The 71,811-nt window shown below is 47.2% G+C and overlaps 1 protein-coding gene and 2 pseudogenes across 1 annotated transcript; 1 reads left to right on the forward strand and 2 right to left on the reverse strand.

The window, feature by feature from the left end:
• Positions 1–15,847: 15,847 nt before the first annotated feature.
• On the reverse strand, positions 15,848–27,146 carry LOC142456743 (arpin-like). The gene is made up of 6 exons (XM_075557977.1): positions 26,948–27,146; positions 25,334–25,409; positions 22,491–22,623; positions 18,609–18,815; positions 17,847–18,010; positions 15,848–16,574 (listed from the first exon to the last, which is right to left on the reverse strand). The coding sequence occupies exons 1-6, from the start codon at positions 27,037–27,039 to the stop codon at positions 16,566–16,568; spliced, it is 681 nt and encodes a 226-aa protein (XP_075414092.1). The 5' UTR covers positions 27,040–27,146; the 3' UTR covers positions 15,848–16,565.
• Positions 27,038–51,801, forward strand: LOC142457243 (AP-2 complex subunit beta pseudogene; annotated as a pseudogene).
• Positions 51,802–62,331: 10,530 nt separating this feature from the next.
• LOC142457246 (tubulin delta chain pseudogene) lies at positions 62,332–63,570 on the reverse strand (annotated as a pseudogene).
• Between the last annotated feature and the right edge of the window lie 8,241 nt (positions 63,571–71,811).

Genomic DNA, 71,811 nt, shown 5'->3' on the forward strand with positions numbered 1-71,811 from the left:
AGTGTGGGACCACATAAATAGGGTGTAAGGAACTCTGACATGGGGCTTGGTCTGTTTTTTCATATCACTAGGATTTAAAATGAGCCAGAGGTGGAAGAGGGATTCTCATCACTACCAAGAAAGAAGAGTCAGGACTGGAAAGTGACCCAAGATCTCTGCACTGAACCTCCTTGATCCAGGAAGCACCAGAGATGGTGAAAGATCGAGAGAAGCAGGAGCGGAGAAACTATAGCAACAGAGGCAGCAGAACTGGCAGGAGAAGGAGCAGTCAGCTTCCCAGCCCAAAGAAAGAGAAAGCTGAGTGCCCTGGGCAGGGATTTTTCTGGTAGAATGGTGACATGCTTCCAGGCATTTATCTGTGAAAGTACGTTTGCCCACCCACAGAGCTCTAGCTGATTGCCTTCAAGCAGAGGCTTATTGGCTAGTAGGATGCCCTTGGGCACATTGGCAGAACTAAGATACTCTTATAGCACTTGTGCAAACAGGACAGAAGCAAAGGAGCTGAGAGGCCCTGAGCCAGAGAGAGGTGTGTCTATGAGCGTGGCTAAGATGAAGTTGTCCTGATTGAAGAACTGTCTCTTGAGCATTTCTGATCCTCAATCTTAACCTGTTGTGATAGTGTCAACTTGGCTGGATCAAGATTCTTAGTAGTTTGGCATTAAGATTTAGTAACCGCCCAAGATGAGATCTCCTCAGGGGCATGGCTGACTTCCAGTATGAGAGAACACTGTGGGAAAACGTGTTAGTTTTTTTCTAGGTCTGGATCCTGCATTTGGCTTGTGATCTAACCTCCAGCTCTTGGAACTTGAGCCAGTAGCCTGCTGCATTACCTGCCAATCCTATGAGTCATCAGTAGTTTGCCATTTTACTTACTCACCTTAGATTCAATTACCTTTACAGCCAGAAACCTGCCATCTGACCTGTCAGTCTTGGGTTCACCAACCCCATCAGCTGCATGAATCAGGAGAAGCCTCCAGTCTAACATCTGACCAATAGACTTGGAACTTGCTTACCTTTACAGCCCTGTAAATCACTGCGTGGACATAAACCTCTCTGTAAATATACATATATAAGTATCACTAGTTTTGCTTTTCTAGAGAATCCAGCCTAAGACACCTGTTAACCTCCCTCATAAGCCCCATAATCTTGACTATTGTCTGTAAGTTCCATGGGAGGGGACCAAACTAGCCTCCACCTCCTCCTGTCTTTCAAGGGTGGCTGGTCCTTTCTTGTACACGAAGAGTACTCATGAGGACTCCTGGTGGTGTAGTGGTTATGTGTTCAGCTGCAACCGCAAGGTCAGCCATTTGAAACCACCACTCCTTCCTTGGAAAAAGGGGCCATCTACTCCCATAAAGAGCCACAGTCTCAGAAACTCAGTGGGGTGGTCCCACCCTGTGCTACAGGGTCACTATGAGTCAGAATGAATTCTATGGCAGTGAGAAGACACTCCCTGTTTCCCAGAGCTGTCATAGTGTGTGTGAGAGCGTATATACACACCTACCACAGAGTTGATCCAATGATTAGGATTTAGTCATGAAAAGTCAACTTGAGTTTTATATATCCAAATTCCCTACTTAACTCAAGGACTTCCTCAATGCAAGAACACTTTGTTCTAATTATCTGGCATTCTGTGATGCTCACCTTCCAGACGTGATCACTGAAGACAAAGCGGGTGCATAAGCAAATGTGGTAAAGAAAGCTAATGGTGCCCAGTTATCAAAAGATATAGCATCTGGGGTCGTAAAGGCTTGGAGGTAAACAAGTGGCCATCTAGCTGAGAAGCAACAAAGTCCACATGGAAGAAGCACACCAGCCTGTGTGATCATGAAGCGTTGATGGGATCAGGTATCAGGCATCAAAGACCCAGAACAAAAAAAATCATACCAATGTGAATGAGGGGAGGAGGAGTGCAGGATGGAGACGCAAAGCCCATCTGTAGACAATTGGCCATCCCCTTACAGAAGGGTAATAAGGAAGAGACAAGCCAGTCTGGGTGCAGTATAGCACTGATGAAATATACAACTTTCCTATAGTTCTTTAATGCTTCCTCCCTCCGAGTACCATGACCTCAATTTTACCTTAGAAATCTGACTAGACCAGAACATGTACACTGCTACAAATAAGAGTTTGCAACACAGGGAATCCAGGACAGATAAACCCCTCAAGACCAATAAAGAAACTAGAGATACCAGGAAGGTAAGCGGAAGGTGAGGAGAAAAAGGGGGAATCGATCACAATGACTGACATATAAACACCACCATGCCCACCACCAGGGGACAGAAACAGAAAAGTAAGTGAAGGGAGACAGTGGGCAATGTGAGATATGAAAATAATAATAATAATTTATCAAAGGTTCAAGAGGGAGGGAGTTGGGGGCAGGAGGGGCAAATGAGCTGATCTCAAGGGCTCAAGTAGAAAGAAAATGGTTTGAAAATGATGGCAACATATGTACAAATGTGCTTGACACAATGGGTGGATGTATGGATTGTGATAAGAGCTGTAAGAGCCCCCAATAAAATTACTTAATAAAAATTTCGAATCAATGTTTTATATTCAAAGATTTCTTTTCTAGCATTGTTTCTGAGATACAAATCCTATTTAGGTAGCAGGATTAATAGAATAGAAAGTGTCAAGGAATCTTTCTAAGTACACAGCTTCCTTTTTGTTTGACTCGAAGCATCTATCTTGCAGGATTTAGAAGAGGAGGGGTGAGAGGAAAACTATCATGGTCTACAGTGATCCACCATTCCTAAGACTTATGTCTACTCAATATCGGAATGAGTCCTACAATCAAGACGCGCACCATAGCTGGTGGTCAGGCAGTAGTCACAGTGCAGTTGTCATTGTGTTTCCATGTGCAAAGCCTGCCTGAAAACCATCTAGCAACACCTCCTGGAAGAGTGATTAAGAGTCTCCAGGTGGCATAAGTGGTTCCGAGCTGGGCTACTAACAGGAAGATTGGCAGTTCAAACCCACTGAGAGGCCATGACTCAGAAGACAAGCTTGGCGTCTGCTCCCCACAGTTCTCAGCACCCCTGGGGTGTCCGTGAGCCAGAGCTCACTCCATGGCAACGAACCACCCCCAGCACACACCTTTTAAGGAAAACAACAGATTGACTTTATTTTATTTTTAAGGCCTGAGGAGGTGCAACTCAAAGACCTGCAGCGTGGAGGTGAGCAGTGGGGAAGAAAACCCCAGAGGCAAGAGGGACTTCCTAGAGACTCGCCATCACCAGCACTCTGCATGGCACACACGACACTGGGAGGAGAAGCGGAGCTGCTAAGAACGCTGGGTGAAGAGGGATTCCATGTACAACCATGTGAAAAGCAATATGGCGCTGCCTGAGACAACTAACTGGGAATAGTGATCGCACATGATCCTGCAATACCTCTGCTAGGTACTAAGAAACCTAACACGAAGAGACATACACACTCCTATGCTCATCGCAGGCAGCACTCTCACAACCACAAGGAGCCGGTACCCACGGGTAGACTAATGGATAGAGAAACCATGGGGCCAAGACCCAGTGTAATACTGTGCACCGCTAAAACATTAATTAACTAAATAAAACGGTGAATCACGAGGCCCCTCCTGACATGGATGGGCCTGGGGAACATTATGCTGAGTGAAGTTAGTCAATCACAAAGGAACAAATATTGTATGAGACCGCTGCTGCGAGGATAGGCTAGGACCAAGACAAAGGGCACCGACTTTGGAGGCTCCCAACAGAGGGAGGGCAGGACAGGAAGATGAATCAATGGGCCAGACATTTGACAAGCACCACTTGGATGACCGGGAGGATAGAGGTCCACAAAAGAGAGAAGAAAAATGGGGGGCGTGGGGGGCAGGGGGCAGGGTGGTGGTGAGATTGAATTCAGGGTGGGTGTTGATCAATACTTTGAACTGTCGAATGTAGATGGTCTGAAATTCAAACGTCCTGCCTAATTCACAATAAATAAGATACATTTAAAAACAAAAAAGAACAGGGATTCAGAAGAATTAGTCTCCCTGTGTAAAGCCATTTGGGGAATACTTTCCAATTTATTTTATATGCATTTTCCTTTTCACATTTCACAAGAATGATATATAGTGAAAATGTAAGCTAGATAGATAAATATACAAAGAGCTCTTTCAAGAATTCTTTTGATAAACATGAACCAAACTTCTTTTCTTTTTTTTTTTTAGTAGAATCTTTTTTTATTCCGAAAAAAAAAAACAAACCCAAAAAACAAAGTTTTCCAACCACACACAGGAGGGATGGGTAGGGGGAGGTGCCTGTCCATCCAGCCCCAACCCCCCACCCCAAACTTCTAAATGACAGCAAACCTTTGTTCATTATTTAATTGGCTACGTGGCTTTTGTTTTCACTCTCACTGTCTGTAGAATAGGGCAGAACTGCCCCCCGTGAGTTTCTAACACTGTGTCTCTCTTTTTTTAAGTTTGGATTTTATTTTTAACAGTTTTATTGGCATATAATTCACATATCATACAATGCAATAGTTCGATCGCATCCAAAAGATTTGTACAATCATCACCACAATCCATTTTAGAACATTTTCTTCATCCTTGTTCTCATTCCCCCCCAACTTGACCTGCCATACCCCCATGGAGTCGTTTCTCCAGCCACTCTCTCTATCGATTTACCTATCCTGGATCTCATGTGCAGAAAAATGTTGTTTAAAAGAACTAACACCACTAACAAAGTATAACAAGCCTCAATAGAAAAGAAAGCAGAAACGATTAGAAACTAGAACAAGTTTAAATGGATTGTAAGGGAGATCAGATGACAGGGGGTAAGATGGTATCCTAACTGCATCTTCAACAATCCACTGTCCAACACGCCCTGCGGGACAGCAAAGCCACTTGCATCTCTGGTCCACGTTCCAAGGGGATTCACCAGGGCCTTAATCCACATGTCTTTCTCCTTTCCTTTTTTAACTGAAACATCTTTAAACCATGGAGATCCAATGATAAGATATTCCATTTTGATCTAACTATGTCTGCCCTAATAGACTTCACAAGGCGCTCTGTCTGATAACAGCTACTCATGTGCCTCCGTTATGACCAGAAGGTGGCCACCCTGTAAATGGATTTTGGGCTTCCACTGTCAGCCCTAGCCTTCAGCAAACCAGGTGTTTACAATTTAAGCTCTGATGCCGTTCCCTCCTTTATATTTGGATTATATTATTTACAATACTTGGATCACACAGACTGGTATGCTTCTTCCATGTGGACTTAATTGACACCTCACTTAGATGACTGCTTGTGTGAAAACAAACCTTTAAGACCCCAGATACTGTTTTTTTCTGATAGCCAGGCACCATCTGCTCTCTTCACCTCACTTTCTTACAGCACCCATCTCTTCAGTGATCTCTTCATGAGGGTGAGCATCAAGCAGGGTCAAGGGACTGTACCTCTATATGGGAGTAGAAAACCCCAGCCTTTTCCCTTGTAGAGGCTGGTGGTTTTGAACTGCTGACCTTGCAGATCTCAACCTAACTTGTTACCATTAAGCTGAATCTTACAACTGATGATGTTAGTTTCTGTGACCTGCATAATCATAAAAATAAGGAAGAAAAAAGGAATTTTATACACAATTTGGACATTCAAAATAGTTTTTTTTAAGTAAAAACATTAGCTTTGTGAGATGGATATTTGTCGTAAGATAAGGAACTACAATAACAGGAGGTACATTCACCTTAGAACCATCAGGCATCTGAGATCAAAAGAGCAGCATTTCCCCAAGGGCAAAGGTCAGAGTTAGAAAAGAGAGAATGGAAACAGGAAACAGGGAGGAAGTGGCATAAATGATGCCATATTGTGAGGATTACAATCAATGGCATGAATGAACTGGGTATGAATTGTTGAACGGAAAACTGATCCCTGTAAACCTTCATTCGAGTCAGAAAAGGGCAGTTTTTATAAAAGAGGAAAGAAAGAAACGAGGAGGCAGTTGCCGTGGAATCATTGCCACCCACAGCAACTCCATCTGTGGGGAAGTAGAGCTACACCCCAGAGGGTTTCCAAGGTTGTGACCTTTGGCAATCAGATGGTCAGGCCTCTCTTTCTCCATCCCCCTGGGTGGGTTCTCACACCCAACCTGGGGTCTGGGCTGCCCACGGGTCCCTGTCTTTAGAAAAACTCTTCTGAATGCTTTTCTTTACATCCGTTTTAACAGCTTAAATCTGCTTGCCGTCTGCAGAAGCCTAGCTACCGTGTTGCTCAGGGTCGCTCACCGTAAGTCGGCATCTCCTCCATGGCAGCGGTACTTTGGACGGGTTATCGTTAGGAGGCCCGAATAGGGACTCAAGGGGTGTCTCCCCAGATGCCTGCGTAGGGTCACGGCAAAGGGGTTGGAAAGAAATCAGGCACCCATTCGACCCTATGCTAAGATCCAAATTGAGCATGCTCAGACCCATGGCCCCTGGGCCCAGGTGGGAGGCCCACCTGGGTGCACAGAGTAGGTCCAAATGCATGACCACACCTAGGTGTGCTTAAACTCAGCCAGTGAGGTCGGCCAATGTCTTCAACCCCAGCCGAGAAGGTGAGAGTCTGACACGGGGAGGCTGAGCCTCTTGACTCCTCTTTGACCCTTCTCTTGCCAGCCGGGGTGGAGGCACGTGTGTGCCACCTGCGACCTGGCACCCGAGCTCCCTCTCAGGCCTCTGTCTCAGGGCGCTCTTTTGGGATTTCCTGTGAATACCTGAAACTTCCCCTTTCCTCATAGAAATCGCTTGGATTACAAAACCTGCTTCTGCCGCGTGCATTCTATCAGCGTAGTGAACCAAGAACCGAGGTATACCCCCCCTCCCCCCAAACCTAACATTCCCAGGAGAGGCCAGTCCCTGGAAAAGGACGTCATGCTCGGGAAAGTTAAGGGACAGTAAAGAAAGAAGATCCTCAACAAGATGGCTTGAACACAGTGGCTGAAAGGACGGGCTCAGACATGGCGACAATTGTGAGGATGGCACAGGCCGTGTGTGTGTGTGTGTGTGTGTGTGTGTGTGTGTGGCGGGGTCACCATGTTGTGCAGAGGGTCATGCTGAGTCCAAACCAACGGGTAGCCTTCACTTAGCTGACAGTGAAAGCCCAAGCCCAAGTGCACACCGCTGAAATGCACTAACCCTCTGCCGAAGCGTTTCTGACCCCTGACCAGGTGCATAGTCTTGCCCTCGGGCAACGTGCATTGGAAATTGGGTTCCCTCCACCCCTCTCCTGCCAGCCCAGTGAGCAGCAGTCTCCCCAGGGGCTCACCTGTGTGCGTTCTTGAGGAGACCACTTTCTCCAGGGTCCCATGTTCATCAGACCCTGACCACCTTGGTAGGCAGGCCTTGGACCAAGCTTGTAAGCTCATCCAACACAATGTACTTGTTCCAGTCCCGGTCCCATTAGTGACTAAGTCCTAGGACACCATTAGGACATCATGCTAATGGTCTCCCTCATCTACACAATGTGTTTTTTGTCTTGTTTGTCCTGTGTAAGGCTGAATAAACATCCTCTTTAAATGATATCTGCGTTTGGCCATCTCTTGAAACTCTAAACAAATCTTAGGCCTCCTGCCTCCTCCTTTAGCACATCAACATTGAAGCCCACAGGCTTCTGTCTTGGTCTCCCCTAAGGGGAGAGACAGCCCCCTGTTCTGGCGATGAGTCCTGGTGGTGGCATGCTCACCAGTTGGGCTGCTGACCGCAAGGTCCGCATGCGGAAGCCCCCACCAGCTCAGAGGCAGAACCATGAGCCTCCGTGCTCCCGTAAAGAGTTCCAGGCAAGGAATTAGAGAGGCACTATGGATCAGCTTGGGCCCGATGGCAGGTCTTGTTTCAAAAGGCAGCATATGAGGCCTGTTGGCACAAGAGGGAAAATATCGTAGGTAATGAGCCGGGTAGGAGCCTGCCCGTGGCAAGCCCTGTGGAAGTGGGAGGATGAAAGCAATGGAGGAGAAGGAGGAGAAGAAGTCGGGCAGCTTGTGATGAGAGCTACAGAAATCAGTGACTGCCAGGATGGAGGCGCTTTGCCCTTGTCCCTTGCCTGCGGCCCCTGAGGGGACTGCCTTAAAAACAGTCTTGTGACAACGGGAGGCTCGTTTTTGTTAGGTGCTATCAAGCCAGTTCTCACCCATAAGGCTCCTAAAACAACAGAACCAAACGCTGCCTGGTCCTGTGCGTCCTCCCGATTTTCTGAGCTCATTGTTGCGGCCACGGTGTCAGTCCATCTTGTCGAGAGCCATCTTCTTCTTTGTTGCTCCTCCATTTGACCAAGCATGATGTCCTTCTCCAGCACTGGTCTCTCCTGATGACATGTCCAAAGCGTCTCAGACAAAGTCTCACCCTCCTCGTCTCTCAGGAGCTCTCTGGCTGTCCTTCTTCCCAAACAGACCCGTTTGTCCTTTGGGCGTTCCCTGGTAGTTCACTGTGCTTCGCCAGCACCATAGTGCATGTGCACAGATTCTTCTTCAGTCTTCCTTCTTCAGTGTCAAACGTTCACATGCAGAGGAAGCCACTGAAAATACCATGGTTTGGGTTGGGCATCCCTTGTCCTTAAAGTACCATGCTTGTTTTTCAATACTCTAAAGAGTAGCAGATTTCCCCAATGCAACATACCTTTTGATCTCCTGACTGCTGTTTTTTAAAGCATTGATTACGAGTCCAAGCAAGACAACATCTTTGACGACTTCAACCTTTTCTCCATTTATTCTGATGCTACCTATTGGTCCAATTGTGAGGATTTGGATCTTCTTGACATTGAGATGTCCCCCATGCTGAAGGCTGTGATCCTCGATCTTCATCATCAAGTGGTTCACGTCTTCCTCACTTTCAGAGCAAGGCTGTGTCACCTGCATGTCGCAGGTTGTTCATAAGCCTGCCTCCCATCCTCATGCAGCATGCTTCTTCACGTAATCCGGCTTCTCGATTTGCTCGGCGTGCAGATTGAATTCGTAAGGTGAGAGGCTATAACCCTGACACACACCTGTCCTGATTTTAAACCGTGCAAGGGATAGGAGACTTTGTCACCTCATTTAGCACAGCGGGGGTTCTTGGAGGGAGGTGCTGTGGTTAGGTTTCCTGATCTTTTTGCAGCGCCCCCTTGTGGTGGAAGGGATCCAAGCGAAGCTGAGAAAGAACAGTGAAGTTGAAAGGGACGGGCACTGTGAGACATCACCCTGAAATCAGCCTGTGAAAACACGCCATGGAAGACCCAGAGTATCCCCCGACCCCTGTCCATGGGGTTTCAGAAATCACATTCCTTCCCTTTTTATTCCTCAGAGACCATCTTGGACAGTACTTGGAAGGCGGTCCATTTTTCTTTAAGAGACTGAAGGATTGTTGGCTAGGACTGAATTTGCCTTCCCCATCACCCTCAAGCTAACCAGTGAATGGGCCTTGAGAGGCCAGGGTTTCAGGGTTTGTTTGTGTTTTACATCCCAAATATTAGTTGAATGACATTTTGAGACCCAGTTCCTTTTACAAAAGCAAAAGATTGGAAACAATTTAAATGTACTGAAATAGAATATTTCAACCCCTTATTTACCCATGCATGCAGTGTAAATGTATGTGTTATTAAAGTTATGTTTGTGAAAAAAATCTTACCATAGTGAATGAAGGGGGAAGTGCAGAGTGGAGAACCAAAGCCCATTTGTCGGCCACTGGAGATCCCCTCGCAGAGGGGGCTAGGGGAGGAGATGAGTCAGTCAGGGTGTGATGCAGCACTGATGAAGAATATAGCTTTCCTCTAGTTCCTAAATGCTTCTCCCCCACCCACCCTCCGCCCCACTACCATGATCCGTATTATACCTTGCAAGTCTGGAGAGAGCACAGATTGTACACTGGTGCAGATAGGAGCTGGAGGCACAGGGAATCCAGGGCGGATGATACCTTCAGGACCAGGGGTGTGAGTGGCAATACTGGGAGGGTAGAGGGAAAGGGGTTGGAAAGAGGGAACCGATTACAAGAATTTACATGTGACCTCCTCACTGGGGGACAGACAACAGAAAAGGGGGTGAAGGGAGACGTCGGACAGGGCAAGATATGACAAAATAATAATTTATAAATTATCAATGGCTCATTAGGGAGGGGGTAGCGGGGAAAGAGGGGAAAAAAAAGAGGACCTGATGCCAAGGGCTTGAAAATAATGAGGGCAATGAATGTACAGATATGCTTTACACAATTGATATATGTATGGGTTGTGATAAGAGTTGTATGAGCCCCTAATAAAACATTTTAAAAATTAAACAAAAATAATAAACAATAAAACAAAAATATGTTTGTGAATAATAATAATAATGTTAAAAAAAGCAAAGTCAGCAGTTAGCATCTACCAGGCACTCCTTGAGAAAAAGATGAGGCTGTCACTTCTGACATCTCACTTCCTCAGAAACCCACAGGGGGTGGGGTGGGGCGGGGCAGGACTCTGTTGGCTAGGAATCAGGATTGACTGAATGGCAGGGTGTTTGGTTTTTCGGTTTTGATTCTGGAGGAACATCCTAGTCAACAAGCTTCTGCTTCTAGGGTATCTACTCCCACCAATCTCTGCTCCTTTAATCTGCATTATATCTCAAGAGAGGTTAAACCACATTCGAGACCCATCCTGTCTCATTCAGAGAGAACTGGTAGCCAAATGGAACTGTGGTGTGCTCATGGCAAAGCGGTGTTCCAGTTTAAATTCTGAGCACTGAGTCCACAGAGAGGGATCGTCCCAAATTCATTTTGAATCTCCACATGGATTAAATGTCCACTGAATTTCTTCTGATGGTTTCCTGGCAATGGGAACAGCCTTGCCCTCAGGCAGAGTACACTAGAAGGCAGATTCCAGCCACTCCCCTAACCAGTCCTAGGAGGGTCGGGTCTAGTTTTTAGGGAACTGCCTGGGTGTGTCCTTGATGGATAAGGAACTCTGGTGGTATAATGGTCATGCTTTGGGCTGCTAACCCCAAGATCAGCAGTTTGAACCCACTGGGGCAGGTCTACCCTGTCCTATAGGAACACTATGAGTCAGAGCCCACTCAACGGCAGTGAGTTTGGGGAGTCTTGTCCTTGTTGGAACTTTGGGGTACTAAGGTAGTATGGCCATGAGTAACATCCTGACTGCCTTGATCTGTGGGCCCTAAGCCAATCTTTGTAAGCTCTTCTGTCTGACATAATGTAAGTGTCCCAATCATGGACCCAGTCCTGCTTCTAAAGTCCCAGCCGCAATGGTGATGCACTGATCAGCCACCAATTGAGCTTTTGTGACAGTTTCCTTTGCCCTCCGTCTTAGAGCTTGAATTCAAGCAACCCTTTTGCTCGAGGTTCTGGATGACAGTGAAGGCCCCAAATCCATTTACAGAGTCCCCACAGGAATTAAGCTCCCGTTGAATTCCTTTTGACCATTAACCATGATGGTCTTGCCCGCAGGCAGGGTTCATTAGAACATAGCCTACTTCCACACCCTCTCCAGCCAGCCAGGGAGGGCTACCCTCCCTTAGGGTCCTGCCTAGGTTTGTCCTTCAAGATGACCTTGCTGGGGGTTTCTGTCTGTCATGCCCCAACTGCCTTGGTAGGAAGGCCCTAGTCTAATCTTCCCAACTTATTGAATGTGCCCCAACCGTCTCAGGCTCGTGTCTGTTACCCCAATTAGGAGGCATTGATCTGTCAACAGAATGCCTGTCAGACCATTTCCTTTGGCCTCTGATGTCCTTTTTATAGCTCATTATCTCAGCAAACCCTCGAATGCCATTACGATCTTGTACTAAGGGCTCCCTCATCTGGATGATGTGCCTTTGTCCTCTTTAAGACTTAAATGCTCTTCTTAAATTGTATTTGAAATTGGTGGGTCTCTTGTGCCCCAAACAACTCCTATGTGCTATTCAAGATGCCAATTCCATTATGACCTCATGCTGATGGCCTCCTTCGTCCAGGTGATGGGCGGGGCTTTGTCTTTGTCCTCTTCAATGCTAAACAAAGGTTATCTGTAAATATTTGAGATCTGGGTGTGTATGTTCTCTTTTGTCTCCTACAACCAGAGTTGGGATTTTTAACATCCATCTGGGGCGGGGGTGAGGGTAAGGGGGAGCACAGTTGAATCCGTCATCTGGGGTGCCCTGGAACAGGATTTTATCCCCTGCCTGTTTCCCTGACCGAGATGTGCATCTAATAATGCTCCACCCATTAGCTGGGCCTGCCTGATACCTGAGCCAGTGCTAAACAAGGTGAGAAGTCAAAGGTCATGACCTCACCATCTTCGTGGGAGCCTGAGGCTGAGTTTGGTAGCACTGGCTCTTCTACCAGAGTCAGAAAGTTTCCTGGACACCCACACAGCCTGAGCCATAGCAGCTCCCCACTTCCTAGTGCCAGGATAGGGCTCTGCCTCAGTGGCCATACCTGCTAAGCCTAGAACCCTACTTCTTACCCCCAAGCTTTCCCTTCCCAGGGAGTGCTGGTTTCGACTCCCAATACTTCCTAGAATTACAGGAACTATGGCTTTCCCCACCCCCACCCTCCAGTACCTCCATTCACCCAGAATCTGGGCATCTTGCTCCCCAAGTCCTGTTGATTCAAATCATTTCTTCTTCCCACCTCTACTGCCACTGCTGTAGAACCAACCACTGGAGCCCTCGCCAGGTTCCCTGCAGTCACGTGAAACATACCACCCTCTACAGTAAGGATGGCAAACCTTTGTCTGTCAAGGGCCAGTTGGATATTCATAACCTGGTTTGCAAGCCACACTAGTCAAACATTGTATGAGCTCATCCCTAATGTGATGGCTGGAGTTGCTTTCTTTTGGTGAAGCGTGATGGGCTTTATCTGGCCCGTGGGCCTGACATTCCCCGCCTCTGCTCTATGGGATCATTTGTTAAGGCCCAATCTTGAACATGCTTAAGGTGCCCTGCCCACCTCCAACACATCCAACTCTATTCATTCTCCACGCTCCTGCCACAGTCGCTGTTTCTTCTCGGTCGCGTGCGGTGTTGCCACAGACTCCCAAGGCTAGTCCTCGGTAGGTGGGATGGTCACCTGCCCACAGAACTTGCCATACCCTTTGGCCACAGTGCTTTGAGCAACAGGATGCCCCCACTAGTGCCTCTGCTCAGGCTTCCCAGTCCTCCTCTCACTCAACCCTCTCCCTGACCACTCCCACAATCAAGGTCCCAGCCTCGGGGCAGCTCTAAGACACCAGTGAGGTGGCTACGACAACCATTGAGGTGAGAGACTGCGAGGCAAAGAGAGGAGAGACTTACTTCTCAATGACCTATGACTTCAAGTTGTCCCCGAGGCCCGACCTGTGCTGACCCTGTCCCTACCAGAATGACGCACTGCCCTGTCCTCTGTCATCCTCAGCCTTCTTCCCATGCTTGAGCCCATTGTGGTAGCCACCGTGTCAGTCCGACTCCTGGAAGGCCTTGCTCGCTTTCGCTGCCCCTCCACTTCGCCAAGCATCGTGTCCGTCTCCAGGGACTTGTCTCTTCTGACAACATGTCCAAAGGATGCACGGCAAAGTTTCGCCATCCTCGCCTCTAAGGAGCACTCTGGCCGTACTTCTTCCAAGACAGACACGTTTGTCCTTTTGATAGACTGCGGTATCTTCGGTATTCCTTTCCAGCACAATTCAAACATGTAGATTATTTTTCGATCTTCCTTATTCAGTGTCCAACTCTCACATGCCCATGAAGCATTTAGAAATGCCACGGCTTGGGTCAGGCGCACCTTAGTCCTCGAAGTAACATTTTTGCTTTTCAACACTCTAAAGATGTCTCGGGGGAGCAAAGTTACGCAGAAGAATGCATCATTTTGATCTCTTGACTTCCAGGCGGCCAGCTAACGTATGAATCCTAAGCCTCATGGCCATTAAGTTGAGCCGAGTCATAAATAGGTTGGAGGACAAACAAATGTTTGAACTATGACAGTGAACCCTGGACATACAATATTAATTATTCACCTATTGATAACAACAGAGGTGGGCCCGCTGGGAAAGATTAGCTGTCAAGGTTCTGAGCAAGCCCCCTGCAGTCTGGGATGACAACCCTGTTTCATAGAACTCTGTGCCCTCCACTCTTCAGTAGGAGAGCACAGGGAAGGAGCAGAAGTCTTGCCTCACTGTGTTAGTCCAGGTAGACTAAAGAAACAAATTCATAGACACTCATTTGTGTGTAAGAGAGAGCTTTATATCAAAGAGCAATCGCACATTAAGAAAACATCCCAGCCCAGTCCAAATCAAGTCCATAAGTCCAATATTAGCCCATATGTCCAATACCAATCTATAAATTCCTCTTCAGATTCACAAAACACAACCAATGATGCCTAATGCAGGACTCATAGGCCAGTGGGTGGCAAGTCTTATGGATCCAGTGGCGGTGGAAGCATCTCAGCACTAGCAGGGGTCTCCACGTGCCTCCTCCAGCTCCAGGGCTCTAGCCTAACTCCATGTGTCTTGTCATCAGGAATACAGAGAGTGAGTTTCTCCTGCCTCCAGTGAGCTATTTATCTCCATCGCACAGGCTGAACTCCACCCCTTAGCAAGTTGACAGATTATGTAACCGCCACATTCACACAACTCTAGATTTGAGTTCTGGCTCTGTTGCTTAGTAGCTGAGTGACTTTGGCTCGGCTGCTCAATCTCTCTGAAGCCTCGTTCTTCCTCTGTAATATACACACAGAAGCCGAAAGGTGTGATCATTAATATTGGCATTGCCGCCAAATGGCCTGGGTTTGAAGTCCTCTCCTACATATGCAGGGCCTTCAGAAAGTTTGTGGGAAAAGTGTATTCGCTTTCCATTCCATTTCCCCCCCCAGCTTTTTTGAAGCCCTTCATATTGGTTATGAAGCTGCTGAGCTTCAGTTTCATATGAGAAAAATTGAGCTAATAATCATAGGTACTCCTGGAATTGCTGTGGAAATTACAAATAAGATCGTGCCAGTTCCCAGCACAGTGCCAGCACACGGGGGCACTCACAGAGGGCGGCTGGAGCTATTATCACAGAAAGCATCTGGCATGGTCGCCCAGGTGGAATCTAATTGATGCTGATTCAAGGAAATCACAGGTGTGTCAATTCAGACTACGTTCCATAAGGTTTTCAATGACTAATTCTTCAGAAGTAAATTTCCAGGCCAGTCTTCCAAGTAGCCTTGCAGTAGACTTGAATGTTCAACCTTTCAGTTAGCAGCCAAGTGTGTGATCTGTTTGTGCCACACAGGGACTCCTTGACACATTGAGCTTCCGAAACTGAATCCCTATGGGAGCAGACAGTCTTATCGTTCTCCCTTGGAGCGGCTGGTGGGTTTGAACCACTGACTTTGCTGTTAGCAGCCGGCAGTGCCACTAGGGCTCCTTCTTGATATATTAACCAAGTCCAACCCAACCACTGCTATCAATTTGATTCCAACGTCCGAGACTATGGATCCTCACATCAAGCACTCACCATTACCCAGCCCAGTCCGACGCACAGTGACCTATGGGGCAGGGTGGAGCTTCCAGGCTGTAACGCTGTACGGGAGTAGAAAGCCTTCATCTTTCTCCTGAGGAGCAGTTTTGTCACTACTGACCTTGGAGTTAGCAGCCCAAAGCATAACCCACTAGGGAACCCCGACTCCTTGTCATCTTAATTCACCATCGTTGTGAGCTCACCGCCACCCCCTGTCTTTCCTCAAGTCAAGCAAGGTCCATCTACGTGCCCCCCAGTCCTTACTCCTCCTTAGGACATGTACACTTAACTCCCTCTCGCTCCTCGGATCTGCATTTGGGTACACTAGCCAGCAAGGCAAAGTTCAAGAACAACGAGAAATGGGAGTCCTTCCAATCGGGACGCTACTCAGCTGGAACACTGTTTACGTGACAAGAACTCAGCACGCTGGAAGAATTCTTTTCTGAAAATTTACTTGTTTATTAAAAAGTTCCCAAGGTACAAAACAACAACAGAAGTGTTTTCAAAAACGCAGCCTGGCAGAGTGAGTCTGAGAGATGGGGAGTGAGAGTGCACACTGTTGGCCTCGCAGAGAACAGCATTCACCAAGAACCAGCCCAGGAAGGAAGCAGCAGACAGGAAACTCAGAGGGGGCACAGGATCAGTGGATGGAAGCAGGGACAGGGACAAGGAGGCTGGGAGCAGGAGAGCAGAGGCTGCAATGCAGAGTGTGGGGCTTGGGACGGTGTGGGTGTGTGGAAAGAAAGCAGGAAGAATCGCAGGCACAGAGAAAAGTGCCCCCTGGAAACTTCCCCCTCCATTCTGACCAATGGATGCTCCCCAACTCTGCACCAAGACCAAGCCAGTTCATCTCAGACTGCCCCAGACTTGTCTACCACCTGTCTCTCAAAATAAGTTCCAGATCATGGGCCAGGATGGAAAAGGTCTAAGAAGACTAGATTCTCACCCAGGGAGGGTCCTTCCCTGAGCCACTGTATGCCCCCACCCCCACGAGAGGAGCTTATCCAAAGGGTGTTCCAAGATGGGGGTAGGAAGGATCAGGTAAGGCTGATTCAGGTGGATTGCTCTTTGTCTTCAGCTCCAGAGTGGAAGTGGGTGGAAGAACCTCTCAACAGCGCCACAGCAGGTTCTGGTGGGGCCCTGGAGGCCTGCTGTCCTCCATGAACTTCAGGCATCCTGGGGAAACCCAAGGGGGCAGAGACACAAAGAGAGAGCTCTTAGTAAAAGCATGTTAGTGAGTCTTTGGGTAAACAGCTTCTCTTCCTTAGGCTCGCCCTGGAGCCAGGCCGGCAGCTCTCAGTGATTTTGCAGTCCAGATCCCCCGTCCCAAGACAAAAGAGAATCCAGACTCTCGATTCTATCTGGCCTTGCTTTCTCTGTCACCCCCAAATAAATAAATAGATAGATAGATAGATAAAAAGCATCTTTATCACCTAGATAAATGGCTCATTTTCCTGTTGGGAAACATTTTTGTTTTTACTGTTCAAATTGGGGCCTTTGATAGCGATTCAAATCTTTGAGTGAAATACAGTTTAGGAAAACAACCCAACTGTGAAGAGCCTGCAGCCTGATGCTAAACCAGGAGGCTGACCCAGGGGGAAAAACTAGTGAGGAGCAACCCAGTCACTTCCCAGCTACTTCAAACAAGAAGCCAATCACTCATGCGCCTGCACCACGGCCCGGCCTGACCCGGCCCGGCTAATGCAATCACTTGCAGTGGAAATGCTTGAGAGATTTACTGGCCTTTGCAGGCTCTCCTCAGTACCCCTTTCTTCCAATCCTCCTGGTTTCCTTACATCTTTGGGGCATACATGCAGACAGACCCAGCTCGGAAAGGTTCCAGGTCAAACTGTCTCCCCTGCGACATCTATTTTTGGGGCTGCAACCTGCCTTTCCTGTTCTTATGTTAATGAGAAAATCCAACGTAGGGTGGATCCTAAACCCAATCACTTCTGAGTTACGAAAGTAGCCACAGCGGCACTCATGCAAAGACATGCCAAGGGACACGGACAGCAGTCAATGGACGCTGCGCACTAAGAGATTCACAGAAGGGTCTACCTGCCAGGCCCGGTTTGGATGCAGAGCCTCCAAAGGGGAGCACATTCACATCTGCTCTTGAAGCCATTCGCGGATGGGGCTTCTGTTCGGGCAGCACCAGATACTGAGACGGAGGGTGTGCCCCCGGAACCTTGTAGGAATGTTTCTGGTGCGTGGATGTAGGGTGCCCTGGAGTCCATTGTGACTCAGCAACGCCACAAGCAGCGGAACGGGGACACTGCCCGTCCAGGTCCCCCTCACCGTGGCTGTCAGGCTTGGGCTCACCCCTCAGAATTCCATGAGGAGCTTATCACGACCGATAAACGAGCTGCTGTCCTCCCCTCGTCCCACAACACTACCCGAAGAGAGGAGCACTCCAAGGCCAGGTCCACAGCCGTCTCCCGGACCTACCCACTCCTCGTCCTCTGCGCCGTCTCCCTGCTCGCGGGCCTCCGCAGTGGCCCCTTCTGAAGACTTCTGGGCCATGATGTTGTCTGTCCAGGAAGTGCCTGTCTTTCCATCCCCAGCAAAATTACATCTGGTCACGGTTCCTGCCTCCAGTTTGGCTAATGACTCTGAAAGAAGAAGAGAAGCTGAATGGCCTTCTGCCTTGCGTGGGAAACACTGCGGGGAAGGGGAGGGCTTCGTCTGGGGTGGGGGGTCCTGTGGGACTCGATTCAGCCTTTGTCCTCTGTACTGTCTCAGCCAGGGTGTGGTGAGGGAGTCTCTGAGTGGTTCTCAGCCTTCCTAATGCCGCGACCCTTTTGTACAGTTCATGTTGTGGGGACCCCCCTAACCAGAAAATTATTTTCATTGCTACTTCATATCTGTCATTTTGCTACTGTTATAAATTGGACAACCCCTGTGAAAGGGTCATTTGAACCCCAAAGGGGTCACGACCCACAGGTTGAGAACCACTGCACTAGATTACTAGGCTATAAGGCTGCTCACAAGAACCATGGGCTTGGACAACACTCTGGAATCCAGGGCATCCAGGCCAAGACCCCAAAGGCATGTGTCCAGGAATTTTAAAATAAATATCAAGTGACTTGGGGCCCACCGAGACTGGACTAGCCAGTGGCCATGAGCTCCGAGGAAAGGCTCAGGAAGGGGACCAGGAGTCCTCAACTCCCACACAAGAAGTTATGTCAGCAGGAAGGCTGTACTGCTCACCCAGGAAGGGGCCATCTCCCCGCGTTTTCAGCCGTAACCCGGCCCCCAGCTCGAGCTCCATCACTTCCATCTGTGCCTCGGGCATCCAGAAGGCCACGGTCTGGTCTGGGGTGAGGCTCGCCGTCAGTGCCAGCAGCTCTGGCTTATTGACCAGCTCCTTCAGCGCCTCGGGGGTGAGCCTGTCCGTGTCCCCCTTGGCTTCTACCTCTGCAGATAGACAGCATTGGATGGGTTATTATCGATTCACTTACAGAAACAAAAACACACACTCACTGCCATCGAATTAAGCTTGGCTCAAAGCTACCCTGCAGGACAGGGGAGACCTGCTCCTGTGGCTTCCTGGGGCTGTGAATCTTACAAGAGCAGAAAGCCTCAGTTTTCTCCTTCGGAGTGACTGGTGGGTTTGAACTGCTGGACTTGTGGTTAAGTAGCCCAAGGCATAATCCACTATGTCACCAAGACTCCTGAAGTTCTTACAAAGGGCTTATGTTTATCTTTTCTTTCTTCTTTTTTTCCCCTTTACGTTTCTTTTGATTTCTGTTCCTGAGAATATGAGGGTAAGTCAAAAAACATGGCTAGAAAGTCATAGAAAATGTTCTTCAAGAGAAACATCAAATCGCGAAGCTACCGTTTTCTCAGTATGTCGTCCACACTTAGGTCCACCCTCTTCGGAAGGTGGCGCTTCCATCTCCCAGACATTCTGCATTCTCTGATTTACACCAGGGCAAAATGGCAGCTTTGGCCTTCTTGGGGTCTCAAATCATTCTTCTTTGAAATATCCTTTTGAGTTTGGGAAACAAAAGGACGCCTGAAGGGGCCAGACCAGGGGTAGGGCCATGGGTAGATGGGGTAAGGCACCCCAATGAGATTTTCACAAGCCATTCTGCTACCCTCAAAGACGGAGCAGCTGCACGGCTGATGGGTAAAATTACCCCTTGGTCCAACTTCCTTGGCCTTTTCCTCACCACTGTGGTTTTCAATTTTCTGAAATCCTCCTCAAAATAAGTTCCGCAATCACCAGGTCTGAGAAAATCTACCAATATGACCTCTTTGGAATCCAAAAATTTCGGCACTAGAACTTCTCAGCTGATCTCTCTGCCTTCATTTCACTGGCCCCGCAGCTCCCTCAGAAGCCACCGTTTCGATTGGCGCACGCCGCTCGCTCGGGACTGGACTGGCAGCGGCAAGGCTCGTCCTCAGGAGCTTCAGCTTTGTTGGAAAGATCAGCCCTTCGAGCCAGCCCATCTTCATGCAGTGCTTTTAGAAACCGTTCAACCCAAAGCTTGATCACTTACCACTGAAAACGCCGAGCCAGTGAGAGCTCAACTCCAAGAGCTACCTTAACAATGGTCATCCTATAGTCTTCGACCAGTGTCTGCTCTTCGGACGCTGTTTCTTCATTCACCGGGTTGACTGTCTTCCCTCTTGGGGTTCATTTCGTAAATTTTTCCAGCATTCCTCAAAATTCTTGGTGCTTCTAAAAACTATTGTTTTACGTAGGACAGCCTATCTATGTTACGAAGCTTCGGTGATTTTAGAAGATGTTCATCTAAGTTTTGCTAAAAATCTTATATTAGCCCTGACCTCAAAATGGTTTTTCCTGACATAGAAGTATGCCTTTTGCTGAAGGTACCTCACGAAACTAAGACGATATTACTACGAGAACTTATCTGCCACCAGTCATCAGTCATTGCTCGTATGAACTGGAACCCCAACCAGCAATTCAGTGACATTGATTACATTCTTCAAGTTGTGGCGCCATGCCCGGCCTCCTTTTCCCCAAGTGTCCCTTCTGCATCACCATAAACTCACTGCCCGCCCCCATGCTTCTTGTCTAATCCACAAGAGTAGCTGTTGTCAATTTAATACCCTATAGATCAGCAGTTCTCAACTTGTGGGTCGCGACCCCCTGGGGGTCGAATGACCCTTTCACAGGGGTATCCCAATTATAACAGTAGCAAAATTACATTTTTCCATAATTATGAAGTAGCAATGAAAATATGGCTGGAGGTCACCTCAACATGAGGAACTGTATGAAAGGGTCATGGCAGTAGGAAGGTTGAGAACCACTGATCTAGATTGATCTTGACTGATCAGACTGCTCAAAACAGTCTTCACTAAAAAACTTTCGGGGATACCTATGTTTGGTTTCAGGTTTCAAGATGATCTCAGGGCCCTGGGCTCAGGGGTTCATCTAGCCTCCATGGCTCCAGAAAGTCTGGAGTCCCTGAGAATTTGAACTTCTGATCCATATAATCCCTGTTTAGATCAGGATTCCTGTAGTGTCTTTGAGGAATCAGCTGTTCGGTAATGGTCGCTGTGCACGCTCCAGTTCTGGTCTCATGGCAAAGGGGGCAGTTGTTCATGGAGTTAGCCAGCTACCCCTTCCATTCCTCCTCCTATGCCCGACTCTCCTCCTCCCTCTGCTACTCCCACAGAGCGTCTTTTGTGACTGAGTGCTCTAGATGCCTTGCCTCAGTCACCCCTCACAGACTGCACAGCAGGCCTGTGGGTACTCATGAATCTGAGCTTAGAGCAAATTACTTCATTGCCCTGCGCCTGAAAAGGAGGGAGAAAATGTGCCTGTTTGACAGGACTGACAGCAGCTGTAAACGAAATGAGGCCTGTAAAGCATGTGTCAGCACAGTATCTTCCTGACCAGTAAATCTCAGTGAGGGTTACTCCATCTTTAAGATTCCCATGTTACAGATGAGAAAACCTGTGCTCAGAGAAGTTAAGTTACTGCTCTAAGATCACACAACGAGTCAGTCTCCAAACTCACTACAGAATTCTGCCTTCCTCCTGAAACCATGGAGGCCAGGCAGGGATCTCTCCAGATCCTGAGTCTTACTGCTTTGGGGAGAGGTAGGGAGGATCTGCTGAAGCAGGAACAAACTTTAGTGGTCTCCAGATGCTCTACGGATCCCCTCTTACTGGAAGCTTCTCCTGACTTACATGGTTACAAGGGCGGAAGAACCCCAAAGCAGCAGGTCAGGCAGCAGGCTGCTGGCTCGCAGGGTTTTGGGGGTTGTTGTTATTGTTAGGTGTTCTCGAGCCGGCTCCGACTCACAGTGACCTTATGTACCATAGAACGGAACGCGGCCCCGTCCTGGACCAGCCTCACAATAGCTGCTAAGGTTGAGCCCATTGTTGCTGCCACTGTGTTAATTCATCTCACTGAGGGTCTTCTTTTTCACTGACACCACTTTACCAAGCACGATACTCTCCTCTTGGGGCTATTGTCTCCTCATAACATGTCCAAAGTACACAAGATAAAAGTCTAGACATCGTCCCTTCTACAGAGCATCCTGGTTTTACTTCTTTCAAGACAATTTGATTTGTTCTTCTGGAAGTCCATGGTATAGTCAATATGTTTGCCAATGCCATAATTCAAAATGGAAGCTAACAAATCCCAAAATCGGCAAGTCAGATGAAAGGCTGCTGGCTCAAGTCCCCAGACCAGGAGGTCAGAGGATGACAAATCAGATACAGGATCAAGAAAGGGTAGGCTTTGCCAAAACATCTACAGCTGTTGGATGCAGGCCATTCCCACAAGGGAATAAATGCCTCTTCCAATGGATTGACCACTCACATCAGATCACAAAATGGAGACTGTTTACTTAGTGTTTATCAAACCACTAAGAAGCATGACCTAAACAGATGGACACAACCAGTTAAGAGTCCAGAGCCAGGTCATGGGTGGTCTTGTAGCCTGTAGGAGAAGATGGAAGGGAAATAGAAAGCTAGACAGGACCCTGGTCCCAAGGTAGCTTCAAGGCTAACCATCCTGGGAAGATATTATCTAGGGGCTGAGAGGTTCAGGGGCCAAGGAAGAACGCCCTGTGGGAGGGCCCTGAGGGAGAAGGGTGGAAGGATACCTACTGTATGATGACATGAGGAAGCCCGTGTTCACCTTCTTTGTAGCGCTGAAGTTGGGTTCAAGTTCATTTCCCTTGGGGTCAAATTTGCGGCGGTGGATGCTGCTGGGCTGGACATACAACACGTAGTAGCGTTCCTGTGGTCCGGCAGAGAGAGAATGAGGAGGCTGCCATCACTGTGCTCACCTCAACACACAACTCCCCTTGGCTCTGGGCGTGGCCCTCCTCAACCTCACCTTAACCCTCAAGTCCCACCTCAGCTCTAAAAAATATTCAAGCTGGGCTGATGTCCCCCATTCAAATATTCATTCATTTATTCATTCATGTGTTCAGTAGAGCACACAATGAGCCCTGGTGGTGTAGTGGGTTGCATGTTGGGCTGCTGACCACAAGGTCAGCGGTTCGAAATCACCAGCCACTCTATAGGAGAAAGTGGAGGCTTTCTACTCCTGGAAGCAGTTACACTCTCTGAAACTCACAGGGGGCAGTTTTACTCTGTCCTACAGGCCTGGTATGAGTCAGAATCTACTAGATGGCTGCGAGTTGAGGTTTAGAGGTCCATAGTAGGGTGGGCACAAGGCCTGCACATGACCAGGATAGAAAGTACATGCAAAAATCCATGAGCCAAGCACAAAGCATGAAGCACCCCGAACACCATAAAGCAGAAGTGGATACAGCCAACGTGTCATGGGAAAGGTACTGAGAAAGACCTTGGGCCCAGTGGCCCCTCTGCCTCTTCCAACAGATTCATGACCTGGAACAAATCACTCCCAGCCTCCCAAGCTCCAGGATCCTCTGGGAGCCAGGGGTGAAGTGATGGCTACCCTTAGGAATGCTGCAAGGCTTCAATGGGATCCTGGGGAGGAGCAAGCACGGTGTTAAGCGGGAAGCGAACCCTAGCTGCTATTTGCCGGCTAGTCTAACAAGAAAAGGCCAACGCATGATGCCAGCAGACTGATGAAGAGATGCCCACTTCCTGGGAGAGCTGAGGAAGGTGAAGTCTCAGAGAGCAGAGAGACCTGCAAGTGCAGAGGTAAGGGACTAGAATAGATATTAAACACAAGACAGGTACACAGAAATCTAGAGTCCCACCTACAGTGGAGCGCCTTGAGCCACTTGGCCAAGACCTGGGGAAGCCGAGGCTAGGAAGGCAAGCGTGATCAGTTGGAGGCAGATCCCCAGTTGGCATTGGGAGCTTATCTGGTAAATAAGAAGGAATCCTTCGGAGCAGCAAAGACCCCAGAGGGTCTCTCAGGAAACAAGTTGGCAACAGGGCAGGAATGAGCTTTGGAGCGAGGGGCAGTCAGAAGGGGTAGGTCGGAGAGCCCATCACGACGGACTGGCGTTCCTGGGGATCTAGCCGAGGTGAGTGGATATGGATGAGGGAGGTCAGGAATGGCCAAGGGAGGAGCTCGACCTGACTGGACATTGCTTTTTTAGCTCTAGCTTCACCAAGAAACTTGGAGGAAGCAAGTTTGGAGCGGGCTGAGGAGAGCACCCTGCCTGCCTGGGCACAAGTCAGCCCTAGCAGAAGTTCGGCCTCAGCATGGGCGTGCACATGGACTCTCCTGAGAAGGTTGGCTCAGGACTCCAGATTGGCATGGCCAGGAAGGGCGAAGCAAAGCATTTCTTGGCATCAAAGTAGTGGGGGGCTGGGAGGGGGGGCGTTCTCATGGGGTAGAGAGAAAGGCTCTGGGTAGCACCATTGGCCACCTTGACAGGGTGCTACTATCAACGAGTCACCTTGTCAACATATCCGGGTCATGCCATGGGGTGGCGCGGACACTCAGAACAAGCAGCATCCGCTGGAGGCAGCCGTTCAGTTGGCGCTCTGGGTTGGGATTCTATTTGGCAGACAGGCAGGGATCCTTTGGCGCAGCAACGAGCGACAGCAAAGAGATGGCTGTGTAAGATGTCACCTTGGACATGAGAGAGAGCAACAGTGGCAGGGGCTCCAAGGAGATGGGAAGTCACTAACTGTCAACAACGGAGAGGTCACATGAAGCGTGGAAATAAAAGCCCAGAAAACAGCAGCCCTCTCCCATAGTCCCTGCCACCAATGTGCACCCAGTGGAGATCCAGGTCCACACAGGTGACCTGCTTTGTAAACGCCCAACATTCTTAGATGCCCAGTCGCAAACAGCAATGAAAAAAGATGAGTCGGTGCCAAGAGCCGCCCTGCTTCTATAGAGCTGCAAACAACAAACGTAGCGGTACATTTATGATAACCCACTCCCAAGGGCTGGCATGCGCACAACTGCCCAGGATCAGAGCTGGTACCCAGGAGGGGTGAGGTCGTTGGTTGCCCTCTCTGACCTTGCCTGCTACTTTGAGGCAGTGGGAAGTACCAGGCCAGAGGGAAGGGATCTGGGCCCTAGACTCTAAGAACAAAGAGCCAGCCACCCATCCTGCCTTCCTCCCCTCCTCTACTCCATGCCCAGCAAGGCTCCTGGCCCCATTCCTTTCATAAGTCACCCCTGCAGGCCCTCCTCAGGGCATCCACAAGCTGAGTCCTGAAGCATCCACCTCACCCCTTCCTGCTTTCAGGCTCCCAATCTCAGCCCAATCACACTATCTGGGTCCAGGGCCTGGTCTGTTTTCTGAGCTACGACCCGGGCCTTTCCTCCTGGCCACACACTGCCCAGCATGGCCTGAATGGATCCCTTCCCATCTTCAGCCACATTTGGTTGGTGTTGGTGTTGGGACACATCTCCCAACACCCCGTGCACCACTCAGTGAAGAAGCTGCATCCCTCCCCAGTCCTCGGCACTGGCAGAGCCTGGAGCAGGGAGCGACTTCTGGAAGGACTAAAGCCAGCGCCGAGCTGCCACCCCAGAAGCAGCGCACCTTCCTGCCGTGGGTATCCAAGATGCTGTGCCGTGACACATCCACCAGCTCTCCCTCCAGCAGGACCCCGTTGCCCCTGAGACAAGAGGAAGAGAAGGGATGGGTCAGCTCTGCCAGAAAATAGCCCCCTTCCAGTGTGATGGCCCAAGATCCGCGAAGCAAGATCCTGACCTGTGGGGGTGGGGGGATGGGGGACGGTGGGAGGGGTGGATTTTATTATCCCAGAGTGGGTGTGCAAGTGAGGGCACTACCAGAGGGCAGTGCTGTTGAGACCAAGCAATGGGCCCCCCTGCAGAGCCCAGAACTCAGTCTTACATACAATAGGCAGAGAACACATTCAGCACTCCCCACTGCTCCTCAGGTGACAAAGACCGTGGGCACGAAGGGTTTTTGTAAACTATCAAAACGTTTACTACATATAAAGGATGTTGCCTTTTTATTAACCGAAAAACAATTTTGGGCAGGGGGGGGGTGTTTCTAAAGGGCTATCTATGATCATCCCTTCTCATTGACTTTAAAGCCGTGCATATATTTCTGTTGTCATTCACATCACATAGGGGACGACCTAATGACTCAGGGCCATCAAGTTTGACCCCTAGTGACCCTCTCGAACAGGACAGAACTGCCCCCTGTGGGTTTCCCAGACTGTCAATGTCTTCAGGAGTGGAAAGCCTCAACTTTCCCCTGAGCAGTCGGTGGTTTTGAACTCTGACCTTGGGTTAGCAGCATACTACGCCAGCAGTGCTCCTCAACAACCTAACACGGAAGTGGTTGGTGGAGCTGGAGAAACGGGGATGCGGGGACTTAGGATTTTCCTGACCAGACTGAGATGGCAGGGTGGCCCGTGAGATCAGCTGAACCCGAGGTTTTCTGGTTCCATTCTGCATAAAATCAGCACCGGAGGCTCCCTCTTTGGGAATGCAGAAATGGGAGAGAGGCTGACAAGGTGTGTGGGGTGGGGGGAGGAAATCACGATTGGAAAACAACTCTTATTTTGTCACAACCACCACATACAAAACAGGAGGTAGCATTTGGGTTTCAGGCAGTCTTGGTGGCACAATGGTTAAGGCACTTGGCTGCTAAAAGAAAACAGGGGCCCACCGGCTGTTCCAAAGGAAAAGGCTGGGCAGCCTGCTTCCTGAAGACTGACAGCGTCGGGACGCACGGGGCGGTTCTACTCCGTGATCCCAGGTCGCTGTGCGCGGGATCGGCTCCCGGCAGGGGTGTGAGTGGCGTGTCAGTTTGACTGGAAGGGCTCCTTTGCTTTTAGGATCTGGATATCCGCCGGGGCGGGCTCTCCTGCACCCAACTCTGCCCTGGACTCGCCAACTCCCACCAGCACCCCAAGGGCGCGGTCCTTTCTAGAGGGGGTGGGCACCCGTGCAAAGGCCCGCGCTGGAGGAGGGACAGAGGTCGGGACAGGTCCGAGCCCGCGGGCAAGCCGGCCTGTGGCCCTGCGCATCTTTGTCTCAGGGGGTGCAGCTCGGGCTGCGGGGCGCGGGCCCGAGAGGGCAATCTGGGCACCCCAATCTTCCCTTCCTCCGTGCCACCCGCAGCCTGGGGAGTTGGGGTGGCGGAGTTGGGGTGGCTCCCAGAGGCGGCGGCGGGGCCTACCCCTGGTGGGCGCCGGGGTCCCAGGCGGCGGGCAGCCGCGCGCTCCGCACCGCCTTGTGCCGGAGGGCGCCGTCCTGGTAGATGCGGCTCATGGCCGCGCCGGGAGGCCCGAGGCGCGAGCCGGCTCCCGGGAGCAGAGGCGCGGGGCGGAGAGTGGCGGAGACGCGCCGGGCCGGGGCTGCGGGTCCGGGAAGGGCGCGGCTCCGCTCGGGCGCGCCCGGGCGGGATTTAAAGGAGCCGAGCCCCATTCCCGCCGGCCCGGCGCGCTGGGAGCGGGCTTCCTGCGCGACGCCCATCGCGGGTTAGGGACCTGCGTCCGCGGGCTCAGGGTACTTTCCCTCCTTCCCTGCGAGGGGAGGGAGGCCCTTGTCCCAACACACGCACAAAGGAGATATGTAGGAGGATGGGTTTGGGGGGAGCAGGAATGGGGAAGAGGGGGACAGCCCTCAGGAATGACGCTATGCCGACCTGTGCCCTCTCGTGGTCCCACAGTGGCTGAGGAAGGGGCTCCAGAGCTCTGGGACAAATAACTCTGAGCCTGGGAACCTGAGCAAGGATTGGATGCAGCTGTGTGCGCTTGGACGGACTCCTCAACCTCTCTGCGCCCACGCTCCTTCTTCTGTAAAAGGGGGTTGGATGAGTTTACCACTGCCCATCCCTTCCTGTGCTGGCACAGTGGCCCTCAGGTTGAGGCAGAGAGAAGGCAGAATCTTTTTTCAAACCTGTCCTGGGAGTGAGCCCAGGAGTGTGTGGGGCTATTCAGGGAGACCTTGTTCTGGCCGAAGGGCTCTTTCAAAGGGAGGTAGCCAGACAGTGTGAGAGCGCTGTGTGCCCTCCCCCTCTCACCTCAGGGTTTCCGTGGGCCCCAGACAACAGCCATCCTCCCCCTCCCCCCAAATAAATATCCTTGTAGTTAGACAAAGATCTTGGTGTCTTATTGACAATGTGGAGGCATTTGCGTAGATCAGAACATTGGGACATGGGTAACATTGTAAAGCACTGTCATTCCAGAACATCTATTGTGCTCATGTGGAACCTGTAGCCAGGGACAGTTGTTGGACCAGAACAAGGGGAGACCGTGTGATTTCAATTCACCAAAGAAAGGTCAAGACATTGGGAGGTTTGATGAGATAGTGAATATACAACAGATGATTTGCTCTGTAAACCTTCACCTACTTCACACTGAAAAGTTCAATTAAAAAGAAAACCAGGAAAGGTGTATGCCAGGGGTGTACATTTCACCATACTCACTCTGTTTGCTGAAGAGATAGCATGTGAAGCTAGACCATGTGCAGAAGACTATGGCATCGGGATTGGAGGAAGACTCACTAGCAAGCTGTGATTTGAAGGTGACACAATCTTGTTGAAAGCAAAAAGGACTTGATGAAGATCAGAGAGGACAGCCTTCAATATGAATGATGTTTCAATTTAAAGAAAACAAGGAGCCCTGGGTGGCCTAATGGTTACAAGTTCGTCTGCTAATTGCAAGGTCAGTAGTTTGAAACCATCAGCCGCTCCGCAGGAGAAAGATGGGGCTTTCTACTCCTGTACAGAGTTACAGTCTCAGAAGCCCACAGGGACTGCTCTACCCTGCCCTGTCGGGTTGCTATGAGTCAGCACCAACTGGAGTTGTGGTTGTTGTTGTAAAGAAAAGAAGATTCCTTCCTGGACCAATAAACAACATCATGATAAATGGAGAAGAGACTGAAGTTGTCCAGGATTGCATTTTCCTGGGATTCACAATCGAGGTCTGCGAAAGTCAGGAAACCCAATCACGTATTGCATTGGGGAAATCTGCTCCTCAAAGCATGAAAAAGCAAAAATGCCATGTTGAAGATTAAGGTGCGTCTGCCCTGTTAGATTTCTGGGTTGGTTTACCTTGGCTCTTCTCAACGCTGAAAGAATTCATGGGGCAGAAGCACTTTCATAATCCGAGTTACTTTTAGGAGGGAAAGGGGAGTTTCAGGTATTACAGTCTCAAAGGGTACCCACTATCTCTGGAAAGCATGCAAAGCTGAGAGGAGGTTGTGCAAGATTTCCCCACTGAAGAAGGCCACTTCCGGAGAGCGCTAAAACCCACGTGAAACCAGTGTCAGACGCAGCGAGTGGAACCAGAGCGTGGTGCCAGCAGAGCAGAACCACCAAGAGACACACAGCTGGCCCTGCTGCTATCCCCTCCTACATTCCTTGAGGGGGCGTGGTTGTGGGTATTACCATGCCTGATGGCTAAGTTCATGGGCACCTGTGAGGTTGACCTGTGAAGGTTGACCTGCGCCTGCACCTAAGTAGGTGAGTGTAGTCTGCGCATGCTCCGTTTCAGGAGCATGCTATATTCAGGACTACGCGTGTGATGTATTATGTCCCAGGATCTGAGCAAGGTCCGCTTTGAATTGTCCCCTCGGACGTCTAATGTGAGCCTGATTCCTTTCCCACCCCTTTATTGTGGCATGACCAGCTAATTTTCGCTTAGGGTAGGCGTTTGGTGGAGTCAACCCCCTGATCCCTAATCTGGCGACCTGTCAGACCCATGCCATGCTCTTTTCCGTTGCCTTGGATGCCTTTGGAAGCTGGACAATGAATAATGCAGATCAAAGAAGAATTGATGCCTTTGAGCTCTGGCGCTGGTGAAGAATGATACTATGAACTCCCAGAAGAATAAACAAACCTCTGTTGGATGAGCACCAGCATGTCCTTAGCATTGGGGATGGTGAGACTTTGTTCCCATGTTTTGGATATTTGTAGCCATTTAATTTTTTGTTAACTTGAAGCTATTAATCAGGTCACAGCCTGATGCTGCTGCTTTGAGGGGGTAAGAAAGAGAGTGAGGCTCTTCTCTCTCTTCTCTCTGGCTCTTCGCTTCCTCCTGGCTGGGACTTCACTGAGTCTGCCTCCAAGAGTGACCCCATGTGAGCTGCTGACCTGGAGAACTGTCAGCGTCCTGTGACATATCCCCTGACCTTGGATCCATATGACTCAGCACCCACTGGCCTGTGAGCTCCCTGCTTCCCACTTCACCGCTGCAGCTCTGTGAGTCTGCAGAGGGCTTGGCTAGCATCAGACCCATGGACTTGAGTTGGACTGGGCTGGGGCGCCTTCTGGATATCAAGTTCCCTTTTATATGTAAATGAGCATCACTGGTTTTACTTCTCCTGCAAACCCAACCTAATACAGACGCGTTCAGGAGAGGCCGATCTCTGGAGAAGGACATCAGGCTCGATAGAGTGGAGGCTCAGCAAAAAAGAGGAAGCGCCTCAATGAGATGGGTTGACGCCTTGGCTGCGACAATGGGCTCACACATAATGACAGTTGTGAGACTGGCACAGAACCTGGCAGTGCTTCGTTCCGCCGAAAGTCCAACAACATACATATGCATACGCATATGTCAGCAGAAAGAAAAAGGAACTTTCAGGTCAAAGAAATTATTTTGATATATACTATTCATCTTGATGCCAATAGTGATGAAATATAACTTTTAAATCTTTTAGTGTATGTTGTACATATTTGTTATGTGGAGATCTATGAAAATTATATGTCTGTAATATATGTATATAATTCATATAATTTTCTTCTATGTGTATGCTGTTGTTAGTTAAGTGCCCTGGGGTCAATTCCGGCTCTTAGAACCGCTATGTACAACAGACTGAAGCTCTGCCAGGCCCTGTGCCATCCTCACAATTGGCCCGTCATTTCTAGGCTTGGCCCCACTGTTGCAGCCCCTGTGTGTACATCCAGCTCACTGACGATCTTCCTCTTTTTTTTTGGCTTCTCTTCTACTTTACCAAGCGCAATGTCCTTCTCCAGAGTCTGGTCTCTCCTGAGAACATGTCCAAAGTCCGTGAGACGAAGTCTTGCCATCCGCACTTCCAAGGGGCACTCTGGCTGTGCTTCTTTCAGACAGATCCGTCCGTCCTTCTGGCAGTTCCTGGTGTGGTCACTATTCTCTGCCAACACCATCTTCGAATGCAACCATTTGTTCTCGGGTTTTTCTTTCTCAAGGGAGACCCAGCTACTGTACCTCCTGGGTAAGTTAGCCCAACCCCTGGCTGACCTATCTGCCTTCTCAGTAAAAGGCAGAGAAGGAGGAAACAGAAGAGTCCTGCAGGAGCCCTCAGGGCACAGCTAGTCCTTCCTGGGCCCTCCTGCCCCCAAACACTCCCAGGCTGATTCCCTGGCTATCTTGCCCTCCTCCTACCTTCCTTCTGTGTCATCTTCCCCTACACCGTGGCTCCAAATTTAAGCAGCCAGTTAAGACTGTTTAATTAAACTGAAAGAAGACTTAAATTCCATCCTTCAGTCTTACTGGCCACGTTTGGAAGGCTCAGTACGTACCAACAAACAGCCAGTGGTTACCGTATTGGACAATGCAGATTCAGAAGCTGCCCATCACTGCAGGAAGTTCTGTAGGACAAACCAAAAACTCACTGCCACCGAGTTCATTCTGACCCACGGTGACTCCATAGCGCAGGATGCGCTTCTGAGAAGGTAACTTTACAGGAGTAGAAAGCCTCATCTCGCTCCTGCAGAGAGCTGGGTGGATTTGAAGGGGTGACCTTGTTTGCAGACCAACTCGCCACCAATGCTGGAAAGCACTACACTTGGGAAGACCAATCTCCTCTGGGTCGCAGGTTCTGCAACTTTGCTGCGTCAGCTCACTAGGTGGACCAGGCACCACCAAGGCAGAGAAATCTAAATGAACCAGGAAGCATTTAAAATAGAACTTTGTTAGATTTTTTTTTGCATTTAACTTTGCAGTTTATGTTCTCGTAGGACACCTGGCAGAGCCATGACTAAGCGCTTGATGACTAACTGAAAGGTCAGTGGTTCAAACCCCCCAGCTGCTCTGTGAGGGAAGATGGGACAATCTGTTCCTGGTAAGTGGCAGCCTTGGAAACCCTCTGGGGGCAGTTCCACTCTGTCCTGTAGGGCCACTCTACACTGGAATCGGCTCAATGGCACAATTTAACTTTAAGCCAAACGCCCTGAGGTGTAACATCTGTCTGGAAACACAGCATGCAGGTATGTCCTGAGAGTAGCATTCGGCATTCATATTCAACAACGGAGTCCTCTTGTTCTGAATATGGAGTCATCACATTTCCCTTGAGACTTATTTTTAAGAAAGCAAATGTTTTGAGAATGAAGATGGCAACAGGTATACAAATGTGCTTGACACAAAGGATGGATGTATGGATTGTTATAAGCATTGCGTGAGCCCCCAATAATAAAACAACAGCAACTTATTTTTGTTTTTGAAATTATTGTTGGCACAAATGGAATTTTGGCTACAAAAACGTAAGCTTTGGACCCCTCTGTGCCATGGGGGAACTGACAGTGTGTTCACACGAGTATGTATGCTTTGTGACATTTTCAATGGTAAGTAGTTTTGCTGAAGTTGAGACCACTCTCTTTTCTTTGCCAAGAGGTCTCCTTTGCTTCATGTCAAGCGAGATAGTTAGTTTATTGTGCCAGCCTGGCCGATAAACACAAGTGAGATTAATTGAAAGGCAGAGAGATAAATGGCTTGGTGAGTCTCGCTTTTATTGTCTCTTGCTCTTTGATCATCTGACCAGCTGTGCTTGTTCTGTGTCTCAATTTACAGGCTACACTACCTGTGGGATGATTAGCCGGTGGACTGTGTCGCTTTAAATTGAGGTCCCTTTAAGACCACATGATTGGAATGCACATCTCTGGAGCTGAGGACTGACGGTTGGTGACAGTTGGGGACCTGCCTTGCTGTTTGTTGCCTGGGGATATATAGCCCAGCTCTCTCTACAGAGGACGAACTGGTGGCCCTCAAGACTTGAAGGACTGCCAGTGTCTCACAACTCTCTCACGGGAGTGAGTTGCACTGAGCCATTTGTACTGCTTTATAATTTCACTGTTCATTTCTTGTGTTATCTATCTATCTTTATAAATATATATAAAATTACTAGCAATCTGGTTTTGTTTCTCTAGAGAACCCTGTGTAACACATCAAGTGACATTAGAGTGAGATTTGGGTGAAGGGACATTAAGAAGAGGAACATGTCATATGCAGTCCCTGGGTGGTGCAAATGATTAATGGTCTTTACTGCCAAAGGTTGGAGGTTTCACTCCATCTAGAGCCCCTCAGAAGAAAGGCCTGGCCATCTATTCCCCCTATGGAGCTTAGTTCTTCTCTGACACACATCAAAACCAACCCGGCAGCAGCTGACACAAGAAGGTTTCATTTGGGTTAGTGGGATATAAGGGCATTTTTGTGTCATGTCCATACATGGTTAGCTTGTTGCCAGCTGTGCTACGGTGGTAAGAATTCCAGGAATACTTGGCCACACTCTGTGCTGACTCATCTGATGCTGTGCCCCAAAGGAGTGAAGCTAGAGCTGGAAATATGCCCTAGAGCGAGTGCCTCCCTTACACTGGGCTATGTGGACAGTGGAAAGGAGCCAGGCTTGAGACCACGGGGGCCATGGAGCTGGTATGCAGAACACTCCTCCTGTCCTCAGACATGAGAAATTCTTCATGCAGCTTTTGGCTCTCAATGACCCTGATCAAATCGAAGCTCTCTCAGGAATTGTCTCACTAAAGCTGTGCACGTGTGCTTAGCAGTGAAACAAAGAGGGAGTGCATTGGTGTGTGGAGTCGTAGGCTTTATGCATGAGATCACATCTTACCATATCTGACACATCTTGTCCTGACAAAGCCTGGTGGTTCCAGGAGAAATCGCATGCTCACTTGTGGGGAAATAGCCGGAAGGAAAATATAGATACATGCTTACATACACACGCACCAGAGAGCAGGGAGCCACAAAACAAAGGAGGCACTCAATAGAGAAAGCATAACATAAAACAAGATGCCAGAGTGAGGACTACACCCACCCATCATATTGCATCAATAAATGCAAAGGGAGTAAGCCTCGTTTTGAAAGAAAATCTATCCTATGCCTTTGTAGCAGACATGTCTTAATGCCACGTCAGAGCCTCTCAGCTTCACGTGTCTAGAGCCTTTGGCCACTTATCCTGTCCTAGCCTCTGCCGCAGCGTTGTTAGGCACCGTCCAGTGCGTTCCAACCCACAGCGACTCTATGAACAACAACGGGACACACTGCTCAGTCCTGGGCCAGCCTCACAACTGTTCTCTGAGACCATTGTTGCAGCCACTGGGTCAGCCCATCTTGGCCAGAGCCTTCCTCCTTTTTGCTGTCCCTTGGCTTTACCAAGCATGATGCCCTTCTCCAGAGACTGCCCTCCCCTGACATGTCCAGAGTATATGAACCTAAGTCTCACCATCCTTGCCTCTAAGGAGGATTCTGACTTCATCCAAGACACATTTGTTGGTTCTTTTGGCAGTCTGTGGTACGTTTTATTTTGTTTTACCTTTTTTGTTTTAATTTTTTAAATTAATTAAAAATCATTTTATCGGGGGCTTGTACAACTCATCACAATCCATCCATCCATCCATCCATTGTGTCAAGCACATTTATACATCTCTAGCCATCCTTATTCTAAAAACATTTGTTTTCTACTTGAGCCCTTGGTATCAGCTCCTTCCTCCCCACTCCCTTCCCACTCCCTCCTCCCTCATGAACCCTTGATAACTTGTAAATTATTATTATTTTGTCATGTCTTACATCCTCTGACATCTCCCTTCACCCACTTTTCTGTTGTCCATCCCCCAGGGAGGAAGTTATATGTAGATCTTTGTAATCAGTTCTCCCTTTCCACCCCATCCTCCCTCCACCTTCCTGGTATCGCCACTCTCACCACTGGTCCTGAAGGGATTATCTGTTCTGCATTCCATGTGTTTCCAGTTCTTATCTGTACCAGTGAATAGCTGGATTTGTAAGGTAGAATTGGGATCATGATAGTGTGTGTGTGTGTGTGTGTGTGTGTGTAATCATTAAAGAACTAGAGGAAAGATGTATGTTTCATCGTTGCTACACTGCACCCTGACTAGCTCATTTCCTCCCTGAGACCCTTCTGTAAGGGGATGTCCAGTTGCCTACAGATGGGTCTTGGGTCCCAATCTGCACTCTGCCTCATTCACAATGATATGATGTTTTGTTCTTTGATGCCTGATATCTGATCCATACCTGAGCTAGATGGTCGCTTGTTTACCTTCAAGCCTTTAAGACCCCAGATGCTATATCTTTTGATAGCTGGGCACCATCAGCTTCCTTCACCACATTTGCTTATGCACCTGCTAGTCCATGGTACCTTCAATATTCTTCACCAGCACCATAAATCAAATGCATCAATTCTTCTTTGGTCTTCCTTATTCAATGTACAACTTGCATTAAGTGTGTATGAGGGAATTGAAAACACCCTGGCTTGGATAAGGAACACTTTAGTCCTCAAAGTAACATCCTTAAATTAAAAATTTTAAAAAAGTAACATCCTTGCTTTTCAATACTTGAAAGAGGTCTTGTGCAGCCAATTTACCTAATGCAATGTGTCGTTGGATCTCTTGACTGCTGCTTCCATATGTATTGATTGTGGGTCCAAGCAAGACAAAATCCCCGATAACTGACATTTTTCCTTCATTTGTCACGCTGTTACCTACAGGTCCAGTTGTGGAGATTTTGGTTTTCTTTACATTGAGTTGTAATCCACACTGAGAACTGTAGCCTTTGATCTTCACCAGCAAGTGCTTCCAGTCCTCCTCATTTCAGCAAGCCAGTGTGTGCCATCTGCATATCTCAGGTTGTTAGTGAGCCTTTTCTAATCCTAATGCCACATCCTTCTTCATGATCCACCTTCTCTGATTATTTGCTCAGCATACAGATTGAATCAGCATGGAGAGAGGATACAACCCTGAAGCACACCTTTCCTGATTTTAAACCATACAGTATTCCCTTGTTCTAGTCACACAACTGCCTCTCAATCCATGTATAAATTTTCCATAAGCAAAATGAAATGTTCTGGAATTCCCATTTATTTCAAGACTATCCATAGTTTGTTATGATCCACACAGTTGAATGCCTTGGCACAGTCAATAAAACACAAGTAAACATCTTTTCGGTTTTCTCTGCTTTCAGCCAAGATCCATTTGCCATATCCCCTGATATGTCCCAATGATATACCCCTTGTTTCAAGATCTCTTCTGAATCCAGCCTGAACTAGTAGCTCCTTATCAATGTACTGCTGCAACAATTGTTGAATGATCTTCAAAATAATTTTACTTACATGTGATATCAGTAATATTGTTCTATAATGTGAGCATTCTGTTCAGTCACCTTCCATTGGAATGAGTGCGAATACGTACCTCTTCCAATGAGTTGACCAAGTAGCTGTCATCCAAATTTCCTGGCATAGACCAGTAAGTGTTTTCCGTGTTTTGTCAGCTTGTTGAAACATTTCAACGAGCGTTCCATCCATTTTTGGAGCCTTATTTTCAGTTAATGCTTTCAGTGCAGCTTGAACTTCTTCCTTCAGCCCCATTGGTTCTTGCTCTTGAAATGGTGGATTGTTAACTAGTTCTTTTTGGTACAATGATTTTGAATATGCTTTCCATCTTATTTTGATGCTTCCTGCCTCATCTTTTACCATGGAATCTTTCAGTATTGCAACTCAAGACTTGATTTTTTTTCTCCCTTTAGTTCTTTTAGTTTAAGATATGCACGTGTTCTTCCTTTTTGGTTTGTCCATTTCATGATAATATTTGACTGTCTTCTCAAGCTGCCCTTTGAAATTTCCCATCCAGCTCTTTACTTCACGGTTTCTTCCATTTGATTGAGCTACTCTTCCGTTAAATTCAAGTTTCAGAGTTTTGTCTGACATCAGTTTGAGCTTTTATCTCTTTCCTGTCTTTTTAATGGTCACTAAATGTTCTTGTTTTGCTTCCACAGCTCATCAGATCTTCTGTCATTAGTGTTCAATGTTTTTTAGATGTTCTCAAAATTCAGATGAGATAGACTCAAGATCTTATTTAGACTCTGGTGGACTTGCTCCAGTCTTTAGTTTTATCCTGAACTTCCCATGTAAGCAATGGATGGTGTGTGTTCCACAATGTGTTAGACCGGATTGACTAGAGAAATAAATCCAGATGTACTCATATGTGTATAAAAGAGAGTTTTATAGGAAAAAGCAATTGGATATTGAGAAAACATCCCAGCCCAGTCCTGATCAAGTTCATAAGTCTGATATTAGCCCATATGTCTGATACTAGTCCATATATTCCTCTTCAGACTCACACAGTACATGATGAAATGATGCCAAATGCAGGAAGATCATAGGCCGGTGGGTGAAAAGTCTTGTGGGTCCAATGACAGTGAAAGTGTCTCAATGCTGGCTCTTCAACAGGAAGGTGAAGCAGAGAGAGAATGTGGCCGGCCTCCCAGGAGAAAGAGAGGAAGTTCCCAGAATCCTCATAAGAAGGCCACACCCACAAGGAAGCATCATCAGGCTAATTGACAGGCTAGACTACACCCCTTCACTCTTAATATCCTCAAGTTGACACAAGATTATGTAACTACCACACACAGTCATCCCTTGGCCTGGTTTTACCTGCTCATACAGAGCTTCTCCATCACATCCTGTCACAGATGTAGTTAATTTGATTTCTGTGTATTCTATATGAAGAAGTCCATGTAGATAGTTGTTGAAAAAGGGATTTGTGACGAATAAGTCACTGGTCTTGCAATGTCTGTCATGAGATCTCCAGCTTTATTTCTATCGCCAAGACCTTATTTTACAACTGCTGTTCCTTCCTGTGTTTCCAACATTTGCATTCCAATTGCCAGTAATTATCAATACATCTTGATTGCATGTTTGATCAATTTCAGACTAAAACTATGGCAGAATTCTTCAATTTTTTTCATCACTAGCTTTGCTGGTTGGTGCATACATTTGAATAATAGTCATATTGATTGGATTTCCTTGAAGTGGGGACAGATGTAATCCTATCACAGACAGCATTGTACTTCAAGATAGATCTTGAAATGCCCTTTTTGGTGATGGACCCAACACCATTCCTCTTGACCATGTCATTCCCGGCGTAGTAAACCATATGATTTTCTGATTAAAAATGGCCAATACCAGTCCATGGCAGCTCCCTAACACCTAGGAAATCCATATTCATGTTCCATTTCACTTTGATGACTTCCAATTTTCCTAGATTCAGATTGCTTATATTCCAAGTTCCAATTATTAGATTTTTACAGCTGTTTCTTCTCATTTTGAGTTGTGCCCCGTCAATAAACGAAGGCCCCAGTGGTTTTATTCTCACAGACTTTACTCCATTCATGTCATTCTGGTTGACCCTCCTTTGAGCAGGCAGCTCATCGACGGTCATATTCTGAGGGCTTTCTGACCTAAGTTCTGTCCTCCAGCACTGTTTCTGACAAAGTTTTGCTTCTATCCATTTGGCCTTGGGTGTCTGACAATTTTTCAATGCTGTTCACAGGTGTGCAGTGACCGATTCCTCTGAAGTGGACAGCTGATTCCTTCTTCGTAGGCTTCTTAGCCTGGAAGCTCCACTGAAACCTGTTTACTCTGGTGATACTGCTGGAATCAGGAATATCACAGACAGCATTATACTTCAGGACCCATCTTTAAATGTCCTTTTGGACAATGGATCCATTTCTCTTGAATGAGTCACTCAATCCCTGTGAGGGTGTGTCCATCTGGGTCTCAAAGAACCTGGGTATAGATGGCTTGAAAGCAAGAGGAAACACATTCCTTTAATAAATTAACAGATGGTATATGGTCCAAACTGTAAACAAAATATGATCATATCAAGACATCCCAGAAGAGGAACCACATTACAGATGGAAGAAAGCTCTTTCTATTTCTCCAGATATCTTCAGTGAACTCTGTCTGGTTTTCTCTCCACCACTTGGCCTGGTGAAATAGGTTGCTTGCTCTCAACACTACCGGCTGACCTCTGTGAAAGCAACCTGAGGCATTGGCAAGAGCACAGACTCCACCGTGGTTAATAGGCAGCCTCGGGGGGGTTTGTCAGTCTAGTGTCTGATGAGCCCAAGAGTCCACGGACATTTGATGGCTCGCAGGTCTTGTCCACATGCAGGAGGTGGTTTGGATAATGTTTGCCTTGTAGGCCACTCTTCCAGCTAAGCCCGGGGCTGAAATTACAGTTGTGACTCCTTCCATAGCTATTCCTCGTCCTCTCCTTGGAGGTAAGGTAAGGTAGTTTCTCGGGGATGTAGCATGGGATGAAACAGAGGAATGAGTGGAGGTAGAAAGGACTGGAATCTTGGGATATATGAATAGAACCTGTGGTAGTTATATGAGTGTTTGTCAATTTGAAAGGATTAAGAGTGAAGGGGTGGAGTATAGCCTGTCAATCAGGTCATAGCCAATGAGGCTCTGTGTGGGCATGGCCTTCTCCTGAGGATTCTGGGAGCTCTGCTACTCCTCCTTGTAGGAGGAGACACACACTTTCTCTGTTCACTCCCTGGGAGGCATTGCAGCTGGCAAGACACATGGAACTATGCTAGCACCTTGAGCTGGAGCAGCCACATGGAGCCCCCTGCCAGCGCGGATGCTTCCACCATCACTGGGTCCACAAAGCTATCCACCTACTGGCCTGTGACCTTCCTGCATTCAGCATCATTGCATGGCTTCAGGAATCTAAAGAGGAATTGATGGACTACTATTAGTATTGACATATGGGGTAATATCAGACTTAGGAACTTGATCTTGATTGGGCTGGTCTGTTTTCTCAATATTCAATTGCTCTTGTATATAAAGCTCTTTCCTATATACATATGAGTGTCTCTGGATTTGTTTCTCTAGTCAACCCAGACGAACACAGAACTTGTGGGGGAAGTCCCTCAGCCCAGAGAATACATTCCCTTGACTGAAGATTGGGCTAACCAAGTGAATCCCCACCACTGGAAGCACTGATCCATCCACATGCAAACCATGTGTAGGGAGGGGTGTTTATATCTCAGGCCCTACCTATATTGGTCCCCAGCTTGCTGCTATCCCCTCCTTGGCCTTGACATCTTTGGAAGTATTGGTGAGGGTCCCACTGGCCTGGTCTGCCCACATAGACTGGATATAAGGGTCTAAAGTCCGGATTTTAAATTTTTGTGTATTGCTCAATGCCCATCAAAGCAGTGATATGCAAACATCTGGGAAGAATAACAATTACATGTAAAGGCCCAGCCAGATGGCAGGTTTTAGTCCCAAATGTTATTTTTCCACAAATGTATGCAAGAGGCCTGGCTATGCTTGGCCCATCCACTTGAGTTACATTTTGATTCCACACTAGAACGTCACCTGGTTGGAGTTCAGGAACTGCTCTGGAGGTGTTGTAAAGGGGATAAAGCACAAGGGGTGACAGTGTAATAATATACATTCATCGTCCTTATGGTGCTATTTATTAAAGAGAAGGGTCCAATGGTGCAGTTCTGTGGAGTTTGGGTTGTGAATGTGGTATATTGCCAAACGAATTCCTCAGGGAACTGTTAATAGTAAAGTGTGGATCGGGGCCCTCAAACTACAGCCCATGGGCCACAGGCGGCCCACCGAGGACATTTATCTGGCCTGCTGGGTGTTTTTTGTCACCGCTGCCTGTCCTGCTTAGCAGCTGACACCTGCAGTGTGCATAGGAATTTGTACATAGTTTTTTTTAAAACTATAGTCCAGCCCTCCAACAGTCTGAGTGACAGTGAACTGGCCCCGTTAAAAAAGTTTGAGGAGCCCTGGGTGGATGATTGCCACGTGGTGTGATCTGTCCCCCCAGTCCTCGAATAGCTGAGGGCATTTAAGAACAGTACCACTTGTGGACTTGTTGTATAGCAAAATTACTTGGGGTCCAAATGGAGGTTCTGTATTCCTACTACTGCTGGGTGCTGAGACACAGATCTGCCCTAGGAATCTTGGGATTACAGAGACTTGCGAGTGGGGATAAAGGTGGAAGAGGCTGAGAGCCTCTCCTTGGGGGATTGATGGCATAGCTTTCAGTCACCAAGATTTTGACCCGAAATCACAGTCCTAGTGAGGGGGAGATAATTATTCTCTCTCACTGCTCCAGTGAAGACCAGTTGCAGCCACCAGTTACAACTCCAAATAAATATTCATTTTAACTTATAAGGAGGCTTGTGATAAGAACCCCTGTCTTACAGGAAGCAAACATCATGAAGAAATTCTGGTCACAGCCAGGATTAGGCAAAGTGGAACTGCAAAAACAATCCCTGCCCAAGGAATGCATTTATTCTACAAAAACACTAGAAGGCTTAGCTTTCTGAGAGTGGCTTCTTTTTTCTTGAACAGGTGTCTCCAGCTGTCTTTTGGGAGTCATAGCAGCCCAGATCAACCTCAGCATGATCTTGTGTTATTCCCATGGTTCTTCACAGTCTTGACCAGAGACAGGAGGACTCAATTCTTGACTCCTCCTAGTTTCACTCCTATAGGACTGTGGTATGTCACAATTGTAGGGAGGGAGATTTATCGAGCAGTCTAATTTGATACCAAAGATGCTGTCCATGATGGACTTACCTGGCTTGCCACTCCCCTTTCTGGGAGGAATCAGAGTTGGCCATGGCATCAAATACCACACAAACTCACTCATCAAGCACTTACTTACAAGTTAAAGTACATTCTAAAGAAGGAACGATAGGTGTTCTCCACAGAATGGAGAAGACTCAGTTATGATACAAAGCAAGGGCTTTTATATCTTGATGTGAAATATATGCTTAGGGGAGAAAGTCAGGGTTTTTCTGGGAATAGGAATGTTCCCCCAGCCTCCTACCCCCGCCCAGTTTGAGTGACATCCCTTGTCCCTTGTGTTACTCTGGGTAGACTAGTGAGAGAAACAAATCCAGGGAGACTCATATGTGTGTAAGAGAGAGTTTTATATTAAAGAGTAATTGTATATTAAGAAAACATTCCAGGCCCGTCCAGATCAAGTCCACAAGTCTGATATTAGTCCATATGTCTGATTCCAGTCTATACATTCCTCTTCAAACTCACACAACACATGCAATGATGCTGAATGCAGCAAGATCGCAGGCTAGTGGGTGGAAAGTCTTGTGGATTCAGTGGTGGTGGAAGCATCTCAGTGTTGGTGTGAGTCTCCATGTGGCTCCTCTAGCTCCAGGGCTGTGGATCCATCAGCATAGCTCCATGTGGCTTGTCATCAGGGATGTCAAGGGGAGAGTGCATCTACCATCTGATAAGCTTTTTGTCTCCATAGTGCCTCCAAATGAGGTCATCAAGCTGTGACCCGATTGACAGGCTAAACTCCACCCCTCCACTCTTAATAGTCTCAAGTTGACACTAGAATATGTAACTGCTATACCCCTCTCCTGTCTTGAATTGGTTGGGCTCTGAACTGCCATGGTGCTAGAGGATATGCGCCTTTTACAATACTAGTGAATCTAAGGGTATCTAAGTCATTTGCCACCCCTACTCCGGAGGCTCCAAGTTGGTACAGCCCCTTACCTCAGAGTCCCTGCTCTTGTGGTTTTAGCCCCCTTTTCTGCTCGGAAAGCAATTATTTGGAAAAGGCACCAAATGCAGGAATTTCCTTGTTCTGTCCTTAACAGTACATACTTATCGTCGAGCAAAACTCAATAGGCGATTCTCCTTTTCAGGCTATTTGTGTGGACATGCTCATTTCGCTGCTATCACCCAACATTAGGTCATTAAAAGAAATTAAAAAACGTTACCAATTTGGGATCGCGCACACCCTTTAATAAAATCCCATTAAGACCGACCCCTTACTTCCATCGTTCTTTATTATTTTCTAAAGAGAAATATCAGGCCATTTGTTCGCGGAGGTGCTCCATATAATTCACTGCAGCACGAGGGGTGACAAGTGAACAGTCAGAACAATCAGATGCTCCCACACAGAGGGCAGACAAATTAGCTGGCATCTCCATACAACCCTAGGCTTGCTAACGACTGCTTTTCTGACGTGTCCGGCTTCTTAAGGTGCTCGGGATTCCGAGGCAAACGGTCGGTCCGGGAAGGGTTCGGAGCCGGGTCGAGTCCTAGTCGGGCCCTGAATCGCTACGTCTTCCTCCCTGGTTAAGCGCATCGCCCACTGGGAGCCTTCCCCGCACCGCGGCGAGGCCGGACCCTCGGGCGGCCCGGACCCCAGACGCCGGAGCCGGGTTTCCGGGGCCCACTTGCTGCCGCGCACCAACCGGAAGCTCCCTATGGGCGGGAGCTCCCTGTGGGCGGGAGCTCCCTGTGGGCGGGAGCTCCCTGTGGGCGGGAGCTCCCGGTGGGCGGGAGCTCCCTGTGGGCGGGAGCTCCCGGTGGGCGGGAGCTCCCGGTGGGCGGGAGCTCCCGGTGGGCGGGAGCTCCCGGTGGGCGGGAGCTCCCGGTGGGCGGGAGCTCCCGGTGGGCGGGAGTTCCCGTGGGGGAGGTTGGAGCTACTGTCGGCCAGATGCTGGTTTCGAGAGAGGCACGCCCCGCGAAGGTGATTCGGTCCATTCTGGTTTTCACCTCGGAAAGCCGCAGCTGGTCCGCTTCTAACGGTGTTTTGTGAGCGCCGCCTGGCGTCGCCGACCCGGGGGCCCTTTCCCTGGCTCTCGGCCCACAGGGCGCCCGGGGCACCTCTGGCCGGCTCAGTCTCCTCTCACTCTCCTTAACCTCCTTCCTGCACCGAGGCCGCTACCAGACCCTTTGTTCCACGGCCCAGGCCCGCATTCCCGCATTCCCGCATTCCCGCATTCCCGCATTCCCGCATTCCCGCCCACCTCTTCTGGAGCCCCGGCGTCATTGTGTGGCATACCAGGTATAAGCGACAGTTGGGGGTGTGTCTCACTCGGAACTCCTAATTGCGTTGGTTGTCAACCTGGTTGTACCGTTTGGCTTGGAGGAGGAGACGGATTTTTAACCCTTTGGCTGTGGTTGGGTCGGGAAAAGTTAGTACTTGGCTTCAGTGTTGGCGTTGAAGGCTAAGTGGGAAGATGAGAACTTAAAAAGTACTGCCGCGTTAGGACTCAAATGATCTGTGTATTTGAATGTTCCAAAAGTGTGTCTGAGACAACCACAAATAGTGTTACTCGCCCTTACTTCGTTTTTATTTTTTAGGGATTAGGTTTCAGAGCTGCTGACAGATAACCAAGACGCAGGTTTCAGCCAAGTTCCCGACCAGTTCATCCTCTTACAGAGTTAATAGCCTTTTGTCGGCTAGACAAGAAACAATTTACCTTTTTCATGGGATTTTTATTAGGTAGGTTACATTTTATCCAATAAATTACATCAAGGTAGATGAGTGTTGAGTATAACTATTCACATTCCACTTGTATTCTTTGTGTGAATTTTCTTGTTTTTAAAAAGCTTTTTGTGATTTGGGTGAAAGTTTACAGAGCAAAGTGATTTTTTTGTTCAACAGCTCATAAACTCTGTGATTCGTGGCATTAATTGCAATCCCCACAATGTAATAACATTGTTCCTACTTTCTGTGTTTACTGCTTTTTCTTCGGTTTTAAAAAAACAAGTTTAGTAAGATGTCACACATCACACTCACCTAACTGCACTGTACAATTAAATGGGTTTTCACTATATTTACAAAGTTGTGCATCACCAATATCAATTTAGATCATTTTCATCAATCCAGAGGAAAGCTATATTCATTAGCAAGTGATCATGCTTCATCTCCCCTCCCCCAGTGTCTGCCAGCCCCTCATTTACTCTCTTTTTAGAATTCCCTATTCTGGGCATTACACTTAAATGGAATCAGATGGGGTGACTTTTGTGACTGTTATCTTCTACTTAATGATTTAATCTCACTGAGGATAATAATTTCAAGGTTCATCCAAGTTGTAGCATAAATCATTTTCATTGCTGAATAACATTCCATTGTATGGATATACTAGTTTGTTTTTCCATTCACCAGTTGCATATAGGGTTGCTATCAGGGTTTTAGTTTTGATTATAAGAGGGGACTTCAAAAAATGAATCAATGGAATTAAAAAATAATGAATAATGGGTTTTTTCCTTTGAGTTTTTTTAACCCCTTTGTATACCTTGGAGTGGACTTGCTTGGCTATATGTTAGCAGTATACTTAGCTATTTGAGGAACTGCCAAGTTGTTTTCCAAAGTGGCTGCAGCATCTTGTATTTCCATCTGCACTGAATAAGGGTGCCAATTTCTCCACTTCCTCTCAAACACTTCCATTGTCTTTTTATTGTAGCCACCCTATGTGTGTGATTTACAAACATCTCCCTAATGACGAAGGAAGGCAACTTGGTGGGGCAATGGCTACACCCTGATGACCAGGAAGGCCAGTGGTTCTGGTCTACCAGCCACTCAAGGGCTTGTGGGCTAGCTTGAGGGTTTCAGGGCTAGTTTGGGGCTTTGAGGATTAGTTTGAGGCCTGAGAGCCAGTTGGAAGCCTTGAAGTCTAGTTGGGTGGGCTTGAGGGCTAGAAGCATGCATCTTGGGAACACCCACTGGCAGCCCCCCAACAGAAGCTTGCTTTTTGGGTTGGTTATAGCAGAAGCATGCCACTGGGTGGGGGTAGGTAGGAGTGGGAGCATGCAAAATCATGCTTCTTGGACACACCCTCTGGAATACCCTTGCCAGAGCATGCCTAGAGGGGAGAGGGGCTAATGTCAGACTGCAGCCAGAAGCATGCTTCTGGGAAGCTCCCCCTGGTCCCTCCCCAAACATGCTTCTGGGGGCATATAAGAGTGGGATGCTGCCAAGAGCCTGTTTCTGGGGAGCTCCTCCTAGCTGCCTCCTGCCAAAGCATCCTCTGGGATTTTGTAGACTGGGACCCTGTCAGAAGCCTCTTGAAGCATACCTCTGGGGAATAGTGCAAGAGTGGGACCCCACCAGAAGTCTATTTCTGATGGCTCCCACTGTTGGTGTAGGAATGGGACCCGCAAGGAGCATGCTCTGGGGGTCTCCCATTTGCAGCTTTCACTAGAATCATGCCTCTCGGGGGTGAAGGAGTAGGGCACCGTGCGAAGCATGCTTTTGAGGGTGTCTCCCAGGCAACCACCTGCCAAAAGCATGGCTAGGGGACATGGAAGAGAGGGACCCTGCCAGAAGATTGCTAGTGGAGGGCTCCTCTGGGAGGCCCCACAATCCCGAAGCAAGCCACTGGGGGCGATATAGGAGTTGGGACCCCACCAGAAGCATTCCTTTGAGGAGGGGGGTATAGGACTGGTACCCTGCCAAAAGAAAGCTTATGTGGAGCTACCCTGGCAGCCTCCACCAGAAGCATGCCTCTGGGGTGGGTGTAAGAGTGAGACCCCGCCAGAAACAGGCTGCTGGGGGCTTCCCCTGCCAGCACCCCTCCAGATACATGCATCTGGGGTGGTGGTGGTATAGGAATGGGATCCCACCAGGAGCATGCTTCTGAGGGGCTCCCCCTGGCAGTCCCCACTCCGGAAGTTTGCATCTGGTGTGGGGGTGTAGGAGTGTACACCAGCAGTATGCTTCTGGGAGACTCCCTCTGGCATCCTGTCGAAAGCCATGCCTCTGTGGGGTGGGTTTGGGTGTGGGTCTAGGAGTGGGACTCTGCCAGAAGCATGCTTCGAAGTTGTGTCAGGATAGCCAGCCCCTAACGAATCATCGCAGGTCTGGTAGGCCCAATTGTACAGAGATAATAAGTAAACATTACTGTAGTAAAGTCATTGAGGTCATGAGAGATAGAAGAGAGAGTAAAGTGAAGGAGTCAGACATATTTCATGGTAGTATGCTCACTTCAGCCCCACTTGGTGGTCCACATGGAGATGGAAGAGGAGAGGGCAGGAGAGAGTTATCTGAATTGGGTGTGGCCCCAGGAGAGGGTGCCTCACCGGAGCCATTGAACTCAACTTTGCCGGCCATGAGTGTTCCAAGCTCCAGCTAAGAAGGTATCCACCGGTCCCTTCCGCAGGCTGAGTCCACGGCTTATCCTGGCCAGTCTGCCCTTGTGCTGAGCCCTTTACTCTGGGCACTCACCTCCCCGTGGCTCAGGGAAGGCCCTGTTAGGGCCATTGTTGGTCCTAGTCTCAGACCTTCCCAAGGAACAGGGCACTCAGCTTGAAGCCCCACCGATGAACTTCTCTCTGCCCTACTTATTGTGGGATAAACAGTGTTGTCTGCTTGCTCTGGATGGCTGATAACCCCCAGGGAGAATACCCCTGACCTACTACTTTCCTTGGCCTCCAAGTGTAGTCATTTACCATACGTAGCAAGCACCTAAGTTTGGCATATATTTGGGGGAGGCAACTCGGGAGAAATCTTTGTTTCCTGTAGGGTTGCTCCCCACCAGCTCCAGCAAAAAGCATGCCTCCGTCCAGAGTGTGGGAGTGGGGCCTACTTTTTTGCAGGGCGTGCCAGGAGGAGCCCACCAGAAGTATGCTTCTGGAGGGGTCTCACACCTACACCCCCCCACCCCCCAGAGCATGCTTCTAGTGGAGTCCCTCTCCTATACCCACACCGAGCCTGCTAGGTAGCACGTTTCTGGCAGGTTCCCACTCCCCCCCTCAAGAGTTTACTTCTGGTGTGGAGTGCAGGGGGATCCCCAAGAAGTATGCTTCTGGTAAAGTCCCACACCTACACCCACGCCCCTTCCCAAAGCCTGCTTCTGGAGGGGAGGGAGGTTCCAGGGAGTGCTCCTCTGTAGCAGGCTCAGGTCCTATCCTATACAACCCCGGAGGGAGGCTGCTGCTGAGGAGGGGTGCTAGGGTGAGCCCCCTAGAGGAATGGTTCTAGTGGGATCCCACTCCTATACCCCTCCCCCACCCCACAGCATAATTCTTGTAGGGGGGGTCAGGGGGAGCTCCAGAAGCATGCTTCTGGCAGGGCCCCACTCTTTCAGCCCCCCCACATAATGCTTCTGGTGGAGTGCAAGGGGGAGAATACTTTAAGAGAGAGATTCAAGGAGCCCCCCAAGCATGCAAGGGGGGTTTCTCCAGAAGCATGCTTCTCTTGGGGTCCCACTGCTACAACCCTCTCTGTAGGATGCTTCTGCAGGCAGGTTCAGGGGGAGCCCCACAAAAGCATCCTGATGGGGTCCTACTCCTACACCCCCTCCCCAGAACATGCTTCTGGTGAGGGGTCCTAGGGGGGCTCCTCAGTAGCAGGCTTTTAGCAGGGTCCCACCCCAACATCCCTTCTCCAGATCCTGCTTCTGGCGGTGGGTGCTGGGGGGAGCCCCCCAGATACATGCTTCTGGCAGGATTCCACTCCTACAATCCCCCTAGAGGATGTTTCTGGTGTGTGTGGGGCAACGAGAGCCCTCAGAAGCATTCTCCTGGTGCGGTTCCATTTATACCTTCTTCAGAGCCTGCTTCTGACTGGGACCGACTCTTATACCTGCCCCAACTATGTTTCTGGGGGAGGTGCCAGGGGAAGCTCCACAAAAGCAGGCTTCTGATGGGTTCCCATTCCCACATGGCCCACCAGAGACATATCTCTCATGAGGGGCTGCCAGGGAGAGCCCCCCAGAAGCATGCTTTGGTGGTGTACCCCTGCCACCACCCCCCAGAGCCTGCTTCTGGTAGGGGTTGGGGGCAGGAGGAGCCCCTCTCAGAAGCACGCTTCTGCCTGGGTGCCACTCCTACATACCCTCAGAGCCTGCTTGGTGGGGTGGGGGTGGGATGGGAGGGGGAGAAGGGGGGTATCCCTTCAGAAACATGCTTCTGTCAGGATACCACTCCTACACCTCCCTACAGACTGCTTTTGATGGGGGTGCCAGGGGGAGCTCCCCAGAGCTTGTTTCTGGTGGGGTTCCACTCCTACCCCACCCTGCTGAGCATGCTTTTTTCAGGAGGTCCTAGAGGGAGACCCCAGAATCATACTTCTGGTGGTGTCCAACTTCTACAGCCGCCCCCAAGCATGCTCCCAGTGGGGGGGGGGGTGCCAGGGGTCCCCCAAGAAGCATGATTCTGGTGGGGCCCCACTCCTACAGCCCCCCAGAGTATGCTACTGGCAGGGGTGGGGTAAGGGAGAGCCCCTAGAACAGACTTTCTCACAGGCCCAGATCTTCAAGAATTAACAGGTGTCAATTTACAATAGAATTTACTAATGAATTTACTGTAGAGCTGGTTTATCCTTATTGTTAGGTGCCATCAAGATGGTTCCAGCCCCCCCCCAAAAAAAAAGATGGTTCCAGCCCATAGCAACCCTATGCACAACAGAATGAAACATTACATTGTCCTGCGCCAACCTCACAATTGTTCCTATGTCTAAGCTCATCGTTGCAGCCACCGTATCAATACATCTCTCTGAGGCCTTCCTCTTTTTTGCTGCCCCCGTACTTTACCAAGCCCGATGCCCTTCTCCAGGAATTATCTCCTGACAATCTGTCCAGAGTGTGCAAGACAAAGTCTTGCCATCCTTGCCTCACAGAAGCACTCTGGCCTCACTCCTTCCAACACACACTGGTTTGTACTGTTAGGCCAGGGTATTTTCATGACCTTCTCCAGCACCACAATTCAAACGCAGTGGTTCTCTTTCGGTCTTCCTTATTCAATGTCCAACTTTCACATGCAAATGAGGCAATGGGAAATGCCTTTTAACAAACTAAATCTCAATTAAATATGGTACATTTACAGAGTTGATCAACAGCCGACAGTCTTCCACTTCCCTCTATCAACATGGATTTAATTTGTTCCAACTGTCCCATTGAGTTGCAGACAGTAGTAGAGCTAATTTCCTAATTCTTTCTCATTTTGTACCAAAATGTGTTAGTCCAGGTGGACTAGAGAAACAAATCCAGAGACACTTATATGTGTAACAGAAAGAGCTTTATGTACAAGAGCAATTTTACATTAAGAAAGCAGCCCAGTCCAGTCCAAATCCGTGTGTCTGATATTAGCCCATATGTCCAGTACCAGTCTATAAATTTCTCTTCAGACTCACGCAACACATGCAATGATGCTGAATGTAGGAAGACCACAGGCTGGTGGGGGGAAAGTCTTGTGGATCCAGTGGTGGAGGAGGCATCTCAGTGCTGGCAGGGTTCTCCACGTGGTTCCTTCACCTCTGAGGCTTTGACTTCCATCAGTCAGTCTCCATGTGGCTTGTCAACAAGAATGTCTCTCTGGGAGTGGCCTGTTTCCTGCCTCCAAAATGTGGTCATCAAACTGCATCATGCTTGACAGGCTAAACTCCACTCCCTCACTCTTAATTCTCTCAAATTGACAACAGATTATGTTACTACCACCCCGAATCATCATGTCACCACGTCTCTGAGTTCAGTGGGTATTTCTGATCCATGGCACAGTGCTACTTCCACTAACTTTCTGCTTCTTGTCACCAGTCTCCCAGTCTCCAAGTGATATGATGTGACTTGGAACTTTGCTTCTGATTTTTTCTCCCTATAATTCTGAAAACCTCCAATATCATTGGTAATTCAAATGCCTTGTAATTACAGGAAAGAGTAAAGTTTTAAAATTAATATCTCATGGACCATTTATTAATGTGAGAAAAGCATCGTGATACATTTTCAGGGGACAAGAACATACAATTCCATAGATGTATAGATTTTTACTTCACTACACCTGTGGATTTGTTTAGGTAAGATGTATGTTTGGTGTGTGTTGGACATGTAAAAAGAGAAAATAGTATTAGAACGATGTTTTCTGTGCATGAAAAGGGAATCAACGAATTCTAGAAAGTTCGGCAACCGAGGACTCTGGTAACCCTGAACTTTGCAACTGGGGCTACATTCACTGGTACCTTCTGTCAACAGATTCCGTCACTGCCAAAGAAGTAGTCTTGTCTGAGAAACCACTGATCTCCAAGGAAACAGACCTTATTGAGCCAACCTTGTTAGATGAACTAATCTGTCACACTGACTCTGTAGCCTCTGTGTACCATCAGCTTCCCAATGCGTTTGTAGAAGGAAGTCTTAGGATCCATAACAAACACCCATTCAATATGGAAGCACTGATTCTGGTGACAACCCTGTTGGCACGATCACTGCAACCAACTTGGAACAACCTCAGCTTCTTTACTCAGGCAACCTTTTGATTCCTCAAGGAGATCTTTTGAATCTTGATCTTAGTCTCCCAGTCAATGAGCCACAGGTGTCTTCCATGCAAATGGGAGCAGTGGATCTCTTGGCAGGGGAACTAGATAGTCTGGCTGGGCAGTCCTGCATCCCATCTTCAGTGCCTGCAAAATTTGCTCTTCCACCTACAACTGCTGACCACCTACTACTGCTGAATGACCTTTTTGAATTTTCCACAGAAACAGGAGAATATGTGACTGCAGCAAAGTTTAAAGGCTTGGAGATTTCAGGAACATTCACTTACCATCAAGGCGACATCTATATGGAAATGAACTTCACCCACACAGGTTTGCAGCACATGACAGACTTTGCCATCCAGTTAAACAAGAATAACTTTGGTGCCATGCCCAGCACACCTCTGACCATCTATACACCACTGATGCCAAACCAGAGCATTGACATCTCCCTTCTTCTCAACACCTTAGACCCAGTCATGAAGATGGAACTTCTGCAGGTGGTTGTGAAAAATAATATGGATGTCGTGGTAGTTATATAACAGTCAATTTAAGGATTAAGCGTGTAGGGGTGGAGTCCAGCCTGTCAATCAGGTCATAACCAATGAGGCTTCTGTGTGGGCATAGCCTTCCCCTAAGGATTCTGGGAATTCCACTATTTCCTCCTTGGAGGTGGGAGACTCTGCTCACACCCTGGGAGACAAGCAGCTGCCACAACACATGGACCCACCCTGATGCAGCCCTAGGTGCTGGAGAAGCCATGCAGAGACCTCCCAGCACTGAGATGTTTCCAATGCCACTGGATCCAAAGACTTTCTACCCACTCGCCTGTGATCTTCTACATTCGGTGCCATTGCATGTGTTTCGTGAGTCTGAAGAGGACTTTATAGATTGGTTTTGGACATATGGGCTAATATTGGACTTATGGACTTGATCTTGACTGGGCTGGGATGTTTTCTCAATGTCCAATTGCTCATACATAAATCTCTTTCTTATACCCATATGTGTGTCCATGGATTTGTTTCTCTAGTCTACCCAGACTAACACAGATGTTTTCTACTTCAGCTACCTCATTCCATTCAATATGCTTTTTGTAGAAGATGGCAAACTGGAATGCCAGATCTTCTTTGCAACATGGAAGGATATTCCTAATGAAAATGAACTTCAGTTTCAGATGAAGAAATGTCATTTAAATGCCAACACTGTTTCCGGAAAATTGCAAAACAGCAATGTTTATATTGTTGCCAAGCAAAATATGGAAGAGCAGAACATACTGTACCAATCGCTGAAGCTCATGGGAAATGGATTTTGGCCAAACTTTTTATCCAGTCAGGAAACCCAATTATATATTGTCACTGAAGTGCAGAGCTTCTGAAGTCTCTCAGTACATCTATCAGATTTATGACAGCATCTTAAGAAACTAATGGACGGGTCCAGTGCCCTCCAGCAACCCTGTGTTTCGTGTAAGCCATGAGCTCTTCACTGGAGGAAATTGCTTTGATGTACAGAATCTAAACACAAACACACTGAGGGTACCCACTAAAGTAGTGACTGATGTAACCTGTACTAACAGTAGGGCATCACCTGCCGCATATTTTGAGCTTCGTGTGAACCTGTATAACCACTGCTTCAATCGCTTCCCATTTGTCACCTGCTGCTGCTATCTGGTCCTTACTTGTGGCCTTCTCCATGCTATGCCAATGATTGGTGTTGTCTACATCTGCTTTTGAGTGTCATTTGATATTTTGAAACCAACCACTCCTTTCAAAAGCAGAAAAGAGGGAAAAGTAAAGTAAGGAAGTGTTCCTGAAAAAAAAAGTTTCATTTTGTACTTTAAGTTTTATTTCATCGGTCGATATGGGGTCCCTGCTGAATCAAATGAATAAGCCCTGCTCTTCTCTTTTAACACAAGAGAAGCAGTTTTACTCTGAGCCAGAATCACCTCTACACAAACTAAAACAACACCTGGTTGGTTTTTATTCTGTTTTTTAATACAATGAGGATACAGAAATCCTGGTGGCACTGTGATTAGAGCACTGGCCATCGAAACTCCAGTTTCTAAGGAGAACTATTACATTACCTGTCCATAAAGATCTACAGTCCAGAAAACCCTATATAAAGTCCCTGTGAGTTGGAATAGACTCAATGACAGAGTATGATTGTATGATTGGAGTCAGAAAGCATGTTCTCTCCCATTTTGTGGAATGAGTTTAATGGCCCAGAACTGAAAGTAGTTAACAGGAAGTGAAAGTTTCCTGTTTTACAAAGTTGTATTCAGCAAGTCAATTCAAGTCTGCAAACAAATTGCCCCAGTCCCTGCCCCCGTCCAGCACAGCCACCTTCTGCTGTGGGTCTCGGACATTTTCAGGATGCGACTTTTCTCTGTTTCTTGCATGGTCATCGGTGTCAGTGTCCTCAGACGGCAGGCTCTTAATCTGAAAACAGGCTGTGCTGACTGAAAGGACCATGGAAAGGAAAGACATTTCCTTTGCGAAGTCCTCAGGAGATCGATTGATGCAGTGGCTGTTGCAACACTGGGCTCCAATATAGCAAATATTGTTAAGACAGTGTGGTGGTGTTAGGTGCCTTGGAGTCAGTCCTGACTCCTTGAGAGCCTGCATGCAGTAGAAGGAAATACTGCCTGGCCCTGTACCCTCCTCACAGTGCTGATATTGGAGCCCAATTTTCCCAGCCATGTGTCACTTTATCTCCATGACAGTCTTCTCTCTTCTCCTCTTCCCTCTCCTCCTCCTTTGGTTTAAAGGACAGTGTAGGATTAAGCAGTGTTTCCTTCTGCTGTCCAACACAATGGGATACTTAGATTTTATAGATCTGCAGTGAGGTTGAGTGCATATATCACTGGAAATTTTGTAAATTACATGGTAGCATTTTTCACTTTGGAGGTCTTACAAAGAATTTATGTGTTTTCCTTTTAAGATACTCCTTGTTATACAGCTTGGAAATAATCAAATTACTTTTCATAATTATTTCATGATTATTTTCTTGGTTTAGTTTCATTATGGTTTAGATTCTGCATAATCAGACAGGCTTACAATATACTATACATATCCGGTAACACTCTCATCCTTTCCATTACTGACCCAAATAAAATTTATCATCTGAAAAAATTCATTGATTAAATTACTCATTGATTTTAATCCCTCAAGTTATTTTACTGAATGCTTTTAGAAAATTATAAGGTCCATCTGAGCGAAGGGGCAGCTCTCAGCCATAGCCAGCGTCTCTAACCCTTTCTCCACCCCCATGAGGTAGCTCCATACTGTGACACCTCGTCTTCTCAAAATAGTCTCACAGAGACCTTGCCCCCTCTCTTCACCATTCCCCTGGTGCCACAGGCAATGTGGGGAATAGTAGACTCCTTTTAGACATAATGATTTATTTCTGCCCCCAAAGATTATTAACATGGGATTCCTTTGTTCTCTCTCTCTCTGACTTTCTGCACCTTCTCCTGTGGCCGCAAGTCCCTCAGTCTCTTCCTCTCTCTAGCTCTCCCTTCTTCCTGTCAGATATTCTCTCTCTACTGTCTTCCAAACTTCCTTTAACCTGCCCTCTTTACTCTCATTCCAATCTAAACACCCTGGCAGTTCGTTAACTCTACTAAAACCTGTTAATTAAAATCTATTATCTGGCTCTGCTTTTCCTTTATTCCCGTTCCAACATAATGGTGCTGAAACTCTAGAGAGGTATTTGTGGCCAGGACTGTTGAGACATTAGCCTCTCTAATACTGATTCTCTGGTGGCCTCTTCCCGGACCCATCACAGCAGTCTTGTATGTCTGCGGTTAGAGACATTCCAATTCGAAAGGATCTGTGAGTGTAAAATCCAAAGCTCCCCACTCCAGGGTCATCTGCAGTCAGATGTCCTTCTCAGCCAGTGGCTCCTCTCACGAGCTCAATTTTTCACTCATTCAGCCTTTGATTATAGGATGTACTGTGAATGCAACCTGGAACTGCTGGGTATCCAACTGATTATAGAAAATCTAGCGACTACAAATTAATCCTCACAATTTGAAATGTCCACTAGATGGCACTCCTGACTTAAAAATTCTAATGATTACTGCAAATCAAATTCTTTTTTTCAACAACCATACTTGCAAGCATTCTATAGTCTCCGCTCTCATCCCCATCTCTATCAGGATTGCCTTCCTCCTCAATTCCTGCAAGCCCAGGGTAAAATTGCCCTTCTAGTTTTTCAGATCACGTTAAGCCTCAGTCAGCCTCTTCCTTTAGTGCTGTTTCACCCCCTCCTCAAGAATGTCTTCTTCCTTTGTTCTAAACCCCTCCCACTCCCACCTCCACCACCTTCTCCTCCACCACCTTCTGACATTCTGTAATCCCATCTCCTCCACCTCCATCTCCTCCACCACCTTCTGACATTCTGTAATCCCATACCCCCTACCCTGTTATCTATACAACTTCTGCAGTCATTTCTCCCTCCCCACACCACAAGTTTCTCCCCTCACTCCTTCTGTGTCAGAGTGCCCTCCCATCAGCACCATCTTCTGAGCAATCTGACATCTCTCCCCTGCTGCTGGCATCATTCCTTCCTCTCACCAGTTTTTGTTCAACTCTTCCCTGCACAGAAGCAGCTTCTTTGAATCCAGAGTCCATCCTCAAACCCTGCCTCCTTCCTTCCTCTCCGAGAAGTCATGGGAGCAGAAGGGCTGGTAAAAATGCATATTCTTTTCTCAAATTTATGGTTTATTTTTTTCTAGGAAGATGTCTGGAAACTTTTGCCTCTGACGTAGACATTTATGCCAGAAAGTTTAAAATATCACTCAGTCTTATAATCTTACCTGGAAAGATATTCATATTATTCATATAACTACTCTGGCTCCTAAAGCTTGAAGATAAACAAGCGGCCACCTAGCTGAGAACCATCAAAGCCTACATGGAAGAAGCAAACCAGCCTGTCTGACCCCAAGGTGCAGAAGGGACCAGTTATCAGATATCAAAGAGCTAAAAACCATATCAGTGGGTGCCCAGCTCCCTGATATGATCAATGAAGCCAAACGTGTGCATAAGCAAATGTGGTGAAGAAAGCTGGTGGTGCCAGGCTATCAAAAGAGATAGTGTCTGGTGTCTTAAAGGCTCGAAGATAAACAAGCGGCCATATAGCTCAGAAGCAACAAAGCCCACATGGAAGAACACACCAGCCTGTGTGACCATGAGCTGTCGAAGGGATGAGGTATCAAGCATCAAGGAACAAAACATCATTCATTGAAAATGTGGGTGAGTGCAGAGTGGAGACCCAAAGCCCAATGGTAGCCAACTGGACACCCCTTGCTGAGGGGTTGGGGGGAGGAGATGAACCAGGCAGGGTGCAGGGTAGCAATGATGAAACATATACATTTCCTCTAGTTCTTAAATACTTCCTCCTCCCCACTCTCATGATCCCAATTCTACCTTGCAAAACTGGCTAGAACAGAAGGTGTACATTGGTACAGAGAGCAACTGGAAACACAGGGAATCCAGGACAGATGACTCCTCCAGAAACAGTGATGAGAGTAGTGATGCCTGGAGGGTGGAGAGACTGTGGGGTAGAAAGGGGGAACTGATTACAGGAATCTACATATAGCCTCCTCCCTGGGGGAGGGACAGCAGAGAAGAGGGCAGGGGGAGATGTCAGACAGTGTAATATATGACAAAATAGTAATATATGAATGATGAAGGGTGCATGAGGTAGGGGAGAAGTGGGGAGGGAGGGGGAAAATGAGCAGCAGATATTAAGGCTCAAGTAGAAGGCAAATGTTTTGAGAATGATGATGGCAACCAATGTACATATGTTCTTGACAATGGATGTATGTATGGACTGTGATAAGAATTGTATGAGATATAAACAATACCCTCCCCTTGGGTGGATTAATGCCCCCATGACCCCACTACCCTTTTCTTCCTTGTATTCATCCTTTTGTTTTCCTTTCCCCGCTTCCTCCACCATTGTCTACTATGTACATCCCTGGTTTTGGTCTGGTCTCTTCCATACTACACCGTCTTCACCCCTAAAATGTTTGTATATATGGCGGGAAAAAAATGTTTGTATACAGTAGTTTTTTTTCCCTATGCCACTTTTGCTTTTTTAAAAATGTTTTAATTCTTACCTCAGCGGGCTCATGTTGTACTTGTCCTTTTGTGCCTGACTTACCTCGCTTAGCATGATTTCCTCTAGTTCTTCCCATGCCGCTATGTGCCTCATACGTTCATCACTGCTTTTTAGTGATGCCTAGTACTCCATTGTATGTATATACCACAGTTTTTTAATCCAATCGTCAGTTGATGGAAATTTGGGTTGCTTCCAACTCCTTGCAATTCTGAACTGTGCCGCAATGAACACTGGAGCACAGATGTCTGGTCTTGGTTTGTTTCTTGCCTCTTCTGGGTATATGCCCAGTAGGGGGATTGCTGGGTCATATGGTAACTCTATTTCCATCTGTTTTAGGTATCGCTAGATTGATTTCCATAGTGGCTGTACGTACTTACAGTCCCACCAGCAGTGGATGAGAGTTCCTGTCTCCCCACAGCCTCTCCAACACTTGTTGCTTTCTGATTTTTTGAATTGGGCTACCTTTGAGGGTGTCAGGTGGTACCTCATTGTTGTTTTAATTTGCATTTCTCTTATGGCTAAAGATCGGGAACATTTTCTCATATGTTTGTTGCCCATTCGGATTTCTGCGCCTGTGAAACTTCTGTTCAAGTACTTTGCCCACCTTTCAAGTGGGCTATTGGTTTTTTCTTTTTGGAAGCTAGCAAAGTGGGTGAACAAGTAAATGTGGTGAAGAAAGCTGATGGTGCCCGGCTATCAAAAGAGATAGTGACTGGGGTCTTAAAGGCTTGAAGATAAACAAGCGGCCATCTAGCTCAGAAGCAACAAAGTCCACATGGAAGAACACACCAGCCTGTGTGATCGAGTGGTCCTGAAGGGATCAGTTACCAGGCATCAAAGAACAAAAAATCATATCATTGACTGCACACCTCCATGATAGGATCGCTGAAGACAAATGGGTGCATAAGCAAATGTGGTGAAGAAAGCTGATGGTGCCCAGCTATCAAAAGAGATAGTGTCTGGGGTCTTAAAGGCTTGAAGGTGAACAAGCGGCCATCTAGCTCAGAAGCAAAAAAGCCCACATGGAAGAAGCACACCGGCCAGTGCTATCACGAGGTGCCAAGGGACCAGGTATAAGGCATCATGCAAAAAAAACAACAACGATATAAGTGTGTGTATATATGTGTATATGTATATATATACACCATATTAAATGAAGGGGGAAGTGCAGAGTGGAGACCCAAGGCCCAAGTGTCGGCCAATGGAGATCCCCTCATAGAGGGGTTTAGGAGAGGAGATGGGTTAATTAGGGTGTGAGGTAGTACCGATGAAGAACACAGCTTTCCCCCAGATCCTGGATGCTTCCTCCCCCCAACTACCATGATCCGAATTCTAGCTTGCAGGGCTGGATAGGACAGAGGCTGTACCCTGGTACATATGAGGGCTGGAGGTACAGGGAATCCAGGGTGGATGATACCTTCAGGACCAAGGGTGTGAGGGGCGATGCTGGGAGAGTGGAGGGTGAGTGGGTTGGAAGGGGGGAATTGATTACAAGGATCCACATGTGACCTCTTCCCTGGGAGAGGGACAGCAGAGAAGGGGGGAAGGGAGACTCCGGATAGGGCAAGATATGACAAAATAACGATGTATAAATTACCAGGGGCACATGAGGGAGGGGGGAAAGGGGAGGGAAGGGGAAAAAAAAAGAGGACCTGATGCAAGGGGCTTAAGTGGAGAGCAAATGCCTTGAGAATGATTGGGGCAGGGAATGTATGGATGTGCTTTATACAATTGATGTATGTATATGTATGGATTGTGATAAGAGTTGTATGAGTCCCTAATAAAATGTAAAAAAAAAAAGGAGAAAAAAATGATTAGGGCAAAGACTGTACAGATGTGCTTTATACAATTGATGTATGTATATGTATGAACTGTGATAAGAATTGTATGAGCCCCAATAAATTGTTAAAAAAAAAGAATTGTATGAGCCCCCAGTAAAATGATTAAACAAAAAAGACAGAAAGAGTGTCTGGGTAGCAGCATGGTTTGTCTGGGTAGACTAGAAAAACAAATCCAGGGAGATTCATATGTGAATAAGAAAGAGCTTTACATGCAAGAGTAATTGAATATTGAGAAAATGTCCCAGTCTAGTCCAGATCAAGTCCATAAGTCCGATATTAGCCATATATCTGATTCCAGTGTATAAATTCCTCTTCAGACTCACACAACACATGCAATGATGCCAAATGCAGAAATATCACAGGCCAGTGTGGGTGCAAAGTCTTATGGATCCAGCGGTGTGTAAGCATCTCAGCACCGGCAGGGGTCTCTACATGGCTCCTCAATCTCAGGGCATTAGTTTAGCTCCATATGTCTTCTCAGGTGGAATGTCTTTCAGGGAGTCATACTATGTCCTGCCTCCAGTGAGCTATTTATCTCCTTAGCACCTCCAAATAAGGTCATTAAGCTGTGACCTGATTGACAGGCTACACCCCACCCCCTGGCTCTTAATCCTCTCAAATGGACAACAGATTATGTAACTAATATATGGCATTACAGAGAAGCAATAGAAATTCATATCTAGAACCCATGAGAAAATTCAGCACAGTTTTTATATAGCAGTGGTTCTCAACCTTTTTAATGCCGTAACCCTTTAATACAGTTCCTCATGTTGTGGTGACCCCCCCCAAGCATAAAATTATTTTCTTTTTTTTTTGCATAAAATTATTTTCATTGCTACTTCATCACTGTAATTTTTCTACTGTTATGAATCAGGCAGCCCCTTTGAAAGGGTCGTTTGATCCCCAAAGGGGTCGTGACCCACAGGTTAAGAACCACTGTCATATAGCCTCTCAAAGACTTTTCATAAATTCACCAGGTTTACTCTTTCAACACTAGGTGGCACTACATTACCTCATCCACATCTTATCTCACAGCTCCCAAGGTGAGGAAAGAGCTTATACATTTGCTGGCCTTTACCCTTCAAAGCACAATGGGTATATCTGAACCAGTTAACACTCAACCACAAGTGGGTAAGCCACTTGGACCCTGATTTCCGCCAGAACCTGTCCTAGAATACAATCAAAAGGGGACTCTAGGATGCTGATTGCCTTTTCTGCCAGAAAGTGGGAAGGATCACCTCTTCGATAATGTCTCTGGAGCAACCTCCTCAAAATGCCTCACCATCAGGGCTTGTAGGCTCAGCAATCAAGAACTGGGTCCAGGGTCTGAGGCCCACGGAGACCACCCACCTCATGCCCAGGGTAACTACTGTCATCTCTGGTAAGCCCATTTCTTTCCTCTCTGCATAGTCTACATTACTTACACATGTAGGACACACTTCTTTAGCACCAGCCACTATTCCAGCAGTCACAAGTGTAGTATCAGAGTCACTCATTACACGAACACTTTCATATCACTGGTATAATGTGCAGTTCTCACACAAGCTTCTACCCATTCCATATTGCCCATCCCCGTACTCAATTCAAAACAGGAATATCTATACAATTGACAGAAGCCTCACAGCCTCCCAACCTATTACTTCTCTTACAACGCTACCTGCCTTCACTTCCTCCCAAAATAGCTCTAGTGTCCTGGTACCTCCCTGTCAATTCCCTCCTTTACTACCTGCTCTGGTTAACCCACGGGTGAGGTATATCATTTAAATGCTGTTACTTTGCGTCACTAACCTGTTTACATCAGGTTAAATGACACCTTGACATTTCCTAATGTGCCTCAGTCCCCTATCACTTTTGACAATTAAAAGCCTGAAACCTATAATGTCAAAACCCCTGAAGGAGGGCCTATTAAGGCCCACTCACTCTCCATACAACTTACCAATTCTGCCAGTCATTAAACCAGTAGCAACTACAGACTAGTTCAAGATCTTAAAGCATCATCAACTTTGCTGTCTTGCCGATTCATCCCATTGTTCCCAACCCTTACACTCTGTTCTCCACTATTCTGCCCAATACGCAATTGGGCAGGTTTAAAAGTTATGTTAACTGCAAAAATCATAGATGCCAAGAAGTGAAGTTCCAATGCCAGCTAGGGCAAAAGATTCGGTAAGCTGAAGAAGGAAGAAGAACGTGAATTTTACGTCTGTGCCAGAAGATGAAAGAGGGCAAAGCGAAGCTTGAGAGTATGCAGTAAGTTGGAGAAGGATTGAGGAAAGGTGAACTGTATTTGTCAGGGTTTGCAATACCTGCAAACAATGAGGATGTAAGAAGGTTAAAGAAAGTAGCTTTGGGGGGACAGGCTACAGAAAAGTGGCTGAAGGGAGATATTGGACAGTGTAAAACATGAAAAAAGTAATTTCTAAATTATCAAGGTTTCCTGAAGGAGGGATGGTGGGGGAGGGAGGGGAAATGAGCTGATACCAAGGGCACAAGTAGAAAGGAAATGTTTTGAGAATGATGATGGCAACAAATGTACAAATGTGCTTGACACAATGGATGGATGGATTCCGATAAGAGTTGTATGAGCCCTCAATAAAAATGATTACAAAAACAAAAACACAAAAAGAGGAGCTTGTCTTAGGATGTCTGGGTGTACCAGAGGATGGACAGTAGGCTAAACTTGAAGGTATACAGTACATTGTAGAAGGTTTGAGGAAAGTGGATTTTATTTGCCTTGGTTTCTTTAAAAGAAAAGAACATTAAAAACTATTTTGAAATCTTGAGCCCCATGGCTCCTACCACTTCTGGGACTTCTTAGTTTAATATGTATAATTATGTACTTTGGACCCTGCTTCTTTCGCTGTTAAAAAGGCACAACAAGGCATCGAGTGAGATGGAGAAGAAAAGAGGAATCTACGTAGCCCTCCTGATACCCAATTCAGTTTCCACCAGAGAGGACAGCCCTAAGAAATACATGATGTATATTTATTATAAAAATCCTGACATTCATTTCTTAAATAGTTGCTTAAGTGGGAAAAAAATCTTACTTTAAAAAAACAACAACTTATTTTTATGACTTTTTACTTTTAAATGTTCGTTGTAGCTTTTGACAACAGCTCCCTCTGCTGGCTCAAAGCGTGCACTTCAAAGATAAATACATTTGTATTTACGTACGCAACTGGAATTTCTTAGCTTAACATTTTGCAGCAGAGGTTTACTTTATATTGAATGAATTTTCTTTTTCAGAAAAGACGGAAGATTTAGGAATATGAGGGCAAGTGGAATATTCTTTTTCCTTGGCTACTCCAGACACGAGTCTCAACAGCTCAGCAAGGGTTTCTAATATTCTTTGTAAAAGAACCAATTTTTCCCCTAAAAATGAAAAGTAAGTAGAAGATGTTTTCATTGAAAACATTATTTTGTAATATAAAGATGTCCCTCCTTTCCTTTGGGTCTAGTGTGCACAACGAAACCAGCATTCCACTGTTACTTTAACAAATAAGACGTTGAAACCCTTACAGAAATGATATTAACAATAATTATTTTAGTCCCAAAACACTCTTGTTCAAGATCAGAGGTTACAGTGACTGGAAATGACCTGCTCTAACAAAGAGAAAGTGTCCAAGAAGTCCTCTTCTTCAATTCCAAATTTTGTGTATTGATGGATGTAGGCTTTTGAAGCAAACACATTCCACGCTTTGCCGACAATCAGATCAAGTGGCTTGACTACGAACTGGCTGTTGCTGACCAATGTGGCAGACTTCTCATACTTGTTGAAGGCTCGTTGAGTTTTCCATACATTAAAAGCATCAACAGGTGCTAACCAGGAAGTATAGAGGGCTGGATCTTTCAATCCCCCCAGATCTGCACTTTGCACATCTTTGCCACGAAGGATGACCAAGTTAGCAATAGAAGTGTTCAAATGAAGCTCCCTGGTGAAAGGTGTTTTGCCAAGAGGAGGCAGTCCTGATACAGGTGGCCGTACTTGCCAGTTGATACCTTCTTCCACGTTTGCATTAGAAATGAGCATCTGTCTCAAATGCTTGAGGAGGCCTGCCCAAGTAAATGTGCTGTACGCCAGTGGGTTCTCAGACATCTGAGGAATGGTCCGCACACCCAGCATCTTGAATTCAGGGTGGGGAACAAGATTCTCCATTAAGTCTCCCAATTTTTTTTCCGGCTGACAGATGTTTATTACCGCCTTGGCACAGTCACTGATGGACGGGGACACACAGACAAGGCGGGCAAGGGCACCCGGCCCTCCCCCCCCCCTCAGCCCCCAGGGTGCTTGCACTCAGGCTGAGTGGGGGTGGGGACTCACAGGAGGGACAGCCATCTGAGGGACCCAATCAACCAAGGAAGTCGTTGGCAGGGTCAGAACACCCACACAGTCAGATGAGGCACAGTTTACAGAGCAGCAAGTTCAAAGCCAACCAGCGCAAAGAGGAGTCCCTCTCTGATCCTGGCTTAGCCACCACAAACATTTGCTGGCCAGGCGCCTCTCCACACAGCGGCAGCAGCGGCTCACCTCGCCTCCAGACTGTCCCTGGCCACCAGGTGTGGCTCAAGAACTGAGGCCTCGGCCAGCTGGGGTAGGACAATCTCACAGCAGGTGACCGGGCAGGTCACCTGGGAGACTTGTGGAAGTGGAGAGCTGAACTTGGTCTGCACCCTCACGGACTCCCGGGTGGACACACTGAGTAGCAAGCACCAAGGTGACAGCACAAGAATTCCCTGGGGGCTCTGAGGGTGTGGACATCGCAGCACTAGGGAATATCCCAGGCCAGCTGTCATCTCGGGAACAGGTGAAGTGGGGGAGGGGAAGGGGACCAGCCATCAGGGCTCTTGCTGGACCAGGGGATCTGATATAGGATGAACCACCGCCGTCGGTAGCCATCAGAGGCAGGCAGAGGGAGCTGGAGGTGCCAATTGTCTGAGGGGCCCTGATCTAATCGCTATGACAATTTAATTCTCTACCAGAAGAGGGGCTCTGTAGTGAAGCGTTTGGCTACCAACCAAAAGGGGGCTGGCTGGAGCCCACCCAGCGGCAATCAGCTTCCATAAAGATTTGAGCCAAGAAAACCCTAGGGGGCAACTCTGTCCCAAGGGGCCACTAGGGGTCAGAATCATCTGGACAGCATCTAAGAACAGGAACACGATGGACAGGGGTGTACCTGCATGTTAATTCCTATAAACGAACAGGAAACAGTAAAGCTTGATGAACACCTTCCTGGCCTGTAGAGCACCCAGCATGACATCCTTTCAACAAAACTCTAATTGGGTGACCGAATATCCCTTGTTATCGGATGTATACATAACCTTCTCCCTGGGGAACGGACAACAGAAAAGTGGGTGAAGGGAGACATCAGACAGTGTAAGACATGACAAAATAATAATTTATAAATTATCAAGGGTTCATGGGGGAGGGGGGATGGGCAGGGAGGGGAAAATGAGCTGATGCCAGGGGCTTAGCAAATGTTTTGAGAATGATGAGGGTAATGAACGTACAGATGTGCTTGACACAACTGATATATAGATGGATTATGATAAGAGTTGTATGAACCCCTAATAAAATGATTTTTAAAAAGAAAGGAAGAAAGGTTTGAAATCGCCAGTCACTGCGAGGGAGACAGAGGAAGCCTTCTATGCCCGTAAAGAGTCTTGTCTTACAGGGTCGCGGCGAGTCAGAGTTGACCAGATAGCAGTTACTGAGACTGGGTGCAAGAACAAGCTGGCTGGGAGAAAGTGACAAATCCTGAAAAAAGAATCCCTGCCTGGTCCATGTTGGAAAACATTTCCTTCTATTGAGATAGAAGAGAAGGGGCGGGGGGTGGGGGGTGGGGAGGAATCAGCCTAAAATGAAACACATTGATCTAATTCCACCATGTGAAATTTTAAAATGTGAAGTGTAAAATAAACTTTCTCAAAATATGTACCCCTGGACACATTGTCTGATCAAATACATTTGGAATTTCTGGATTAAAAAAGACTTAATTGATCCATGGGTCCTGCTGCTCCTAGGATGCCTCATTTTAATATGTATGTATATTTTGTTTCATTGTTTTCCTTTTTTTTCTTGCAGAAAAGTATACATATCTTCACCAAGCATCCAGCAGGAAGAAATTACAGAAGACAAAGAGCTTTGCCCATATTCCATATTATTAAAAGGCAGGAATTTAAGGTTTATTGAGTGAAGGGGTCTTGATGCCAGCCTCTGTAACTTCTTCTCAGTACCTGCTGAGCATAACGTAACCCCTCACCTTCTCAAAACCTCTCACAGACACCTTTCCTTTTATTCCCGTTGTAACAAAAATCCTCCTTTATAAAATACAGTTAGCCTAAGGGCGCTTCCTTAGGGTCTCTATGAAACTTTTGTAACTTGCTACATTGCTCAGAAGTAGGCAGGTTGCACGTGGATGGCCAAGTAAAAGGGTCCATAATACTGGGAGTTTTCTCTTAGTTACCAGACTATGAGTGATTAAAATGTAGACCCTGCTACGTAGTTAGTCAATGAAGACTTCCCAAGACTGGCCCAGGGCTCACAGGACCCTCTTGCTCTGTATGTTTTCTCCTGGGCAACAGTTGTTTCACGTGAATGACCTGAAACCCCAGGCAATATAAAGTATCTACATGCGACTCCTCAAAGTGTAAATTCCAAAGCCAAAAGTATGTATGAGGGGTATCCCCAAGAAAAAACCAACAGTACACATCCCATTAACCCCCTCGTCTCCCAACCCCCTCCCTCTGGCTCCTGTGAGCAACTCCTTCTGAATTAGTACAGGCACTGGCCTCACCTGGGAAGGTTCTCACTGGTCACAGTGAATTTTTTCTCTAAAAGCAGTTTCACTTGAACTTCATTTTTTTGTGATGGCCAATTTAAGAGAACAGCATGCAGCTCTGAAATCCCCTCTCCCCCCCCCCGCTGAGGAAAAATGCCACAGAAACTGTTGTGATGTTGAACACAGCTTACAAGGACAGCGCTATGGGTGTGTGTGTGAAGTGTACAAGTGGTTTTCTCATTTCAAAAAAGATGAAATGTCCATTGATAACAAACCTTGTTTGGAAGGCCTGTCACCTTCCCCAACGGACAAAAATGTAGACTCCTGGTGCATTTGGAGTTCATTCCACCAGGTCAGACTGTTAATTAAGCTTTCTATGGGGGAAAAGATTGTGTAACAGTGCAACAAAAAAAGTCCTGATTTGTGACAGACGGGGGCTGGTTTTGCAACCATGACAATGCACCTGCTCAGGTAGCTATCTCAGTGCACCAGTTTGTGGAAAAAGCCAGCATGCCTCTCTTGCCCCACGGACCTTAATCACCTGACCTTGCTCTGTGTGACTTCTTTTTGTTTCCATGAATGAAGACGAACATGAAAAGCCAGTGACTTGATGAACGTAGACGTGAAGAGAAAAACGAGGGAGGTGCTGTTAGCCATCTAAACAGTTGAGTTTGAAAAATGTTTCCAAGAATGGAATTGCAGATTTGACAAATGTATTAAGTGTAAGCTTGTTTTGTTAAAAAATTTAAATACAGAGTTTGAAAATAATTTTTTGTTTTGTTTTTGCATACCCTCTTATATTCTCTCTGTATTCTGATTTCAAGCATAATACCACAAAGACATTCTATTTTGGACTGCTGTGGTTTCCTCACTGGGATACATTTGAAATCAAAACTTTCCTTTCTTCCTTTGACTTGGAGAGGGTAAATTGGCTGCACCCCTGCAGGAGAAAAACAACAACAACAACAACAACACACCAGCATTTCCGGTTGCATTCCTTTGACTGCTGTAAGACAGAAAAGTTTTTCCTATTATAATACAACTTTTGAATTCCCAGATATCAGGAGTAAACAGAATTAAAAAAATAGAACTACCTTAGGGAAGCTGTGTGATATATATGAATCAGAAACCACAAAATGAAACCTGCTCTGAAGCCATCTGCACCTGCTTCAGTATCTAAATCCTGGGTGGTCCTGTGCACCCCTTGCTGCCCAGCCATCCTTTCTGCAGGGTGGGTTGGTGTCTGGCTCTCAGACTTCCTCTCACTATGTACCTTGCACAGCAACACATGACCATGTCCTCAGCAGTCATGGAGCTCAGCTTCAGGAATAACTGAGTATTTGATGTGTCTGTAGTGATGGAGAGTTGGCTTTTGAAGGGCAGGTTATAATTTGTATTACCATCATAGCATATGAGTCCCACCCACTGAAGTCCCTTCCCGAAAGTGGCAGATGCAGGGCCAGCAGTGACTACTGGTGATGGAGAACCCAGAGACACTGCAGGTGGATTTGTACCCTAGTGCCTGAAGAATAAGTTGCATGTGAGTGATCCTTGCCATTATAAATAGAGAGGGACTGAAGTCAATCTCCCTGGTTTCTTCTGAGGCCACTGTAGAGTAATTATTTTGAATTTATCTGCCTGTTAGTCTGTGATGGAGAAAACCTGATCTCAGCGGTGTGAGGAAAATGTAAAAGGAAAGCAAAGTATGTCTAAGCCCAAAGTTCTCTTGTGTCAGCCCTTCATTGCTCTTTACCTGTCTTGGGCTCCAGAATATTCTGTTGTCTGTAAGTTAACAGGATGTAATTCTCTGAAAGGATCAGGGAATTTTCATTCCCTCACACTTTCCAAAATTCTTTTTTTCCTTTATCTTCAGACACCCTTTAAGCTACATCCTTAAATTCCTTGTGTTGCACGGTGGTAACAGAGAGGCCCCATATTGCACTGTCACTGTTGCCAGGTTACAGAAACAGGTGGATTCGAAAGATTCTAAATTTTATTTTCACATATGTGGGAAAGGAGACTGCGGGAGATAGTCATGGGGGTGTCTCTCTAAATGTTAGCCTCCTTGTCCCTTTGTGTATATAACATATATACACATGCTGGTGGGATAGCTCTTCAGTCAGACACAAATCATAGAATGACGGGCACAAACTGAGTGTGATAGTTAGGTTTATTGTGCAGACTAGGCCTCTGTAGGAACATGTGGACGGAGTTTAATCAGGTCACAGCTTGATTGGAGGGCGACCGAGATAAATACTTTCCAAGGCTGGCCTCCCGTTTCTCTTTCTCCCTGGTTACTGGACCAGCATGCTGTTGCTTGGGCTAATCCTTTGCCTCAACCATGTGCTGCACTACCTGTGGGCTGAGCCAACCTGTGGATTGTGTCTGTCGCCTGGCTGTGCATTGCTAGAACTTGAGGCTCCTTCGAGACCAGCTTTGCCATTCTACTGGTGGTGTTGCTGTTCAGAAATTCCTGGAGCTTGAGACCCCATTGGGGCCTGCTTCACCATGTTCCCACGCTACTACCTGTGGCGGCCCCACCCTACTGTCTGCTGTCAGTGGGCAAACTCTACCTGTCTTGCCTGAGAGCAGATGCCGCTGTTTGCTTCCTTGACCTTGGACCTGCAGCCCTTGTGAATTGTAGGGCTATCAGTATATTAACTGTTCAAAGAAAGTGAGTTGAACTGAGCCCTCTGTACTGCTGTGTGGGCTAACTAGCTGTTATACTCCCTCTCACTACATAGATCTATCTATCTATCTATCTATCTATCTATCTATCTATCTATCTAATCACAAGTGTCCTGATTTTGTTTCTCTAGAGATCCCTGCCTAACACACTGGGGTAAATAAAATTTTGGTTTAACATGGATCTTGTGTTACAGAGCTGCCATTACATAGGAACCCTACATTTCAGAGGAGACAGGCTTGATTTGTAGGTCCTGGTTCTTAGAGAGAGTGTAATGTGATCACATGAGTTTATATAATCTCCGGCATGCAAACCATGGTAAACACATCCATAGCAGGAAGGGATCGTACTGGAGACATACACGTAATGGGGATGGGGATGAGCTAGGTGTATACACACAATAGGAAAGGGAGGGACTAGAGGTATACATGTGACAGGAAGATACATAGACGGTACATATGTAACAAGATGGATGGACTGTAGTCAAGGTGGCAGCCTAAACTTGGTCGTCTCTGAGCTGGCTTGACCTTAGGTGTCTTTGAGTTCTCCTCCAGGGGAATCATCTATGATCCTTATCAGAAGGGAGTGGGCTGTACTTAGGGTGGGGCAGACAATAGGGTCTGATTGCTCTTGATGACAGACACCCTTCAGGCAGATAGCCTTCAAGCAGTTGACCTGCAAGCACCTAGTAAGTGACCATGTGTTTGCAAACATCTCCTTAAATTTGGCATTATTATGGGAGGACATTGAGGGGAATGACTTACTTTTTAGGAGAATGTTATTGGAACATATCTCCAGTTTACGATTGTGAAGGTTCCCTTCTCAGAAGCCCTGGCCTCGAAGACCCCTTAACATATGAATGTTGAGAATTTGTCCGCATGCACTCTTTCCCAGGTTCTGTTTCCCACACAAGTTCACCTGTGTGGATTCAAAACTTAAATGTCCCTAACACTCATCATAACCCTAGGTCTAAACCGAGCCCTACCATTACCCTTAAACCTAAAGCTACCAGTAACCCTAACCCTAAACTCAAGCAAAGGTCTAATCTTTTTTAAAAAAATCTTTTTATTGGGGCTCATAAGGCTCTTATCACAATCCACACATACATCAATTGTATAAAGCACATCTGTACATTCTTTGCCCTAATCATTTTCAAACCATTTGCTCTCCACTTAAGCCCTTTGCATCAAGTCCTCTTTTTGACCCTCCTTCCCTGCTCCCCCCTCCCTCATGAGCCCTTGATAATTTATAAATTATTATTTTGTCATATCTTGCCCTGTTCGACGTCTCCCTTCACCCCCTTTTCTGTTGTCCGTCCCCCAGGGAGGAGGTCACATGTAGATCCTTGTAATCGGTTCCCTCTTTCCAACCCACTCACCCTCTACCCTCCCCGTATTGCCACTCACACCCCTGGTCTTGAAGGGATCATCCGCTCTGGATTCCCTGTGCCTCCAGCTCCTATCTGCACCAGTGTACAACCTCTGCTCTATCCAGACTTGCAAGGTAGAATTCGGATCATGGTAGTTGGGGGTGAGGAAGCATTTAGGAACTGGAGGAAAGCTGTATTCTTCATCAGTGCTACATCGCACCCTGACTGCCTCATCTCCTCCCCTAGACCCTTCTGTGAGGTGATATCCAGTGACTGACAAATGGGCTTTGGGCCTCCACTCTGCGCTTCCTCCTTCATTCACTGTGGTAAGATTTTTTTTTTCTGATGATGCCTTATACCTGATCCCTTCCACACCTCGTGATTGCACAGGCTGGTGTGCTTCTTCCATGTGGGCTTTGTTGCTTCTGAGCTAGATGGCCGCTTGTTTACCTTCAAGCCTTTAAGACCCCAGACGCTATCTCTTTTGATAGCCAGGCACCATCAGCTTTCTTCACCACATTTGCTTGTTCACTTGCTTTGGCTTCAGTGGTTGTGTCGGGAGGGTGAGCATCATAGAATGCCAATTTAATAGAAGAAAGTATTCATGCATTGAGGGATGCTTGAGTAGAGGCCCAAGGTCCTTCCACCACTTTAATACTAAACCTATAAATATAGGCACATAGATCTATTTCCCCACCCTCATATATATATTTGCATATGTACATATCTTTGTCTAGACCTCTATAAATGCCCTTTGCCTCCAAGCTCTTTCCTCTACTTCCCTTGACTTTCCTCCTGCCCCACTATCATGCTCCATCTCCACCTGGGTTATAGCTATATCTCTTCGTTGCCTTACCCTTGATCATTCCTTACCAGGCCTCCCCCTCCCACCTCACCACCAATTTGGACCCTTTGTTGTTCCCTTGTCCCTGGGTTTGTTAACCCCACTTCCTTACTCCCACGTCCCCCTATCCCAAGTCCCCCCGGAACTGTCGGTCCTGTTGTTTTTCCTCCTGATACTTCATCCTGCCTATCTTATTTAGACAGACCTGTGGAGATAATAACATGCACAGAAACAGAGGAAAGACAGAGGAAAGCCAAGCAACAGTATACAACAAAACAACAACAACAAACCACTGACAAAGAACAAAACAAAAGACATCAAGAAAGAAAAGCTTGTAGTTAGTTCAAGGATTGCTTGTTGGCCTTTAGGAGTGTTCTCCAGTCCAGTCTGTTGGGGCACCATGCCCTGGCCCCAAAGTCCATTTTCAGCATTCCCTGGGGACCTTGTCGCTCCATTCCCTTGTTGTTCTGCTGCACTCCCCCAGTGCTTTGTCTCGGTGTGGTGGGATCAGTTTTGGCACAATTCCCACACTGTGTCTCCAATGCTATCCCCTGCAGGGCCATGGGTCAGTGAGGGACATCATATCTCATAGTGGGGCTGGCCATGTGGTTGTTCAGTTCTTTTGCTTCATCATTTCTCCTACCGCTTTTGCTTCTTTTGTTCTAAAGCAAGTTTCAGAGATTCTTCTGACATCTGCTTTGATCTTTTCTTTCTTTTTAATGACTTTTCCAGTTCTGTATGTGTGATGGCCTTGATGCCATCTCACAAGTTGTGTGGTCTTCTGTCATTAGTATCCAATGTGTTGAATCCATTCTTGAAATAGTCTTTGATTTAAATAGAATGGATTCAATACTATAATTTGGCTTTCCTGACTTGTTTTGATTTTGTTTAAGTTCAGTGTAAACTTCCATGAATTGTCCATATGGAAGTTCCAACCTAAATTTAGAGACTGTTTCAGGAATAAGTTTGATGTAGTTGGCCCCTGATTTTATTCAGACAGATGATATTGAGCCCTTCCATTGTCTCTTTCCACAGATGTAGTCTACTTGATTCTTGTTTATTCCATCTGGAAGAACCCGCATGCATAGTTGTCATTTATGTTGTTGAACAAAAGTAATCGCAGTGAATAAGTGATTGATCTTATAAAGTTTTATCATGTGCTCTCTGGCATAATTTCTATCATCAAGGCCTTATTTTTAAACCAGACTTGGTGGTGTAGTGGTTATGTGTTGGGGTGCAGTCCACAAGGTTAGCAGTTCAAAACCACTAGCTGTCCCAAACAGCAGCTTTAGGCCTTTCTCTTCTTGTAGAAAGAGTTATAATTTCAGAAACCCACAAGGAGAACTCTACCCTATCC

The sequence above is a fragment of the Tenrec ecaudatus genome, chromosome 9 (genome assembly GCF_050624435.1).
Source record: "Tenrec ecaudatus isolate mTenEca1 chromosome 9, mTenEca1.hap1, whole genome shotgun sequence".
Taxonomy (NCBI): domain Eukaryota; kingdom Metazoa; phylum Chordata; class Mammalia; order Afrosoricida; family Tenrecidae; genus Tenrec; species Tenrec ecaudatus.

What these genes read in the sequence shown, in the direction of transcription:
- LOC142456743 (XM_075557977.1), bottom strand. Translation starts at nt 27,039, where the DNA reads ATGAGCCGCATCTACCAGGACGGCGCCCTCCGGCACAAGGCGGTGCGG. An exon ending in GACCCCGGCGCCCACCAGGG is followed by an intron (nt 25,410 to 26,947) that starts GTAGGCCCCGCC and finishes CTCTTGTCTCAG; the next exon opens with GGGCAACGGGGTCCTGCTGG. An exon ending in TGGATACCCACGGCAGGAAG is followed by an intron (nt 22,624 to 25,333) that starts GTGCGCTGCTTC and finishes GCCGGACCACAG; the next exon opens with GAACGCTACTACGTGTTGTA.